Source organism: Meleagris gallopavo, chromosome 22 (genome assembly GCF_905368555.1).
Source record: "Meleagris gallopavo chromosome 22, MGAL_WU_HG_1.1, whole genome shotgun sequence".
NCBI lineage: Eukaryota > Metazoa > Chordata > Aves > Galliformes > Phasianidae > Meleagris > Meleagris gallopavo.
The window spans coordinates 12,718,803-12,790,554 of record NC_139425.1 but is presented as its reverse complement, the minus strand read 5'-3'; the positions used below and the strand labels follow the sequence as shown (position 1 = coordinate 12,790,554).

Here is a 71,752-nt window from a genome sequence, read left to right as displayed (position 1 = left end):
ATCCCAGAAGTAAGGCAAATATGATGGCATACTAACCAATGATATCATTTTTATATTCATAGAAGAAAATCCTGGGAAAAGCTTCTTTAAATTACCTTAGTGTAAAAAGAAATCCTTTGTAATGAAGACACTAATTTCTGCCATAATGAAATTTGTCACATAGTTTGAGTTGTTTAAAAGGATGAATTGTATAGCTAGACCCAATGTGTCTTTCTGCAGGAACTGTGTATGTTTCTTTCTGAAATGATCAAAACCCTGGTGGAAGTGTGAGCAAAGAGGCAATCATCTGTCTGTCTGTTTGTGTTCCACTATCCGCTATGTTTGTACTTGCAATCACACACAGTTCATGAAATGTAGGTGGTCAAATGCATGAGGAATTCTGCTGGGCCACTATCAGAAGTAATAAATGTGGCAAGGCAGAATAAATATGCAAAACGTAGTACTTTAACCTAATAACATGACCACTTGCAAGCTTTAGCATAACACTGAAAATCACTAATGGAGCACTGTGCAGATTTTCATGATACAAGCAGTCAAGAATCATGCATAATGGAACAGTGCAACAGCTAACAGCAGATTCGCACAAGATAATTTAAACTTGTTTGTATGGAAATGAAGAACTGATCTTTGAAGTGGTCCTTAATGAGATTCTGCTTGATCCTCTCCGTATCCGGAGAAAGTCTTCCGTTTTCCTTTTGCATCCGGCTTGTGTTGCCGGGGTGCAGAGAAAGGACTTGTTTAAATTATGAATGCCAATTTGCATCTACATGGCATTAGGTGAGAACTCAGTGCTGCCACTGACTTTGCGTGTGCTTGCAGAATTGTTCCTAAGTTCTGCATGTTTACGTCCCCTCCGACTGTGTGCCACCCAGCATTCCTCAGCAGCTTGGCAGGGCCTCAACCTGCATGGTGAAATGTAAAGGAATTCAAAGAGATTGCCACACATTTGTATACGTATTAAAAATATAGCACAGACTTGTATGTTTTCCTACATAATGTGTACTAGGAATTTTGGTGGGTTTTTTTCTCCATGGTTTTTTTTTTTTTTCATGTTTTCATTTTAATGGATGTTATTTGTTCCTGCTCGTATACTTGAACATTGCGACACGCTGAAAATCACTCTGCAGTTTATCACCACATATATGAAGCTCCACTCCCAAAGGGCTGCGAGGCAGACGCCATAGCAGTGTGCTATGGAACTCCTCAAAGCTCCCCAAGACTCCAGAACTTCCTCCCCATTCCCCACCAGCGATGCTGCCCAGCCATCCACCTTCTCCACGCGTGTGCTCACTGCGAAAGCGTCCATCTGGCACACACAGCCCTGTTTGTGCTTTTGAAAGGCAGCGGGAAAACATTCCATTGTTTTTTTTTTTCCTATCTGTTTGTTTGTTTGCATGGCTCAGGAGATTAAGGAGGACTTATTGAAAGTTAATGATTTTGTGCCCATGAGGGAAAAACACCTCTCTGTAAGCTGCAGGTTCCCTCGTACGGTTTTGCCTTCCAATTGGACATTTCTGCCTTCAAAGGAAGCAACCACAGTAAATACCTCCAGGTGACATTAGGCTTCTAACCCACTTGCACACTTATTTCTCAGACTTCAATTTAAAAAAGGCAAATAGCTTTCTGTAATGAAACAGGGAGGAGGACCAGAGCTGATGGTTCATTTGCTGCAGTTCACGTAAGGCCACAGCAAAGTAGTACAGCTGAGTAACCACGACAGCGAGCAGGGGGAAATCTTCCTGCCTTTAAGAAGTATGGAAGCAGCGAGGACTTGCTCAGAGGCACAGGAGTAACTGCTGTAAAAGTTTCCTGCTGGCAGGCACATTCTGTAGCACGGGTCACCCCCTGGCACCTGTGATGTCAAACACTGCTCAGCCCTCTTTGAACCTATGGAGGGGCTGTGCAGAGTGAATAAATCCACTATCAGTCCTCTTAAAAGAAACGTAACATAACCTCATCCAACAGACTTACCACGAAGGACATTTGGCTGTTGAAGGAGAGTGAGCTCAGGGTGGGGGGATGCAGCACCCAGCATCCTTGTGGCTCTGGGCTCAGTCTTGTGCTCCCCAGGATTCTCTTCTGACCCAATCCACCTCCTCACCACTTGGAGCAGCTGCCATTCTAAAGCCTGCTGAGGGCTTTTGGAACTCTTTCATCCCTTGTAGAAGTATTAGGAACCAAATTTGACGTCACACGTTACAGTGCAAAGAACACTGTTGCTGCAACTAATGTAGTCCCATATAATGGGTTCCTGGAAAAAATAAACAAACCTTTCTAATGCTGCTTATTTTTACATTACTTGTTGCGCCTGTGGCTGAGCTCAGCACTGGCAGACCTCTGTCGGAAGAGCCCAACACCTCCAGGGCCTTTTGAGGAGTTTCCAGCTTTTACAGAGGTGCAGAGAAATATGAGACAACAGATGAAACTTCATCTTGCTTGTACACACTCTCCTTGCTATAAATGTCATGCGTGTTTTCTTTGCTTTTACTGAAGCCCATTAGGATCTATTCTGCTTTGCTACGTACAGAATTTACACAGACAGCTATTATTATTGCCTGAGGGGATCCTTATAAGTTTTATAGCATCCATATAGACCTGACAACTTGCTGCATCTGATTAGTTGCTGTGTTTACTCAACGCCCTGAGCGTAGAACAAATACCTGGGGCAGGCCCAGGCCTCAGGGAGAGGTCTGGTGGCAGATCCAGCATTTGGCTTCTGTCCTGAGTTGCATCACTCTGCAGCCCACTGCATTCCCCACAGCTCCTGGGACAAAATATCACTGCCCAACCTCTCCTGTACTCCTTCACCAGCAGTGCCTTTGGCTTTACCTTTAAAAGAAATCCTTTTTTTGAGGGGGAGAGGGGAGGAGAAAAAAAGGAAGACAAAGCCTTCCCTTTATCATACACCCACATGTGTATGAAGTAATGGGATGCTCAGTAGAAATAACTCCCTCATTTTTTATTGACAGTCCCTATACTGGCTGAGGACCGAAGATACAATTGAGAGATCTGCTCTCCTACTTACCCACATATGAGACTCTTATGAGTTTGTCTCATTAAGGCTAATAGATGTTAATAGTAGTTGTTAATATTTACATCTGCTCATAAAGAGGATGAGGAGCAGTCTCTATTCCAACATTGGCCACGTAATTGCAGGCTGATTACATGCCTACACATGTGCCATTTCTAAAGGGACAAGTGAGGGATGAAGAGGCAGATAAGGTCACACATCTTCTCCAGAGGTGTCAAGGCCTGTTCTGTGGAGAGGGCCAAATTACGTGTTTAATTATGATCCGGGGACTTGCACTACAGCATCAGGGTCACACGCTACTCTTGATCCACGGCATCTCCTGCTGAGAGCACTGGGAGGTTTGCAATAAAGATCAGGGCTGGAACAAGACTCCTAAGAAATGAAGAAGCTCCTCTGTTAGAATCTCCTGGTATATCTGACATTGCTCAGTGTGGAAAAAAGGCATTCAAAATACAGCTTGCTTTGGGCTACAGAGATCCTTGCCTTGCTTGTGTGTATTCTGGTAACAACTGGACACACAGAAGGAGAGGAGGCAGCAGCAATCCCAGGGTTACCTGGAGAGTCTTAAGGATCCTCGTGTCAGCCTTGCTATAACTACATCCCTTCAGACTCTTTGCCACTGTGGTCACTTCTTCCTTTGTTTTCTTCCTGGCAGTAAGCAGACTTTGGGTGGTGTTCTTTGTCCATCCTCCAAAAATCCTTCCCAAGCTCCTCTTCAGTGGAAAGTCCAAAATCACTTTCCATATGTAAAAACATAAGATTAGTGTGTTTAATGAAATTTGAAATAATCACTTGAATAAAACCCATTCAGAGAGCTCCTAGCAAATAGAGCCTGGAAAAATATTTGGGATCTCCCCAAGCAGAGTGATGTAACAAAATCTGTCAGAGCGAGCGGGCACTGATTCGAGCTTATGTCTGAGCAGTCTGCATGCATTGACAGGGAGCTGTGGAGAGTCAACGTTGCATGAACTTCTTGTTTTGTTTCCAACCAAGAGCAGCACTCTGCACACGTGTGTGTGCCACATGTGTATGCAGGAATGGCCACCAGCTCCTCCCTACCCAATTAGCTCGTGGAACAGTTGGGGTAATTTAGGACTCGCGCTGCCTGATCATTGGTACAGTTACAACAAATAAAACATTTTAATATGAGCAGTCGCTGAATGTTTACTGTATCATATTGCTGGGAGCTGAACGTGTGCCAAATGCTATAACAGAAGGGAGCATATGAACTCCAGAATGATGACACTAATAAGGAAATTACAAAAGGCCCAACAAATGGCATTTGTGTTAAATCAATAATGCTCTGTTTGTTGTGTTTTTTTTTATTCTAATCTTTCTTCTAAAAAATAAAAAAGAAAAAAGAAAATTATCTTTCCAAACAGTTGGCAATTCCCATTCTTGTTCTTCTTCCTGAACATAATTAAAAACATGTTGTGGCGTCTACTTAAGACATCAACTTTCCCAAGCCTGTCTTGTCCACTGCGTTTTAAACAAAGACACTTGTTTTGGCATTGTGCCCTTAATTAATCATTTGAGGCTTTAATGCTGTACAAAAAATGTCTTTGTTTAATGATTCATCACAAGCCCAATTTCTGCAGAACTTAATCAACTACAGAACTTTCTAATCAGCTTAAAGTAAAAGAAAAAAGGAGGACAAGGTTGCTTTTGGTGTGTTGTTTTGATAAAGAAATGTTGGTTTACAGCATGCTAGCATTCTGGGCTGTGATTTAGAACTACAGGGATTAGATTGGTCCCTAACCTGAGATTTTGGGAGAAGGAGACCTGCTGTATATGGAGGAGCACAACCCCCCCAACCCCCCCCCCCAGCATCGCTCACTGCAGTGCTCTTCAGAGTGCACCAGATACTGAATGGAACAAGACAGGCTTCTGTGAAAAGTGACTCTAGTCTTGAAAGATAGATTTGCAGCATAAAGTTGAGTATTATAGGAAAGCAGTAATGATCAAGGCTGGTTTTACCAAGTGCAGAGATCATTTTTCACCGTTTGCTGTTTTTCCTGTCGCATTTTTTTTTTCCTCATTTTATTTTATTATGGAACATTAGTTGATTTGACTCTCACTTGGGCATTATCAAGCTTTTGTTCTAGCAATGGATTTCTATAGTATATGAGTTTCCCATAGGGCAATATAGGAGAGATTTAAATATTTTTTTAAATATTAATTTCCTTCCATTGAATTTAGAATAAGAAGTTCAAGAATGAACAGCTCAACTCCTTAATCTACAGAAATGAATCATTGCGCTTAGTGACCATAATCAAGACTTAGTTTCTAGCATGGAAAAGACTATGCAAACTCACTTGAGGACACCCTGCCTGCTCCCAGACAGAGCACACAGCTAGAACATGGATTGTGAGGTGATGGTGTTGGCTCATTGTGTAATTCAACACACACAGCTGAGGCACAAGTTAAGTGACTGACATCTGACAGACACAGATATGATAGCTCAATTACTCTAGACACAGGAGCAAAGCACCTCTGAATTTTCCTTGAAGTTGTCAGAATTGAACCGAAGTCTTCTGTCTTATGGGTTGAATGACTGCCCTTCAATGCTGCCTCTTTTTTCAAAATTAAGTTTTAAAGACAGTCCATAAAAATATAAAAATTCTCAATTCTCCAGGCATCTGTACACAGCTTGTGCTATGTCAAAACATGCCTACTTGGAGTAAATATATTATTATGCTGTGTCAATGTGTGTTATGTAACGGTCATCTATATTAATGTATTCTCCATGTAGGATAATAGCATTCATTTGCTTGAGATATGCTGCTAACTACACTTGGGTTTTTACTGCAGAATTTCCTTTTTCAGGCCAGATGATGGATGTCAGTAGCTAATGCTGCACTCCCTTCACTGCAATGAGCTGTGCCAGTCCTTGTTTCCCCTCTCAGAAAAGTTTCTGTTTTGGGCTGGAAACAACAAAGAGGGTTTCTGTTCTCATCGTCACTTCCATGTCCAGAAGTTGATAACAGAGTAAATAAGGTCACACACGAGCTGCCAAAGGAAGACAATAAAGCAGCAGCACCTCTACCTTTGTGATCATCTTCTGGAGTCCAAATGCCCCAGGTCAGCTGCTGGGCACCCATGGGAGCACCGTGGCACTGAGCAGACCTGAGCCCACCTAAAACTGGGCACTGACTGCAACAAGAGGTTGTTTCAAAGCCAAGTGCCATTTGTTGGCCTGAGTTGCTTTTGATAGTGGTATGAAATGACACAATACAAGCACATGCAGCGGGTGGGTTCCCAGCATGGCTTCACACCCAAAAGAGCTTTCAGTGAGAGCCCTCCCAGAACTTGTCTTTGATGCAGCAGCAGTGTGTGCCTGAGCATAGGGCCTGGATTTGTATCTGTATGGGTACCTGGCAGCTCATGATGCTCTACGATTCTCCCCACCCTGGCATAGAGCTGGTGCAGACAAGGCTGCACACAGCGCTGCTGTCCCTCCTTCCCAGGAATCTTGCACATGGGGCACAGACTCTGGCCTGGTCCCCAGCATTACTTTCCTTTGCTACTTGGCAGCAGCAAAAATGAAACCCAGCTGTAAGAAATAAGTCTCTTCTCTATTTGGCAAGGTTCCTTCAGAGTTCAAGTGTCTGTGTGCGCATGTGTTCTGGGGCAGGATAAAGGCAGACTTGATTAGCAGTTTAGTCTGAACATGTGTTTACCACCAATTATATTCTTCCATGCTCACAAGTGCTGAATGCTTGGTTAAAATTAAGGTATAGCACGTATATGTGTATGATGATGTCTAATAAATTGCAGGAAAGAAAAAAAAATTAAGATGTCACTCACTCTCCAACCCTAAAGTAAGGAATATGGGAATAACACCGTGGTTGCGTTCAGCCACACACCACTCTTTGGATACACAGCAGGAGCAGTGCTCAGGAGCTCCCGATGCTATGATGTGCTTTGGTCACTTGGCAATGCCCAGCTTTCACTGTGTCCAAAAGTCACATTGGTTTGGGTTTTTTTTTTGTTTGTTTGTTTGTTTTGCAATTGCAAGGAGAGGAAATCAGCCACGAAATGATGGGATTCTGTTTTTTTCTTCTTGTTAGGATGATTTAGAATTGTACAATAAGCATCACTGCTAGATAATGCATGTTATTAATTTGACACAAAGTGATGCTTTATTTATATAATATTTTGTAGAGTTTGCAAGAGTTCTATATTTAAAGAACAACCATAAGCCCAGCAAATATTCAAATCTACTTCTGCAATTTCATTATTTTCCTGAATAAGAGTAGTAGCTCTGTGAATTCCTTAATCACCCAGAATGAATTTCCTCATATTTTCTTGATAATCAGCCCTTCAGCCAGTCAGCTGGTATTTAGTAGGGTGAGAACAACTAATAATTTAATCTTAGCTCTTTGAAGCCAAACAAATGATGACCAGTGATATAATCAAGTAGAGAGGAGCCAGACATCATCTCCTTTAGAACTTGCAGGATGCCTCCTTGGGTTTCTCTCCATTCTTTTAATTTCAGCCACTTGGCCAAACAGGAAGGGCATCCACTCTTCCATTTGTAAGGGCCCAGAAGAGCTCTACACCTGATGCAGATGCCTGGTAATAAGCCAGAAGTAGCCATCCAATGACATTCTGTAGGAACTATTGGAGAGTGAGGACTTGTGAGTCTGGACCTTATTAACAACATTAACAAAGCAAAGGGAGAGAAGAGTGGGAATCCTACAGGGAAGAAGCTGGGAAATTGAAGCAGGTAAGAAGAATATTGACATTCATCTAAGACTGAGCCTACTGAGAGGAGAAGAGTGATCAAATATGAGGAAGTTGTTTGGGAAACAGCTGGCTGAGTTTTGGTTTCTGTCCCCAGGATTGTTTGCATGACTTGCTCCGCAATATCACTCAGAAGATTAACGATGCCTAGTGTAACACTACAATGTGACAGAAAGTATAGAAATAACAGTAGGGTGGCAAAATCTTTGGCTGTAGCAAACGAGGACAAACCTAGATACAGCAGCTATGGACACAGAAACAAAGAAAAAAGGTTTGCTTACCTTAGGAAGGTCTCAGATATGCAGAGATCTCCAGTGAGATCCCCTCACCTCCATTGCCAACCCTTAAATGAGGGCTGGGAAGGGGTGGATCCTGGCTCCAGCCCTTCTGGTCACTCAGGTACATTGCATGCAGCTGAGTTACCCTGCGGTTGGCCCTGCCTTCCCAAGTGCTCAATCAGTGGTGCACTTGGTGGAATTTCTGCTACATCTAGATATTAGACATCGCTAGATTCTCTTCAGGAGAAAGCCTAGCCCAAGGAGTGCTAAGTAAAACACCTCTCAAATGCTAAATAAGAGCTCTCTGTGGCTAGCTCACACTTGAGCTCCTTGCTGCCCTCCTACACTTGCTGCTTACCCCAGATTTCAGTACTTTGTGCAGTCTCCCTACTGCATCAGTGTTGATGTGAAGTAGAAAAGGTTGTTGCTAAGTGACATGACACCGCAAAGTGCTTTTCAATTTCTTTTTCTGTTTTCTACTCCCACCTTCCTCATACATCCTTTACGGAGAGTTAGCGGCTGGGAACATCCCCGTCTAGCAGCAAGCTCTGTGTGACAGAGCCTGGATCACAGTGCTCACAGAAGTGGCACAGAACCTGCTGTGCCTGCCCCAAAGCTTCCTGCAGTTGCAAACTTGGGAGTGACCAAAGACTGTCCCCATCTTTCTTCGTTCAGTTGTAAATCAGAGTGATTTAGTGACTGGTACAATGTGGGCTTGGTGATATCTGCAATCATGTATAACAGTGCTCTCCATACACAGCAAAGCAAAGTTATCAGCTCAGATGGGCAAAGGCTGCCAGCCCCTGGGCTCTGCAGCTCAGCCCTGCAGATGGAACCTATGTTTTGACATAGCTGCTCTCCCTGCTGTATTCATGCTGTGGCTGACTGTCGTGGGCTGTAAAGCTGCAGGTTTTGTTGTGGAAGACTTCTATTTACAATGCCCTGCTGGTAGCTGTCTCTTTGCTGAAGCTCCTCTCAAGTTATTTTATCTATTGGCTCAGTGTAGGGAAGTAGTTTAATAATAAATAAATAAATGAATAAATAAATATCTTCAAACAACTAGATTCTTTGAACTTTACCTCTTGCAGCAGTCTTTATACTACTTACATCTCCCTGCATTGAGTTTCATCGGCCAAACCGTATCCTTTTGTTTTGTGCCAATACAGTGACTCTAACACTTGATGGGCTCCATCAGGACCTACCACAGTGAACCACAGCTTACCATAGCAAACCACGATGAAATTGTAACAGTAAACAGCATTACAAATCTTGTGCATCTGTCTGTCCTGCTTCCTTCTCCATTCCATACGTGGGTTCAGCCCTGACTTCTTGCCATGCAGAATTCATGTGTGAGAGGCTGGCACCGCGCCTGCAGTGTCTGTTCTTTACCACATTAAAAGGTCATAAAAGGATAGTCAGTTAGAAAATCCTGGTACTGAAGACAGCCTTTATGCTGAAATAAATTCCAAGTAGGATTTTTTTTTTTCTGTCTTTTAGCAGGCAGAGGAACAGCTAGAAAAAAAAATGTGAGCTCAACTATTAGCTTTCCACTTGTAAAACTTCATCTATCACTAAATATATTGCCCGTAGAGGACAGAAGCTGTTAAGATGGGAAAGAATTTTGAAGATGGATGAATGACAAAGACAAATGAAGATTTTTATTTTAGCAGAAGTTTCCAAGTGCTGTCTCTGGGTTGGGAGGGTACTGTTAATAAAGTACACTTGACATATAACTGTTCAAGTTCCTGAGAAACAGCTTTGCTTTAAAGTTCGGTGGAGGATCAAAAAGAGTGAATTCTCTGTTTTTCTCTGTAAAAAAAGAAAAAGAAAGCCCTGAAAAAGGATAGTTTTTTTTGGGAAACGGCATCTATGCCTTTTGTCTTTTCTTCTCTTTGTGGTCCAGAGACAGTGCGTTGACTGACTTCTTCAGAAAGGAGATCAGTGAAATTGTCAGTTGATTACTTCTCCTTGATTAGCATTTATAAGAGCCCTGTGATACATTATTTGCATTCCTATTTAGCCGTGATTTTTGTGGGGCAGCAATGATTAAACTTGTCACAGGGCCTGATTGACAGGGTCAGATCTTCACTTTCTACTCTTTTGAAATTAAAAACAAATGTGTCAGCTCCCTTCATGGGCCGCAGCGCTGTGAAGCTTGCTTGCCTTGTCATCGCAGATAGGTCAGGAATGTTTTAATTTTAGGGATGGATTCTGCTTGTCAAGCAGAGTGTGATGGCGTGTAGTTCTGGAGATGAGATGTGAAGGGTGTAAAACAAAGAATGGAAAGAACAAAGACAAAGACACTCACATTATTAGACAGATTTAATTAGTCTGAATGGATATTATGCTAGATGAAGCAGTGAGCTGTGAAATTAACCCTTGATTACGGATTGGCGGATCATGCTCATAAAGAGAATCAAACCTTGGTGAATGGGAAAGAGGTGCCGCTCCACCCTCGGATCCCTCATCCCCACAACCTCCTCCCAGTTCCGAGAGCAGGAGAAAATCTTTGAAGGAAAAGCTGCCGGTGGCATTGAGGAAGCTGGGGCCGTCTCCCCCTCTCCCTTTTTCCCCAGGTCTGGAGCTAGCCCATCTGAAGAGCTGAAATGGAGCAGGCCACGGAGAGGCAGAGTTTTCCATGACAGATGATGAGAAATGGCTCCCACAAGTGCAGTCCATTCCCTGCGGGCACGGGGTGTGCAGCAGCACAGAGCTCCTGTCCCCTCGTGAGACACATTCCCACCCCCTCCCGCCTCCCAAGTAGGTTTGATATTTCTGTTTGAAAACATCATCTTTTTGTAATGATAAGCCGCAAGTTTTAAATATGATATGACTCACCCCAAAGTGAGGGTTTAGGCTTCGAAAGGCTGGGCTTCCCAGCCTCTGCCACGCCAGTGCTGTGATGTTCCAAGTGCTGAGGTAGTGTGCAAGATTGGGGCAATGACAGTCGAGAGGGTGCTGTGTTTTGCTTCATCCCAAGATGCACAGAAGAGGCACTTCAGCCTTTTGTGTGCTTCTCATCAGCATTCCCCAAAGCTCTGTATCAAGAACTACTCCTTCTAATTAGCACGGCTGCAACGGAAGAAAATAAATAGAAAATACAGTGTTACTCTCTTGTTAGTTCCTTGTCATTTCTTCCAAGTTGTTCAACTAATGGAGTAATCAGCCTTTATGTTTAAAAATAAAAATAAAATAGCCAAAGGGCATTAGGCGCATTAATCTCCCAATAGGTGTGAGGCCCCTGCTTGTCTCTGGCACATTTGAAATGCTTGCTTTTAGTGCAAATTTGCATGCTGGAAACTGTCAGATTAAAAAGGAGTGAGACATGAAAACAAGTTGGGTGAGAGACTGCCTAGAAATGGTGGCTGATGACTTACTGAACAGTCGTGTCGATGACTTACCTCCTCAGTCGTGTTGAGCCCCTGCTGGTACCGTACCGCGTGGTGCTACTTCTTATTTCACTTTTTAAATGTGATATCAAGAATTCTCATTTTTACTTCATATATAGTCACATTTAAGTGGCCTCCGCATATGTGGAGTAAAAAGAACCCTTTGATGAAAGACCTACAGAAGATTAATGAAAGTCATTATCATTATGAGGTAGCAGAGAGCTACTATCCACAGGAAAAAAAGGAACTCCTGCCTGCACATCTCTCCCCTGGTTTCTCCATGTCTTTTTATACCCCAAAAGAGAAGACACAGCAGGAGAAGGTGATGAGGGAATAGGACATGACATGAATCCCATTGCTAAGACTACTGCTGAATTTCTGTTGGTGTTAGAACAAGTCACTTTGCCATTCTACAGATGAAAACGATTATTTGAGGACAAAAGACTCGTACTTATCATTAAACCTGAAGACACAGACTGGTTCTTAGGCAGAAAAGCCTTGTCATTGAGCTGGTGTTTATGTGAGCAGTCACACATTAGTGTTACTGCTTTCAGGGGCCTCTCATCAAAGTCTTTATTATTACAAACCTATTGAGCCGTATCCTCAGCTGCTGTGAATCGACATAACTCTTCAGAAATTAATGATGCTACAGAGTTTTACATCAGCTGAGAATCCGGCTCTTCCATTCTTGCTATTTATTTGTTACTGAGTTAAACTATTGCAGCCCAGACCATAGAAAACACGGAACTCTTCTGAGAAGGATCTGCTTTCCAACCCAACATCAGCCCCGTGGGACAGGACCTGTCATCTGGGTCTTCTCAATTCCAGGTTTGAAAGACCATTTGGGTCAGACAATAATTTAATTGAAGAGTTTTAATTGAATTAGTTGATTCAATAGTTTCTCACTATCTCTGCTGCTCTGAGCAAGCAGCAATGCTTTGCTCACCTCCAGCTGGGGGGGCTTTGCACAAACGTCACTGCGTGGGCACAGGGATGAGCACAGAGGGTGGTTGTTCCCTGTGCAAAGAGAGCAGAGCGTATGAAACCAGTGGAAAAGGCAAGTGCTGATAAAAGGGAAACCTCTGTACCTTCAGTCGATGTATTTGTCAGGAATGTAGGTGAATTTTTTGGTTTCTGCTCTGCCACCTGCCACCGTTCTCTCTGTGGCACTGAGCCTTGTAGCATGTAAAATGCAAACGTGGCTGCTGTTGTCATTGTGGGACTCCTCATGCTCACTTTGCAGAGAGAGAGAGACTTCAACTGGTGCATTCAGCTTCAATACAAAACATCAGCAGACAAAGGTATCCAGAGGAGAGGTTTGGACAGAACAATTCAGTGCAGAAAATGTTGAGTAAATGCTGAAGACAGCCCTATGGCACTGCACACGACCCTTCAGAAAGGAACAATAAGCACTCACACGCGGAATGCAGAGCATATCTGCTGGGTGTTCAGTTCTGTATTACAGCCCTGCTGTTCTTGAAGAAATGGTGCTGGGAGCACTGGCCCCATTTGCAAGGGCCTCGTTTCTGCCTCACTGCTATTTCTCTATAAAGAGAGTAATTCTGCTTAAAACAAGGAACCGGCGCTGGTGTAAAGCAGCAGTGAGCAGAGCAGAGTTGTGCTCTCCATCCAAAGTGGCGGCTCAGAATCGTCGTCTTTCCCCGTACCGGGTGCTGTGTGTGTTTTATAATTACACACACGAGATGCTTGCTCACCTGAGGTTCAGGTTTGCACACTGTTTCCCATCACTCACTTCATTCAGAGAGCGAGAGCAGACCCGTGCCCCCCTCCCTGCCTTTATTTTTCAGACTGAATTGTTTTGGTAGTAGCTTGGTGTGTCAGATTGTAAGTCTATAAAACGGTTTTCTACCAGCTGGAAATCCAACATGCTACATGAATACATAACAGTGCCTAACCAAGAAGGTTTGTAATTCAGTAATTAGCTGTAATTAATGAACACAAAGTGAAGACTCATTTACAGTTTAAATTATCACATTAGCTCCTGTCACCCTCTATGTACACAAAACAGCAGGAATTCAATTATTTTTATTCTTCAAAGCTAATTTAAAATTTAAGGAATGCCATTACATGAAATAATAGGTAGGAAATGTAATAGAAATCGCTGAGAACAGTTGGCCGTCCTTAGAATGGGAGGAAAAAAATGCTATCAGTGATGATTTGGAAATGTTGTTTCATCAGTGAACAGATGAAGGATTGAAATCTACGCTCTTTTCAGTGTATTTAAAAAGAAAGCCAGTTTGGTGGTTGCTAAGTCTTTGTGCAGGGAGAGCCATTGTGCATAATTGTAAAAGCAGTTGATACCGATAATGCTGTTGATAGTAACATGATGACAGCATGGAAATGCTCACACCATTATCTTTAATGGGGCTGAGTCAATTGCAACAGCATCGAGCCCGTGTAATATTCACCAATCTTAGTTGTGAAACTTCAGCCTAGCAGGCCTGAAGTAATTGTCACTCTGCAATCTGCCTATAGTTTGTGTCTATGTGTGTCTATGGAAATGCTTTCACTGTGCTTTTGAACCTACCACGATGCTTCTCTCTGCAGCTGCCACTGATTTTCCTTCTCAAACAGTTCAATGAAAAGAGCATTCCCAACCCATTGGATGCCGCTTCTGTGGCTCCCGCATGGCTGCGTTACAGCCCTATTTTTTGTGTTCTTTATTTCTTCTTCGGTAGCCTTTTCATTTTAAATAGGCCACGAGAAGCAAGGCCGCCTAATTTTTCATAGGCGATCGACTGCTGAGTTGTGGGTTTACGTAGACAGAGGGAAGGTAGCGATAAGCCAAAGAGAGAGGATTCTATTAGGGAAATGCAGCAGTAATTAATGAATCCTGCCAGTAATTGGGAAGGTGTAAGCCTCTGTAATATCGTAATGATAGTCATCCGTTCTGCGCATCCCCCATCACTCCGAACGATCCCTCATCGTCTCTGTGATCTCAGACACTTAGCCATGCAAATCTTCCTGACAGGACTCTATGTCTTTGTCTCCCTAATTGGATAGTATAGAGTTGTTTATGGATATTGCAGACATTTAGACCTCGGTTGGAGGTTGTTCAAAAATCGTTAGCAAAGTTGCCTTAACAGCATTGTCAAATATTTATTCCCCCGTTTCAATATCTGTTTTTAACCCAGGCATGGTTTGCAGTAGAATTAACGTTTTGAAGATGCTCTGTGTTGTTCTGGTCTCCACTCGAGATTATTATCTGGCCATTTTCCTACAGAAAAGGAAACAACAATAAAAAAAATCTAACTTAAATTCTGATTCCTCAAGGATAAAACCTGAAATTGTAGGGCAAGCTTTTTAATACCATTTCCATAGGGAAATATTAAGAATGCTGACAAAGGCAGTTCCACTTACAAAAATTACAGGAAGCTTCTGGGGTAAAAATTCCAATTTAGTATAGGCCAAAATAAATGGTGAATAATCCCATTCACTGCACCACTTCAAGTAAGATCAAATTAAGAGTCTATCTTATACATCAGAAAAAATGCATCTTTTTTTCCTTGGTCAAGACTTGGGAGGTTTAATTCTTGTCTATCCGTTGGTTCCAGCTTTATGCACCCCTCCATAATCAACCAGAAAAGGTAAAGAAAACAAACAGAAAGAAAACTGTTTGTAATGGAAGAGAAGGAGTAGGTCAAGGTTGTGTTGTTTTTTGTTTTTTTCTTATTGGTGAAAGATTTCTGCATATTTGCTGTAATTCTTTACATTAGGGAGCTCTCATTTCCTTCTGCTGGTCAGCCTGTTTATACCAAGCTTACTCTCTCCTAAAGCACTGCTGATGTCAGCTGTGACATCGTCACTTCTTCACCTTCCAGCCTGACTTGCCAGTGACAGTGCTGTGATGCTCAGGGAAGGACAAAGGCAGACTCTTGCCTGAACGTCCAGTCAAACAACCACAAAATCTGCCCCTTCCAACCCACGCCTTGCCAGCCCCGAACTCGCCAGGGCTGAAGCAGGGATACCCGACGCTGCCCTGCCTCTCAGCTCTCCCATTCACTGACCAGTTTCCTGGCACCAGGCTGACCAGAGCTACTGCAGATTCACCCTGAGTCCAGCCCTCATCTCCACACCAATGTCACCGGGTCCCAGCCCTGTGCTGCCAGCCCTGGGGAGCAGCCCTGCAGGGAGGCATCAGAGCCCTTTACCCCTGATAGTTGTGGTAAAGCTAATTGGCTCCCGGATCTCCTGTGCTGCTAGAACCTTCTCCTCCAGAACATGAATACATTGGCATTCCGAGTTTTTTATATGTGCACATACATATATATATTTAAAATCCTGGCTTTGGAAACTTATGTTGGTGCAGCAGCCTGTGACACTGAATACAAGCTGCTGTGCAAAGTAATTGCCAAATGCTTACATAAACACATAAATAAGACAAATTTATTTTCATTATTCACATTTTTTGCCCTTTCTTTTCCTTTTTATTTATGTTTTAAACAACAGTTACTGTAAATATTATGATAAAAAAAATGCCTGCAGTGGACAGAAAGATGATCAAAAAGCCCTGATATAGAGCAATTCATGTTTCTTCTTTACAATCACTAACGAATCTTAACTTGAACCATGTTATGTTCCCATGTGAGTGATAAGCAATGATTTATTATGAAGTGTCACGAAATCGGAATGCCATACAGTGAGACATGAGCTAGTGGAAAATGTGTTCCCTGTTTCCCAGCCTCATTACTCAAAGATGCAGCGTCCCTCTCTCCAAGTCTAATTTACCTGGCTCGTCGAGGCACTCCGATAGCAAAGCAGCACAACCACGAGTGCGATCCCTGATCTGGGCTGTGCTGGCTGCCTACCAGCACTGCTAAACACATTGCACCAACCAGGAGATCCACAGCTAGTGCTGCACACAACGTTTGTATCCCTAATGATGCTGCCCCGAGATGCAATTGCTTCGGATTAGAGCATCCATTGCCTCATCAGTGCTGTCAGTGCATGAAGGGGAAATAGAGCAGCCATCACGAGGAGACAAACAGAGAAGTTTTCTTCATGCTTTGGAGTTTGTGCGACTCTCTAATGATTCCCATCTCCCCGTGATTCTAATTCAAGTAACTGGTGTGTGATAGATTCTGTAGATAAATCTGTGACACAAGAGCACGTGCGGCTCCGGCACCGCGGCGGAGATTTACACATCGGGCAGCAGGCACACTGCTCTGGGTTTGCAGATGGGATTTGTGTTGTAAATGGTTCCTCACACAGAAAGAGGAAGCCTGTGCACTGTGCACTGATCCACGCGAGCTGCCCTCCTCTCCTACCAATCCATGCTCTCTGCAGAACATCTCCCAAACAGGCAGTGTCTCTGATTTTTTTTCTCAGTGTTTGCTGAAAGGCCGTGATCCCAAAAGTGCTCAGCCAAAGCTCTGGTGTGAGGGGAGCAGCTGCCTGCAGCCGGCCTGAAGCCCGCGGTGCTCCTGCTCTGGAGCGGGGCCCTCCAAGGAAGGAGGTCTGCACTGGGCAGGTGCACCAACAGCTCAGTGTTTTGCTGGAAAGGCGAACCATCTTCCCATTAAAATCTGTCCTCCTATCCAAAAATGTCGATGTAATCAGACCAGACTTAGTAAAGATTTGCCAGCACTATCAGTTTCTGCTTCAAAACACGATCCCGTTTTGCCATGACAAAATGTTCTAGAAGACCAAAAGTTAAACTTGAGCAGAATAAACATGAGAATGAATTTATGTCCTGCAAATTCTTTCGCATGAAATCTTTTTCTTCTATCTCGGCATGTTTCAACTGGTTCAGTCTGTCTTAAGGCAATAGTAGCTGTTGTTTTTCTTGCAGAAAATGTGGAAGTCATCAGAAGAAAATTAACCAGAACTCATCCTTCTGAAAGGCTGAGGCTCAGAAATTTCAAATACCTTTTTTTCTATAGAAGTGCTTTATAGAGAATCTTTGTGAAGTACATTCCAGAGAGCAGTTGTCTCGCAGCGCTGACAATGTCTGCTGTTCCAGAGGAGGCTGTGTGTGATGTACCATTCTGAGATATTGTCAGCAAGCCTGGAAATGTGAAGGCACTTTCATAGCTAGGCAAGGATGAAAGGAAAGAGGTTTGAGTTTGCTTTTTTGTTTTGCTTTGTTTCTTTGTCCTAATAAAACATAGCGGTGCGCTCCTATCTTCTCCCCTCCCATTCTGTTCAGGGCAGAAAGGGAACACAGGTCTCCTGCAGAACGGGTACGGTGTTAGGGGGGGTGGGGTATCAGGTCCTTCCCACAGCAACAAGCTTGGGGAAGTATTGAAACAGTTCCGAGAGCAAAGACGGGAACTCAGCATCTCCCAGCTCCCCTTACTTGTGAACTAAATCTAGAAACAGGAATGGCACAGCTCGATGACTGGGGCCACCCACAGTTGCCCCCAGTTTGATCATTGGGAAGTTCTCTTTAGAGCTGAAGAGACCGCTGAGCGTCTGTCCATCCCAGACCAGCTGGGGCAGCCTCCCCACCACCCATCAGCACAGCCTGACACCGGCCAGCCCCACGCAGCCCTGGGCAGTGCTGCCATGCATCCCACTGCAGGCACGCGCCCGGCGGAGCCATACCTGCTTTGTCTCATCTGCTGTAAATTCGCCTTTCTCAAGGTGCATTACAAAAGCTATTTCTCTTCTGGGATCCATACAGGTGGCATTTTAAAATGTAGCGAGCACCCTAGTCTGCAGAACCTGCTTGTCACAGAAAATGACACAGTTTGCATGTGACCTGTAATGACAGTTGCTAGTTGAAAAGAAACCAGAAATTCAGCTCTATCTTCCACACTTTGGTTGCAGCTGCCATCAACTAAATCTCTCTCCAAGGGCAGATGGTGCCCTGTACAATGAACAATTTAATCTTTAGCAAATAGAGAAACTTTGCCAAAAAATCCACATTTTTTCCCCTCCAAGAATAGGCTGTCAATAACATGTGCTCTCAAATACATTGTGATTTGATGACTGTATTTTATTTATAGGAAAGCAGAAAACAAAAACATAAATGTTCTCTCTCTCTTTTCCCTTCCCAAGGCCGTGGTCTTCCTGGTACCCCCATGTGGGGTTAGTGTGTGTGCACAGGAGTTAGTTCCATGTCAGGGTGCTGCTCTGTACCTGTCCAATTCCCGTGTGCTCCTCTTTGCTGCTGAACACGTGTGTGAACACGTCATCTCGAGGACTGAGGTGACCTCAGGGTGGAACCCTGCTCTCTCTCAGCACAAGTAGCAAAAATCTCGCTCTTTCCCCAAGGCCAGGGTTTCCCTGCACATCTGTGAAAACATGGGGAGCTTTGGGGAGATGCATGTCATTGAGACTCCCAGATCCTCTCCCAGCCCTTTGCAGAGCCTGCCCACCTGGGAGGGCTCAGGCTGACGGATGTCAGCACTCCCAGTGCTGTTCAGGTGGATTTAGAGGATCTGGCTGTATTTGCTCAGGGATGTCTGCAAACCCCAGGCATTGCTGCGCACTCAGTGGCTCCAACTGTGCTCCTTCTTGTCTGGAGATATGTATACACTCTCCCACTTCAAAGTATATCCTTTTATATTACTACATAGAATATAATGTATATGCAGAGGAATTCACACATCTCTCTGAGGTCCCAGGCGGCGTCACTGGTTCGTGTGCACACACAGCATTTCTGAGCCCCATGCAGTGCTTGCAGGGTGGGTCCCCATCACTGCACTCACGGTTTTCCTCAACCTGGGTCACAGTGAGGAACTGAAGGCATACAAAGCTACCTGCACAGACATCAGAAACTTCTGAAGTGAAAAACCTTGGAAAATGCCAGAGTTTTCTTTTGTCAGATTTCAGTGAGATTTGGCTCTCACCCCCGCACCGCTGGGCCAGCCCAGCTGGTTCGGTCACACTGCTTCTCTGGCATCCTGCAGGGAGGTGCTCTGCAACAGCTGCAGACAGGAGCTCTGATCATCTCAGGGCTGCTGAACTCCGGAGGTCTCTTTCTGGCATTCAGCTCTTAGCAAAGTACCTTCAGCAAAGAGTTTTCTGAGGCAAATACAGCTCAGTGGCCTCTGGTTTTTATTAAATGCATTTTCCACCATCCCAGGCAATCTCTAACCCTCACCACCTGGTGTTGTTCTGTACTCTGCAGACACACCCCGGGAACATCTGAGCTGGAGCCAGCATTGCTTTCCCACTATCTTGTCCTGCATTCTCACAAGCTTAGCTCAGGGGCCAGAATCACAACGTGTGGCAGTGCACTGTGCAGGGACAGGAGTGCCCAGGGCCCTGCAATGAGCACGATGGGCTGTGCTGGCAGCTGGCTGCTCCTCCTTGCACAGCACAGGGGCAGCTGCTCCATGCTGGCAGCACCTGGGCTCTGCGCTCACCGAGTGGGCGCTGCACCCTGTGAGAACAAAGAGCCACCAGGATTAGGATTCACAAGGGTTATCCTTACCTCTCCCAAAACACTCTCCTTTCCGAATAGAATGTGTTTGCTGAAATGAATATGTTCTATTTATTTATTTAATGTGCTGTTAAATGACCTTCTGGAAAGCTGTTCCTGCCGCAAGGCTTTAAAATGGATGGGCAGGCACAACTTAGAGAGCATGCTCTTTACAATCAGGATGAATCATTTGAGTAGTTACTGTTTAGACTGATATAATTTTAGTTATAATTATGGGTAACGAGAAAGCATTTAGAGCCTGTAATATTGTAATTCTTGGTGGGAGAGGTCCTAAATGAAATCAAATATACCCAGATTCACTTTTTCTCCCTTTCTCGTTATTGTGAATGTGAGGATGATTCTTTAAGGAATAGATTTTCTGAGGCTGTAAAAATCTAGCAAAAGTAGGTCAGAAATGACATCTAGAGATAACGTGTTTGGTAACCACAAAGGGACTGTCTGTGTCTTTCTCTTTGGCCTTTTAGGAGTCCAACAGTTTATTACTGTTGGGACAGCTGCAGCAGGAAAAGGGTTTGAGCCATAGGCTCCCATGGACTTTGGTGGGTGGATCACAGATTATTTATACACGTGTTGTCATTTCATATATTCCTCTAAACTAATAGAGGATGATAAGATGATATTAGCAAAGATCCGGAAATTAACAAATAATAAAATATTTATGTATGTGTGTTGATGGCTTGGTAATTAATATTAAAGAAAAGCTAAACTTCAATATCCGCATCTGATATTTAGCCTGTGCTGCACAAGGATGGCATAATGAAGTCCCTCTATCACATTTTCACACTGTAATTTCAGTGATAGAGTTTTCTTACGGTGTTGAACTGCATTACACAAAATGTCCAGGAAGCAACAAACTTTGTGCATTGATGAGCACCAGCCCGCTGTGCCCCAGAGTGTGGGTGACAAACTCTCCGCATACTCCCTGAATCTCTGAGACACTTGATAATGAAATACATAAACTATGACCCTTATCGATTAGGGCTCACACTAATTAATTTCCCAAAGTCTCATCCCAGCCTGCGGTGACATCAATGCAAAAAAAAAAAAAAAAAAGAAACAAAACCAAGGATGGAGACTTTGGGCAGAAAACCAAAGGGTGGAACACTTATCTCGTTGAAATCAGTGCCCACTCCCAATCAATTTTAGTCACGCATGGACGTTACCATCAGTCAGGTGCACAGAAGCCACCAAGTTCCTACAACAGCTGCAGGTGGCTGTGAGAGCAGCACTGAGGCACAGCAGCCCGTTGCAGGCAGTACACACTGCCCTGTGTTAGCTCTTGGGCAGCAGGACCGCTGGAGGCTCTGCACGCCCCATCCGTGGGCTGTGCCGTCCCAGCCCTGCACTGGGATTCATGCGAGCCCTGCACTGTGACCGAGCTGATTGTACAGCTGGTCTGACCCCAGAGCCTCAGGACCTTCCTTTGGACAAACTGAAGAGCAGAGGCAGCGGGAGGCAGGCTGTTCAATTTTCCAATCGAAGCTCTTGATAAATATTTCCCGCTGGCAGGGAGCCAGCGTGCTGCAGTTACTGTGCTTCAGACCAAGTCTCCTTCCCACACGAGCACTTTCACCATTACTACATGCTGCTTAATTGTCCTAACGACGTTCCAGAGGCAGAACAGAATTAACCAGGAGTTACACAGCACTGGTTCAGCACGGCCCTCACATCACTGTGCAGGACCAGCCCACAGTTTGTGCTGCAGCCGGCAACAGGAGCTGGGCACCGTGTTATGGGCAGTGTTCCTTCATGCCACGGGCTGCAAAACCCACTTGGAAAGGTAAAAAGTCAAATGCCTGTGGCACCTCTGCAGGCTGCACTCAGAGCCTTTGCGCAGCGAAAATCATAACTTCGCTGAGTGTGAACCACTCTGGAGCATTACCTCTGAAACCTAACGACAGCATTTTAAAGTGGCAGCATGGACTGCTTTTAGTATGTTTGAGAGGGAATAATGATCTCAGGTATTCACCACAGCTTCAAATGGACTTCCTTGAATTCTCAGGTGCCCAAAATCTCACATTTAGCTGCCGACGCCTCTTCTTTCCTTCCAGTTTCTCCACTGAAGATCTGGGTTGCCAATGCAAATCAGCATCTCTGTGAGAACTGAAGGTGTAAGGATATTGTGAGACAAACCAAATTATAAACAAATTAGCATGGACTCAATTGACTTTTTTCATTTTCATCTGGAATTTTTTTGTAAAGCTCAGTTTGTTTTACTTACATAAAAGCTGCTACTGAATTTCCAGTTGATTTAGCTGGAATACATGGAACGCACCTCAGGATTTGAGTTGTATCTGCTGAAGTGTGCACGCCCTTGAACAGATATATTTTTCAGTGACATATTTCTCTTTGCCCGCTGCTGGTCTGTTTTTTTCTTTCCTGTGCTCTCTCTCCAGATTGACTTTCACTCCACTTATTGCTTGCCTCATTTCTCACCCTATTTTTCCTTCCTTTTTTTTTTCCCTACTGCTTTTCTCAGTATTTTTCTCCCAGGTTATGAGCAAAACAGAACTCAGCTATGAGCTGAACTTTTAAACCCACATCTTGGATTAAGTAAAGCAAGCCTCCTCCATCTCCACATGGAAGTAACTTCACAAGGAGAGCCACTTAGCACTTTTAGGCAATGCAGAACAGGAAAGGTCCACGTGGAGAAGCAGCTTGTGATGCTGGGGAGGGGAGGTGCACAAGCAGAAACAGCTCAGGAATAGCCCAGTAACTTAAGCACAAGGTGGGCACCAAGGTGTCCGGGTCACCGTGAGGATTTTAGAGCATGATCTTGACCAGCTGTAAAATGAAACTCGTCATGTTGAGCCAAGTTAAACTAACATGAGAGAGCAGCAGAGAGTGATGTGCTCAGAGCACCTGGCAGAGCTGACACACTGACTCGAGGACTTGTGGGTCACAGAAGAGAATCAGAATCGTTTGAGTTGAAGGGGACCTTTAAGGGTCATCTTGTCCAACCCCCCTGTAGTGAACAGGGACACTTGCAGCTCACCTGGGTGCTCGGAGCCTCCATGTCCTTGCCTTTTTGTGAGCCTAGGGGTGCATGGCATAAAGCAAAGCTGACTCCGTTCTACAATTTCACTGAATAAAATCCACATTCGATAAAATCTGGGCTTGTGGTTAAAGTCTTGGTAACGCTGGTTCCTCTTGCTCTGCTTGCAGGACGAATGCCTTAGCTCCAGCTCTCCAGCCCAGGCTCCCACACCCAGCCCGTCTCTGCGCATCACCCCAATCCTGACATTGAACTCACAGCAACCCGGACCGAGAAGACTGCCAAAAAATCTCCAGCTATTCTTCTTCATCCTCACTAACAATTTGGTAATGAAGTATTGATTTCCACTCTCCTGCTTATGGACGATATTAGATTTTCATTGATAAACTGCACTGGGGCTGTCTGGTCTCCACTGTCCCTTTTTGCTGTCACTAAAACAAAGTGCCACTGAAGTAAGATAATGACTGAGAACATTGATGTACTTATTTCGTCAATTTGTAACACTTGACAGGAAAAAAAAATTCTTCATAGTTTAATGTCCAACTGTTCTACACAAGATGCAGTCACATTGGAAGCTTTACTTTTCATGGTAATGTCCATTTCCTATTTATAACCCCTTTGGGATAGTTTGTCTAAAGGAAATGTTTCTATTCAGTGCAGCTATTACTGTTGCACCTGGGTTGCCCAATCCAGTCATTGCACTAGGGATCAATACATCACAGTAAGTACAAGAATTATTAAGTTAAAACAGATTCTGAGCCAAAAAACCTCTGAACAATGTTAATCTTCTGTGCAAGTTGTTCAAATAGTTATGCTTAACCATGTTGCTGCCAAAGATTTGTTTGAAATGGATTATTTTCAGTTTGTTTTATTCCTCAGATATATATATATATTTAAATCTCCGTTACGGTTTATGACGGGACATGCGATGGAGTGATTTTTAGACAAAAGTACTATTGTTAGATTATTGAACGTTATATGAATATAGGTATATCTATATATAAATATCACTATATAAATATCTATATATAGATAATACAGTACAAGTCCTTTCTCGGTTAGGTGCGTGTAAATCCGGATCTCTCAGTCGGAGCCAATGGAGCCCCTTTGGGTTCACGGCTGCTGTGAGGTCAGGGCTGCTGCCCGCGGTGTCGGCCCGGCCAGGGGGAAGGGCTGAGGATGGCAACTTCAAATCAGTGCTCCTAACTTCTTTCATTAAAACTTTGAGCTCACAATTTTAATTTGTGGAATATTCACGTTAATAATGAGATCTAATTAAGACATCCATTAAAAGCCCGTTAAAGTTAATTTAACGTAAAAATTCCAATAGAACTGTATTAGATTTTCTCCATTAAATTAACGTTATGGATTTTTAACGGATGTCTTAATTATACATTATTATTAACGGGAATACTGTATCACGCAGATTAAAATCGGGTCCCGAGTCAACTCACACAAGCTTGCTGGCCGTGCTGATGCCACCAGCCCCGCGTGACCCAACGCCCTGCCTGCAGAGCCCTGCTTGCTCCAGCTGAGCATTTCCTGGCAACTGGAGCAACCTGCAGCAGACGAATCCATCTCTGCATTTAACGATGAACTTTCCTGAGTCTCAAAGGCAAGATATGTCTGGATCCAGTTGCAAACCGTTACTCCATTGCAAATGAAATATTCAAAGTACGCTAGGCACAATTTGAGGATTGGGTTTTTCTCATGCAAGAGAGAGGGCTTTGGGGTGTCTTCTACTATTATATTTTAGACATTCAAGGATAAAATTGAAGTGCAGCATTCACAGCATCGGACTGAATGTGTTTACCGTATCCCCCCTTGCTTTTGCGCGTGGGCCTCTTGTGGAGATGTTTGGGAAATTTTGACATGATCCCTAAATTCGACATGGAGGAGAAAAAAAAGGCCCTTCTTATTTACCTCCTAGGGAAAGAGTTGCCCTTATGCCACATATAATAGCAAATTGCTTTTTTTATGGCATGCATAACCTAGATGGGAAAAAATATGGCGCTTGAGGGAAGGAGGGAAAAAGTAAATGAAGTTCCAGGAATGTCATTCTGAAGTAATGAGGCATGGACAGAAAATATACCCCTCACATCATCGGATTGAGATGGCAGTCGAAATAGCTTCATTGAAGTGTCAGCACTCATCCATCAATCAATCATCCACAAGGAAAAATAGCGACAGTACAACGGGGCGGCTTTTATGGGATTTACTCATGGGCATAGGGAATAGCAGCTCAAATGTAGTTCTGACATGAAAAGCAAGGTGCTGATATTATTTTTTATGATGGGAGGATCATAAAGTGAATTGAGAACAGTGAGGTCTGTCTTTGCTTAACCTATTCAACTGGAAATGAACGGAGCTCAACTGGAAACGAGCAGAGCCTTCAGATGGGTTAAGATTGAAGCCTGCGCCGTGCTGAGTGCCGTCCATTGACAACAAAATTCTATTAAAGCAAAATCAATGCATTAGCATCGAGCTCCGCAGAAGCTGTTAAATTGCACAGCCCAGTTCAGAGTTATTAAGTGAAGTTACACAAGGTGAGGGCACACAGCACAGACCCAAAGGCAGCGCCGCAATAAAACGCCACTTGGGAGAAACTGCCAGCATGGCTCCATCCCTGCTCCTTTCCTGAGCTTTTGTAGGTGTTAGGACACTACTGGGCTCATTCTGGCCCTCGATGGATGAAAATCCCACCGACTCCTGCGCCCACTGGTGGGTGTTCTGCAGTCTGCCGTGGCAGAAATGTGACCCGGAGCCTGCAGGAGGGGCACCCCCAGCCCAAGCATCTGGGCTCTGCAGGGCACCTGCTGCTCACCTTTGGCAGAAGAGAGGTGTTCCTGTGCCTGCAGCAGGCTAGGGTTGTGCTCACTGTGAGGAATGGGGCCAGCATCCATCATCGCCTCATTTGCAAGGGTTTTCTGGCTGTCAGGGCTGGAAGCACCATGGATTTGGGGCTGATCCCACCGAGGGAGGGCTGGCTCACCCCACGCCTTGCTTTGCTCAAGAAGCTTTGCTCTGGCACAGGCAAGTGCAGGAACAGCTACTTCATTTAAAATCTGGCCACAAACCTTTATTACACAGTGCTAAACCTTGATTATTTTGCCTGCATCGCTGTCCTCTGGGAACATTTTATATACACATTTGAATTAAGTGATTTTTTTTTTTTTTTTTACAATAAGATATAAAAAAAGAAAATGTACGTCTCTCCTCTCTCTTTCTCTGTATGAAACTGGAAGAGTTGATAGTTTATCTGTCATATAAATCAGGTAACATAGAAAATCATTGCATCTTTTCTCTGTCGTATCTACTCAATATCTATCGCTCTGACTTTTATTCTTATTGGAGATCATCAAAACATTAATTAAAAGCCTGGTGATCAAACAGCCGAATATTTATGATTCACATCCTTGCTTATTAACAAGTGGCATATTGATACACCACGTATCCAAGCTGTTTATGCTCTTGCACTGCAATAAAGCAGCAAGAATTGTTACCTGTGTACACTGCTTTGAGAGATTTATTCAGACACCGGAACTCCCTTCCTGCCCCCATACATGTCAAAAAAAGCCATATCACCTTAAAAATATATATTTTATTTTAAAAGGGGGAGACAAAATTAGCATCTCTTTGGAACCTAATATATAAGAATTGCAGTATATCAGTCTCAGGTGTTTTTCCAGGCCTTTATTATTTCAGTTGAGAAGGAGGACACTTAACTTTAAAAATGGCTGTCATTAGTGCAATAATAATTGTTGGTTTAAAAAAATCTTTGAGAATCCACTAACAAACCTACCTAGTAATTACTTGTCAGTACAACTTCATCATGATTTTTATTACCTACTTGTGAAAGTATTTACAGGACTGACCTCCCGAGCTTTTTTAGAGATCATAGAGGATACAGGAAGTCATGTTTAAAATCAATAATTATATTAACACAATAGGGGGTGAGGCCTTCCAAGCCAGCTTTGCAGGCTGTGGTGCCAGCTCACAGTTCTGCAGGGCAGTTACTGTTTTCCTAAGTTTTAGTCTCAATTCTTTCCTCGATCATATTCTGACAAAGCGCCCTATTTGCCACTGATCCAAGCCTTTGTGCCCATGGGGCAGCTCCCCACATGTGGGGAGGTGTGCAGACACAGATGGGCTTTGCACAGAAAACAAATAGCAATCTGTGATAGAAGAGCTGAGTACAGAAAAAGCATGAAAAACAATGGGGTTTGGGCAGCCCTTGGGTAAGTGCCACCCAGAGGGATTTGCTGTTAGGGTCCTTCTCCCTACTAATTACCAACAGCCTGACCCTGCCTGCAGTTTGTCCCCAGTGCCAGGTGGCCCTGGGATGAGTCCTGCAGGAAGAAGACACTGCAGCCAAACCCACTGAGGAAATAGATGGCCAAAGGTGGCAGACAGAGGTTTCCATGGAAGTTTCTTCCCAGCACAGTGGGGCTCTGCTCAGTGTTTGGGGACAGGCTGGGCTGAGGCCATGTCCCCATCCCCATCCCCACCGTAACTCTCCAGCTGGTCCAAGTGTTCCTGCGATGTGGAGGTGGCTCTCTGTCACACAGAGCTTTTGTCTTCTCAAGCAGATATACGATGCAATTTATATTTAAAATTCTCTCCATAAAGACAGTATTGATCACAGATTCCCAATCAATACATTGCAATTACAACAGGCTTTAAGGGCCATCTGTCCCCAAGCAAAAGAACTGATATAACCACCTCTATATTTTTTGAAAAACCACTACCGTTGTGTGCCCATCCTCCTGCACAGCCCGATGCATCATTTTTGCTCCTAGGAAGAGGTGTTTGGGAGCTGCATAGCTGTAATTCCTCTTGTCTGCCCCACACGAGGTGACAGGGGACAGCTTCTCTTTGGGCCACAGAGTCACTATGGGGTCCATGGCAACTTTGCTGGCTGCTTTTCCTGCTGCCCTCACACGTGAGCCACCCGCTGCCTCTTCCCTTCTTCCCACCCTGTCTGCTGTAGGAAATGATCCTCCAGACATTACTGAATTTCTCTAAAACAAATAACTCTTCAGGAACACTGCTGAACAGTTTGAGTCGGGCACCAGGAGGTACAAACTGAGTCTTTTTTACGTATGACACTCTGGGCCACAGGCAGAAACATTGTGAATCTTATAAGGGATAAAACTACACATGTCTAACGGTAGATTTCAAGTCATGTGTCACCAAATTAAGGAGCTGCTTCATCAGCACTTGAAGCCAGCACACTCCTTTCTGTGGATGGCACTGAATAAATACCCACTGCAGAAAGAAATGCTGCCTGCAGTTTCCTTTTCCTTCTTTTCTTAAAGCAGTTTCTTGCAGTAAAGGTAGCACACAACAAGTACACACAGCGTAGCGTTTTGTTCTCCAAATCTCTTTGGAAGGAAAACAAGGGAATACAAAAGCAGGGACAGCAGAAGCTGCAGACAGACCTTCACAAGTGACCGTGCGCTAGGAGGTCACATTCTGAATGCAGCTGTGTGGTGTAAATCCAGAGCAACTCCGTCCTTTGGGTTCAGTTTATTCACACAGACCCAAGCACAGTCCGAGCAGGCCTAACCTCAGATTCCTCATGTTTGGAGGGTTTTGAAAACAGCTTCAGCAAACAGTCTCTAGGTTGGTGCAGATTAAATCGAAGGCACAGTCTGCACTTCAAAAGTTGTACAGTTATGTCAGGGAAGTGCTGCAAAACCTTCTTGTCAAGGTGACTGCACTGGTAGGAATCCCAGTGTGAAGCCAGTTGCAGCACTAGAAGGCCTTCACAGCAGGACAGCCCGGGTTGCATTGCTGGACCACTGTTACATCAGTAGAAGCACTTCTATCCCAGTACACTTCGGCCTGCGCTTTGGCAGCTCGGTGTTTTGTGGCAAAAATATTAAGAGTAGATAAAGTTTAAGCTGGCACTGCTGTTTTTGGTACCAAAGTGTCTGTACAATATTTTCTTGGAGAGTATTTTAAAGATTAAAGTAGCGGTGCCACTGGGCCCAACCGCAGTCATAAACCTCCAGTTTGTCCTCACTCACAGCGCATAAAATGGCTTCAGGCCTTTGTAGAAAGCCCTGCTGGACTTCACACGCTCACCCCAAGCAGGTCGGGTGGCTCTGCTGAGGTCACACCATCTAGCTTTCCTCTGTTACTTTTTTGGATCCGAGTAAAGACAACAAATTCTTTCCATAGACATCTCAGATGAGAAAGCAGGAAATAAAGATGGACGTTTTAAAACGAAAATGGAAATAAAACCGTGCTGAGTGCAGCCACATCACACCGCAGCCATGGCGTTCCTCCCCGCTGGGTCCCTCCATAGCTGTGCCCATCTGCACTCAGCACCGAGCGAAGCTGCAGATCTCTTCAGGACATACAAAGCAGCATTTTGGCTTTAGAACACAGCAAATGCTGGAATGTGCAATACAGGTTGCAAAAGCTGACAAGCTAAACAGTTCTTATTTGGCTCAGGGTACTTAACTGTCATATGTCTCTGGTACGAGATGCCCTCCTGCCCGGTGCTCAGGCACTGCTTATTTGTACTTTCCTTTCCTGTTTTTTTTTTGGTGGTTTTTTTTTTTTTTTTTTTTTTTTTTCTGGTGCGTTTGTTTTGTCTTTTATTATCTTGAATACGTCAGCACAAACCGTAAGAGATCCAACCCCATTTTAAATCAGAGCATAGATGGCCATCATGGTAAACCTCTCAGGTTTGCTGTGCCCCTGTGCTTGCGGTGTGTGGTACGTTCCTTATTGGCAGCATCTTCAGGTTACATACATGACCCGTGGTGTTAGTTCTAGCATTTTGTTTAAAATAATAATAATAAAATGAATCAAAAACTTATTTCTCTTTAAAAAAAAAAAAAAAGTGTATATATTACAAATTGCAAAATGAAAGATTAAAGGCATTTTTTATATTAACAACGCAAACGGGATTCCTTTCAAAGAGGACTGACGGGGACTTCTGTGTAGAATGTTGCAGTGCTGCTGCACTGATTTTGTAACGCGCGCATGCTGTACAGAATACATTGCCTGTGTACCTGGGCGGAGGGGCAAGCTGCTCTTCGTGGTGCACTGCAGCTTGTTGGGATGGAAAGTTACGCCTTCGATGCATTTTTATACTGTACATATTTGTATATATGAACTATATTGCCATGTTCTGAACACAGATTTTTTGTTGTATCTGCTTGTTTCTGTTTCCTACAAAAATTGGTCCATAACAGGGGATTTTTATTTTTATTTTTTTCTCTAGAAAGTATGCTTGTAATTTTTGTTTGTTTCTCTTCTTGGTCGTCACCTTTAATGGCTCATACAGGAATTAGGGATGGGTTTTTGGAGGAACTGAGAGAAGCAAGGCTGTGTTTGCATGAGAGCTGCCCAACTGCTGGCTGTACCGGGGGGTGGGGGGAGAGGGGAAAGCTCACTCAAGTTTTGCTTTTAAAGCATGCTTTGTCCCATGGGAAAACTCATACACGTACAATTATTCTCTTTGTATTTTATCTAATAGTGCCTGAATATTTTTTTTTAATGTCTTCTTGGAGGAACTATTCATAATTGTCAAAATTTGAAACATTAGCTTAATTTCGTTTTCATGACCTCTCATTTCTCCCCCTTATTTATTTTGTTGCTGTTTATAATGGGCCCCAAGGCCGTTTCTGACATCGCTGCGTTCCTCTTCCACATTAAGGATGTTTTTAAAATGACTAAGATTATTGAGCCAACAGGCTGCTTTAATCAAAACCATGTTTCACTCCGTTCCGATGCTACCAGCGGTCGGAGGCGCGGAGCAGCCGCTGTGCTGGAGGACCATCCCACCTAGCGGTGCTGCTCAGCACAGCGCCCGGCCTGCTGGCAGCGCTGCTTCCAATTATTTGCTGATTACCACTGACGTAAACGAAGCAAATTGAAAATGTTAATGATATATATTTTTTTTTAATATATATTTGGTTGATTGCTCAATAAATTTGTATAATTTATACTAGAGGAGATTACCGCTTTTATTGTTTTGGGTTCCCCCAAACCAATTATTAACAATCAGGATGACGTATCTCATTAAATTTAAATCAGGTCAAACCTATTTATCGAAGGCCTTTGCTGATGTGCAGGACGCCTGGATTCCAGCGCATTTAAGAAGTATTTCTGTGGATGATTCCAAAGCATCGAAATCTCCCAGTAGTGATTTCGTGTCCTGTATTTTTACCGTGGCAAATGGTTGTTAAAAAAAAAAAAAAAATCCCCCAACTTTACCACAGAAAACATTACTTTTTATGCCCAGGGATTTTTATTTTTATTTTTTTAAATAAAATCACTGCAGTTTTAGAACTGTAATTAAAGCCCTGAATAATAGATCACACATCTTTATCTGTTGTGTTTAAAAGGAAAAAAAAAAATAGCCCAAACTGTTCACATAATCCTGAATGCCTCATTTCCATAAAAAAGGTTTCTATACATATATTATTTACATTTTTAAACATGGTAATTCTTTCCTTTGTGGCATAAAATGTCTCTTTTCCACTGCAGCTATTGGAAAGCGACTGCTCACATCTGAAATGTTATCATAATTTGCATCAGGAAACCCAACTGCAGACATTAAGGACTTGGGTGTGTTCAATTATGATTTTGCTGGAGGCTGTCCCTCATTTTAATGCTGCACTCATTGAACTACCTTTCTGAAATCTAGCTGATACGGTTCACCATAGACATGCTTCACAACATCATTAGCTTTGCAAATGGCTTCATTTCAGTCGATGCAGACTTCAGTTTTGGCCAATTGTAAAATGGAAATTTGAAAAGGAAAAAAACAGATGCACTTAAAACATGAAAAGAATTATTTATATGATAAAAATATATTTAGATTTTCAAAGCACAAGACTGAACAGAAGTGCTCTTTTTATGCTTTCTGAAGATGTTACTGTTAAAAGTCTTTCTACATCAGGCTTAATAAATCTGTAATGACATTTGATGGATTGATTTTTGTGTGGGTTTTTCTTTTCTCTCTTTCTTTCCCCCCTCCTTTCTTTCTGTAAGGAGAAGAAAAGGACTGACCTGGAGAGGCAGTGGGAGTGAAAACCACAGGAATGTGCCCGTTTTAGTAAAACTCACAAATGGTTTAGAGCAGTCTCCCTTCCCTTCCCTTCCCTTAGATAATAATCTCAAATAAGAAAAGAAAAAAGGAAAAGAAAAAAAAAGGAAAATCTAGCGACACCATCCTGAGTTTGTTTCTGCACATCCTTCTCCTTCCCTCATCTGGCTCCTCTGACCACTCCATGCCTGGGTTATTTATGATGTAATCTACAGCGAGGCATTGGGCCGCTGTCACACAAATCCAGGGCTCGCTAGCCATAAAGCAGGCATGATTGAGATACCAAATACCCTTCTCTCAACTGCTCCACCTCAGACGGATGGCTCTGTTTAACACTTAGTTTCCCTAAGCACTCCCTTGCTCCCCGTAACGCTCCCTCCGATGCGGGCGATGCCTCACACCGGAGCTCAGCAACTCGCGCCGATGCCGCCCGAGCCATCTCTTGTTATTTACTGCAGATGAGGCCAGGCCAGCCGGGGCAGAGATTCCCAAGACTTGCAGGCATTGAATTTTGATGGGTACAGTATCACCTGTTGGCTGTATGTAATTGCCGTTGCTCCTCCTCGGGGTGATAAAGTAGGAGACGACCTGGAGCCAGCTGTGTGGAGGCAGCAGCACGGCCCCGGGCGCTGCTCCTGATCCCAAGCCCTGCTCGGGGATATCCAGCCAGCACCAGCCTTCCCTTCCTCCCCAGCCTCCCACCCTCAGAGCTCAGAGCCGAGTACTGCTGCCCCATCGCATTCCCACCTGCAGCCCCAAGGCCCATCCTGCACCCAGGGACCAAAGGACGAGGGCCGCTCTCCCACTCCTGCACTCTGGGTCGGTCGTTAGCAAGAGCAGTTACGAGCCAGTGCCTTGGATTCTGCAATATGGGTTGTTGTTGTTGTTTTAAGTGATTTTTATTTTTTTGAAGGAATATATTGCACACATCTCAAGAAACCCCCCTAGGGTAAAATAAAAAAATATATATAGATGGCTAAAATAACAAATGAATCATAAAACTTAGGATGGAAAAGGACTATTAGATCATCCAATTTATCTTGCTGTCTGCCAATACAGGTTTGCTCCCTGCAGACCGCTCCCCGGGGCTTTGTCTCGCCTTTCTGACTTAACTCCAGCGCACAGGGTCCTCTGCCACTTGCTTTCCTGCGAAGCACAGTTAATGCTTTAGGCATCTTTGATCGGTTTGGGGCCAACTCCTTGCCTGAGGGGAGTCTCACCTGCATGGTGCACTGACTGCAAACATGTTTACAGCTCCATGAAGCGCCAGCCCTGCCGGAATGTGCCCCAGCTCCTGAGCAGCACACAGCACCTGGCTGCAGGGTGAGCCCATGGGCAACCAGGGGCCAGACCTCGGCTCAGCCCTCCTGGGGGCTGGGCCCACTGAGCAGGGCTCTGTACGCATGGAGATGGCTCGGAGTTGTTCTGAGCATTTGAACTTGGATTTTTTTTTAATTATTAGTGATACACTCCAACAGAACAAACAAACAGTCAACCCTTCAGCTTCTCAGGTGGCTCTTTTGGCTACAGGGCAACTCTGAAAGCTGTTTCAGTTGCTGTTTTTGCTTTCATTTCTGCCGCTCCTTAAAACTGTCTTGATTTAATAAAAGTTAAACGTTTTCATAGGAGAATCAGGCAAGGTGGTTTGTGATCCTTTTATGTACAACATGTATATTACATTATTCAGCAATTCAGGAATAAATTCCACCCCATCTCCCCCTACTGAATGCTTTATAATGTAAAGATGGGCTGACAGTGAGGTCCAGGCGCTGAGCAGTGCTTGGCCAGCTCCAGCCCAGAGCCCTTCCAGTGCTACAACCATTGCTGATGGACCACATTCCTGAGCCAGCCCAGGTTGTGTGTGACACAGGGTGGGTTATGAGCAGGATTTAATGGACAGAGGGCACAGTGCTTTTGGGTGGTTGACCATCACTGATCTTTATTTACGAAGCACTCACCCAGTTACTGAATCTGGCTTCTGCAGTGCGCGTTCAGCAGTGCAGTCATTGCTGTGTCCCAAAACTGAGCTTTATAATTGCAGAGCCAAAAATCACTTGCAATTAAAAAAAACAAAACAACCCAAGCCTTATTCATAACAGGACATTCAAGTACTTCCATTTAGTTAACAAGAACTGAAGAGCATTACAAGTGTTGGCGAAGTTCGTTGGCTTGTTGCTCTGCAGTAACTAATGAAACATCGATAGGTCTGGATACACTCATCCCAGAATTCACTGTGGTTAAATAAGGAAAATGAGCAGCCCCTGAGCTCAGACAAACAGCAGTACTGTGGGGTTAGGGAAAGGGAAAAGCCAACATTTGATATACAAGTCCATCTGTAAACAATTGTGCTAATGCTTTAAAGATGATCAGCGTAGGCTGTTGGAGTTGAATAGGAAAACAACAGTTCTTGTTGGGAAAGAAATGTTTCAATCTGAAAATCAACTGTCAAAACGTCCAAGCCCCACATTTAGTTTCTGCTAAAAGAGTTTTACAAGATCCAATTTGAATAGAAACGTTGAGTTCAATTACCTTTTAACTTCAAGTATCAGCTGCAGAGGAAGGGAGAAAAGAATTGTAAACATAAGCACAACAATAAGCGTAGATCAAAAAGAAACAAGTGAAGAAACGTGAAATCTTATCGAGTCCACCTCTGTTTGAGGCCCAGAGCAAGCAAACAGCGTTAGCAGCACAAGGGCACTGTGACAGTGCTTCAGTTAGAGGGTGATTTGCTCTAATGTTTACCAAAAATTGAGGCTGGAAAACATGTCATTATATGATAAAGATAACTGAAGAGCAGAGCCATTTCTCCTCATTTAACAGAAAGCAAAACAGACGTGAAAGTAACTCTCTCTGCTGGCTGAAATGCTTTGGGACTGCATGGAGGTTCTGTGAGCAGTTATGGAAATAACACAGGAGGAAAAAAATCTGACTTTGGTGAACGTGCTATTCTGAATTAATTCTAATTTCATTTAGTTGCTCTGACCTTCTATTTTCCTGAACAATTTATGCTCAACTCTGACATTAAAATGTCACTGAGTTTGCTAAAAATTGCCTTATTTAGAAACGTTTTTAATTAACTTTTTGAGCAAAGATATATACATATATATAGATCAGAACTCTAAACTGAAATGTCATCACTCATGACAAAATGAAAACTGTTTTTACAACTTAAAGCAAAAAGTGCCCTTCACACCAAAACCATCTCCTGGTTTTCCAGAGCTGCCAGGACAGCAGGCAGCCCAGACCCCATGGCCATGCAGGTAAGGCTCCTCCTGCCACCGCTTCCCCAGTCGCAGGAATGAAGTCACACAAGGTTCCTTGCAAGCGATTATTCACAGGATGAAGAATTAGTAATTGCATTAGGTCATTGCATTCATAGAGGATGAATGAAGACATTTCATATGTGTAAAATTAGCTTTAAATGTCAAAAGTATTGCACAATTATTAGACTTGCTCATGAAAATATTTCTATATTAAAGATTCACCCAGACAAACGTCTCAGTGATGTGTACCCTGTTATAAAATGCATCATTTAATTAAAAAAGCAGTCAAAAATAATGGTAGCCAGCAGCTAAACTGTGCTCTAAATCTGCTCTGTAGCAACACATTTCAGTAAATATTGATAGGGTGAGAAGAGAAAGTCAGAGACAACACTTACACATCTGCAGATTTTCTTTGGTTCATCTCATTCATTGGTGAAGTGTGCAGGTTACACTGAGACTTGTGCTACATGAACTATTTAAATAGGTCAACATCTTCCTGAGCATGTGGTATTTTTCAGGGCATCGCCATTTGTTTTATTTCCACCTACTTTTGTGTAACTGGTAATTAGCTTAGGAATCCAAAGTAAACGTGGCCTTAAGATATATAACGCTTCCATTGTAGCTGGCCTGTCTGTCTGCTGCCTGAGCTCTCCTCGTTAGGCTCATTTCAGTGTCTCCTCTTTGCTAACACTGCCATCTAACGCTCAAACACTGAGCTCTCATGAGGAGGAAACAAGATTCTCTTTTACACATTGTTACCTCTGCAGCAAAATGCTGTTGAAAGCCATCCCTTCATCCGTTCTAGAGCTTCTACCATCGTTAATAAGAACAAGCCAGTGGAGTAATCATGAATATCCCCAGGAGACCCATCCAGAATGAAGGCAACAGCCCTCCCCCCTCTCACAGAATGTCAGAATGTGCAAGGCCTCTTCCTCTCATGGAAGGGAGATGCAGCTTTGGGACTGAGAGAAGAGCAAGGAGTTACCTCATTCATTTGCACTGAGCCCCGATGACACATTAAAGAGCTGGGGATTTTGAAGAGTGAAGGCCCTGGAAAGTACATCCTCTACATCCTCTTTGGAGAAGCCCAGAACTTTATCATAGTAAAAACTTCCTTGTTGAACAAAAAGTTGACCATCCATGCCAAAGCAGGCCCAGACTTTTGGCTTGAGATGGGGCCTCTGCAGACACTCCCATCACCAGTTTCAAGGCTTGTGAAGAGTTCCGGGGCCGCAGAGCCCAGCTAAGCCTGGGAGCTGATGCCACAGCACTGAGTGTTGCAAACAACAGATAACCTCCACAAAAACAGAGGGAGGAAATCTTAAGAGGGAGCAGTATTATCTAAATCCAGGATTTTCCAGTTCCACACTTCAGTTCTGGACCAAGCAGGACTGAAATATATTTTGCTTTCATATTCAACACACACAGAACAAATATGAAGCTGATGTACCTATCCTAAAAGTTATAGCTCATTTATAGTAGGTACAGTAATAAAACTGAGACCAAATTATAGGGAAGATATCACAGCCTTACATGTCTCTCTTTAAATGAAGAGATGCTGCACTTTTGTCTGTGATCAGAACAGGATCAATATGGCAGTCTAAGAAAGCATCCAAGACAAAACACCTTGTTTTGTAGTACTACCCCCAACCCACCAGAACAGCTCTCTCTGGAGTTACACACCAACAGTTCCTATTAACTACTGATTTCTGCAGTACTTCACACGACCCAGTCTTGGACTCAGATTATCTATTGGTAATGAACCCCTAACTAAGAAAGGCACATTTCACATAACAGGCCCTTGTCACAGATAACAGTGCACGTCAAGATGGGCGCCCTTGTAATTGGCAGGTACTTACTCAATCTGCATAATTACACACAGTAATCATGCTGTTACATGTTTGGAAATGCTAGATCTCATTTTCTCTACTAATCCTAAAATCACATGAACATCTTCCGTAGGAGTTACTACTTTAGATGTTACGAATTAATATTAAGATGAAATTGAATTAAATGTACTGATTTTAATGTCATGAACACACTCATAACTATTTTTTCCCCTGAGAACCATCTGCAATTTAGAGACTTGCTAATCCTAATTAAATGCACTTTTCTTAAGTGTGTGCAAATGAACAGAGAAATCTGCTCAGTAACACACTTGCATATTTTCCTCTTTTACTGAAAAGGGGAACAAGGAACTGTCTTGTGATTTAATATTAGATCTTCCTTGTATGAAAAAATTCATGTTGCTTCCTCAGTTTCAAGACATTTAGTTGTCTGAGTGTATTTTTACTGTTAACTCATTAAAAGTAGAGAAGGAAAGTCCCTCATACATTTATAATTAGAGCTACCACCCAGCCAATCTGGACAGGTTATGCTGTAGAGAAACACCATTTCTCAGTTATGCATTCCAGCACTTTAGACAGTAGCTAAAGTCCTTGCTGTTGGGGGAAACCAACAGCACTAAGCATTATTATGCAGACCAGCTACCATGTGATTTTCCATGGCACAAGGAGAGAAATGAGAGCAGACCATTCAATCAGAAGCACTACTTTGCAGCCCCTCAACTAGAGCAGCTTTAATCAACACCAATAGTGAGAATAGTCTCTAGATTTACTCACCATCTCTTTTTTGATGGCTTTGGCCTTCGCTCTCCAAAAAAGAGTTTCAACCTTTCAATTAATCCAACTTACACTGGGACTAACATCTCAAAGGAATGAGGAAATGTTTTCACAACACTGAAGTTCACTAGTCATAAACAACTGAAGCATAGTAACACTGGAAAAGTCTCCAAAATCCCTCACCATTTAAAGATGAAATAGACTTGAAGCAAAAATGAGTACTGAATCTTCTAATCTTGTACCAGTTTCATATCTTTAAGAGATCCCCTCCTCAGGCAGCAAGTGAGATTTGCTCTCAAGTTTTACTTTCCACTTGGCATCTGGGGTAGCTCACAAAATGGTAGGCATCTGATACCTGAAAGCTTACCTGAAACTACTAACAGGAAACAAAAGCATACTTGGAACACCAAAGGAAAACCATAGTTAATGGTAAAGATGACTTGCAAAGCTCCCCCCTCCACCACGCTTCATTCAGCACTGCTCAGAAATTTCTCAGCAGCAGTGTTACCCTTAGCCCAGCTGAACGCCTTTAAATGCCAGGCTCCACAAACCCTCTTTTGTACACACAAGCAGACTCACCATTTTCAAAGCAATCCACAGATGATAGTTTTGTTAAGAGCACACTTTGAAGTTCTTGTTCTGCCCACCAGCAATGCTTTCACCAAGTCAAGGAGTTAGTCTAGGTCTCTCTACAAACTTGACCACCGCCACAAGTGCCAGTTCCAATACAAGACTCAAAAGCTCCAACTGTGAGGCCAGCAAGGCACTGGTCAGTCAGATACGTGCCCTCAAATGAAGTTTATTTATACAAGGGAGCCTATCTGCTGAGCTCTCTTCAGGACAAATTGCTTTGACAAGCCTTTTCCAGCTATCTCAACCCCCCCTCCCTCCAGTCCAACCTGGTTTTCAGATGTTGTCAGTGGTGTTACTGAGGTATGACATCTTAGCTTCCAAGAACATGTCAGACCAAGAATTATTTCTTTCCAGAACATTTAAGCCCTTACAAATTTTAAAGCTTTAAAAAAAAAAAAACTTAAAAAAATTAAAAGCTTAAAAAGTTTTAATGCCCTCACCACTTATTACCATAATGAATGCATACAAAAACTCCATTTCTTCTCTTTCGTTGTTTTCCTTCAAAGGGAAGAAACAAAAGGTTTCTTCATTATTTTAAGAGTTCTCTATGCTTCAGCCAGATTTTCTGGGAAGTGACTCAGTATTTTCATAAGAGCAACTGAACGGACATGAGTTTGGGCTTGGTTACTGGCAGATCCTCCTTCTCCCCCTCCCGTGGGGGTCTGAATATGATGGAAAAGTCAAAGGAATATGAAATTCCAGCCAGCTGATTTCAACCTTTAAAAGCAAGACACAGAAACCAGTTTTGCAAAACACCAAGTCTATATTTACATCCACATGTAATAATATACTCAACTAAAGTGAAATACATTATAAATTAAATGAGTAATGTGTTCCTACTGCTTGACAACTTCCGGTTTCAACAATTAAAACAAAATGGAATGAAATAAATACATAGAAAGAAAAAAAAAATCAACAATTTGTACCTCTATATATGCACTGTTACCTCCAAAGAATCATACAAAACCAGTAGTATCCCAATAGTTAATACTGATGGGCAAAGTGTGTTCTGAAGTACAGGGCTATGCTGCCATGAAATAAGTCTTCACGGTCATTTCTCTATTTAACCCTCAAGATCTCCACCCAAAAAAATCTTGAAGAAAACTGTACCAGCATGAAGAGAGATTAAAAACATCTTAGGTCTTTTTACTTAGACATCTTAATACAGCCCTGTACATGTTTTAACCACAGAACCTTGTAAGGTACATAGATGATAGTTACAGCATGCATTCTATAAGACTCATTGGAAAGATCACGCAAAAAAATAGATTAACCATTTTCCAAGTGAATCAGTCTTCAAAAATAGGCTATAAAAGTGCAAAACTAGGAAAACAAATCTAGATTATGTACATATGGCTCAGCTTATGAACAGAAGAAAGGTAAATAGTGTACAATTTCCTGATACACAGCACTTCATTACATTGCCAGTTTACAGAGACGTTAAAATAAGGTCCCATATTCAGGAACTAAGACATACAACTGGAACATCTCAAGTTGCATAATGAAAAAACAAGAGTTTCTAGGTTTTGCTATTTTACATTTTGCTATTTGAGGGAAGAGAGCAAAACAAGCAGTGCAAATTCTTTTTTTTGTTTGTTTTAGTAAAAATATATGGAAGTCAAAGCCAGATACAGAAGAAATTAACTCTTTACTACAGGCTTTATGAGAAGTAACTAGGAATGAAGGTCAAAATACACAACAGTTCTGCTTTACTGGCTGGTAACTGGCCATCTTCCCTTTACAAAAAATAAACTGCATGTGCATTAGAAAAAACTCTTGTTGTCTTCACAAAAAAATAAAAGGAGATATTCTCCCATTAACAGTTTATTCCTTACTCTGTTTAAACACCCAGCAGATGCTAAAAACCAACATTAAGAAGCTTTCAAGCAGAGTCAAGCAGGCCACACCATAGCCACATCCCTTTTTGAAGTCTGTGGATCCTGTATTCATATTGCAAGCCTGTTTGTGACTGTATAGTTTGGACAAAGGTGCAAAGTAGTTTTCCTCTAAATGCAGTTTAGTAGAAAACTAAACATTTGAAACATTTAGATTAGTATCATGTCTCATGCAAGTCCTAAGTATTTTCTGCTGCAGAGGTTCATTTAAGAAACTCCTCCGAACAACAGCAACCAATGCCAAACCAAGAATCCAACTGTATTTCAGGAACACCACACTGACAGACTCAAATGTCAAGCATTGCCTCATCCATGCTTTTGAAAGAAGCTGGAAACAACTCCAGAAGAACAGATCCCTGTACTTCTGGAAGGACACAGTATGGTCTTAGCACATACAAGGCAGATCAGCATAATGTCAGCACCACTGCTTTGATGTTCACAACATTTATGAACTGGACAGTTTCAGACAGTTTATTTGGAAGTTGTTTAAACAGGAAAAACAACATATGAGAAACTTTCACCTTTATGAAAAAGGAGCATTAAACCAACAGGATTTCAACTTCTGTATTTACAGTTTACCTGAGGTGCAAGGACTATATATTCTTTCAAAGAAACTCTTTTCAGCAGCGCTCAAGTATGTAAAAATATAATTCCTACCTAATATTTGGTCAATTAATTCTAATGAAAAATACTCCAAGTCAATGTCAAGACGTACATTCCCCACACACCTTCATAACCCAATTGTTTAGACTACCTTTTATGGCTATTTGGTATTAAATGTTAACAGAACCAATATTATAGAACTGTAGTGTTTTTATATACAGTACAATCACAGCTTAGTTCAGTAGCTTTCACCATTCATTTTCCTCAAGGGATGAACTGCAGGTATAACTCCATAGAACATGCACTTGTGTCCTTAAGACCTGGAACAAATCAAAAATAGGGTTTTGCATAGAACTAGAAAATAGCATAACACTTTTTGTGTGGGAGAAGGCATCCTTAAAAAGAAAGAGAAGATAATCTTCACCCTTGCATAAATGTATTTAGAAATTATTATCGCCATATACAGTCTATCCTGTATTTCATTTCAAATTAAAACAAATTAAAACTGGCAATCAAGTTTCCTTTCGAACACTCAAACTCCAAGCAGGAATACAGGCAGGAAATTGAGTTAGCTTTTTTTTTTTTTAAGAAAAAAAGCAGAACCAGGCAAAAAAATGCTTAGTGGGGACAATAAAAGCAGTAAGATTAGAAGACTATCAAGAAAAACAGCAAAGTATTTTAAAAGCTGTCAGCTAGAGGTCAGACAGCTCTGCTCCCCTAGAATGTAAATATCTTTTTAGAAAAGACTGCACACTGGTCCAGGTGCTGTAGCATTCAAGAGGTATCTGCTTAAGTTTCAACGAGGAAAATGATCCGTGGCTCCAGCTCAGAAAGAGCATACGGATATATTTATTTATAGACTTCTTCACTGCTTATCTCCTTAGCAGCTAAGGATGTTGTGAACACAATGGAATTGTGAAGTTCTGAGATTCAGCTACAAACTGAAGAGATGAAGCACAGGAATTCAGCACACCAGGCTAATTCTTTTCACTTGACTTGTTTCCCCTAAGAGGCTACACCCATCCCTCAGCCAAACAAAGGAAAAGCTATTTGGAACCACCTCACCAGCACACAAGGATAAACTGTCCAGGAGCTATCAGGAAACCCTTACTTCTCTATGAAATAATCCAGCAGCAGTCTTGTTAGAGGCAGCCCGCAAAATCTTCAGAAGTTGTAAAATGAGTAATGCCTCCATTTTCAGGAAGAACTGACCAACACAACCTCTCAAGAACCAGCAGAGGATTCACAAGCTACCATAACAGGCACGTCCTCCCATTTCTAGTTCCCCACATTGTTCCCCCACCCCCGTATACTGACACGAGGGGAAGCCCTTTGGTGAACACTTCCCACTAGCACTGTATCGAATTAATATATTTTTCTTTTTTAGAGCCACAATTTCTTTTAGGAAGGAAGCATTTATGCATTATTTTTTTAAAACACACAAAGTATGCCATTACAGATATTCAAAATAACTAATGCTACATGAATATTTGCTTCACTTTCTAAAAGGGAGAGTTTGCATTTTCAGATGTTCTGGTTCAGACTTTCATAACTTCTCATCACACTTATGCAGCAACGTTTGATGTTATGAGTACATAATGCAATAGTTAAGTAACAATTAGTTCAAAAGGTTTGTTTACCGTTTCCTGAAGTAAACCATCAAGTCTTCTTGTCACTTGGTCGAAAGCGTGCATTGCCAATGAAACTCTCATAACTTCGCTTTTGCAGCACACTGCTAGTTAAGTGTTGGTATGACACTGATCTTTTTCCTGACAAAAATAAATTTAGACGAGTTATTTCCTGATAATCTAATTGGTCAGACATTCAACTGGAAGCAGGTCTATGTCAGCACCCAGAACACAACTCACAGCGAGGCTCAAGGTGGACAGCTGTTCCTTGTCCTCTTACAAGTTATGGGAAACACAGTACCCAGAACTAGAACAAGAAAAAAAGCTGAAATTTAAGAACCTTCTTCTAAGCTGCATATCGTGCCAGGTTTTGCTGGTATAATTAGATATCTGTGCTCAATTCATCATACAGCAGGATCCACTCTAAGAAGTGAATGCCTCATACCATGCGATACCTACACGCATTTCCTGCATTTGTTTGAAAACAGAACGTGAAATGGAAGACAGGTATACTACATTGTTACCTTAGTTAACATAGATAACATGACATAACATGAATAACTTTGTTAAGCAGTTTTCAGTGTAGTAGACTGGTAATTTTATATTTATCCACAATCATTCATTCAGATTTATATACGTGAAATTAATGCCTGCTCCAAACCAAGTCTTTGGAGCTTAAGTAAGCAGTCAAAAAGTACTTCATAAAATGAAGGAAAAGTCGAGGATCGTTTTCCCTCCCAGGATACAAAAAGCCCAACTGCCATCTATATTCCATGAAAGCTTTAAATGCAGCATTGAAAAAACCTAGCAAGCTTTAATTAAATTAAAATGGCAAAGCGAAATTAATATTTCAACAGAATCTACAAAGCCATTGGAGCGTGTCATGAGCAATTGTCTTTAATTTGCAGTCTCTGCCAGATCAATCAGCCAACAGGTTATCCTTGATAGCATGTTGCCATTGCAAAGGCAAGTAATTTGAAAATAACACAAACTGAGTGGTTTCAGAATGTTTCTGTCTCTTCAGGGCAATACAGAGTGGCACAGCTTACAAGCAGTAATAGAAGGCATCATGCTTTAATCAAGCTTGCCAAGTGGAACATATTCTCATGACAACTTGATCCAGCACTTAACATGCAACATAACATGTTCATAGGACCTAAATAATGTTGCCATAAGCACACAGATCCTTAGAGAAAGATTTTTGACGTGCTCTTATAATATCACGAGGGCTGATTAAGGCTATAGAAACATGTAGTAATTTGCATATAATACCAAGTACCTCCATGGAATTGCAACTCTTAGGCAAACAGTTGTACCCAAGTTGTAATTTTTTTTGTTAAATTGAAGAAATAAGAATTTGCAGAAGCTCTTCTTTACTGTCTCCAACCATATTAGAAGTCTAATACTAAGAAGTTTCCTTGCCTTAACCTTTTCAAAAATCAAAATTTGGTTTCATTCATGTACTTCGGGGCAGAATGGTTGGAAAGCTAGGCAATTAGACTTAAAAGCCTCTGTTTTATTGCACAAGGCATTTCTTGAAGTTTTTAAGAAAACCCCCATCAAAAGGGTCTTGTTTCACAAGTCTTCCCAACATCAGTAACAGCCATGAAAAGTTGCTTTGAGATGGCTCTGCATAACCAGCAATTAAATCTTTATTTCTATGACAATTATGCTGTCTAATGATTGTAGGTATAGCTTCGAGTGCTCTAAATCACAAGAAACAATGACTATAATTTTGACTACAAGCTGCTGTCTCCAAGCTAGTACCATAAAAGAGGAAGAAGAGTCTACCACAGATTTTTTCTGGTTGACAGGTGTAGCTTTCAGAAGAAGAACAAGGTGGATTCCAATGAAGTCACTGTTTAAAAATGGTATTGCAGCAATTACCAATTCCACAGGCCGACCTCTCTAAGGGTGCTGGTTTGAGAAGAAATTTTTCTAAAGATAATGCTGGAGAGAAGCGAGATACTGACCCACCATGTCCAGTGCTTGAAGGTACAGACTTATCAAGACAGCTAAAGCTACAAGTTCTTATTTTCCCCTTCTTATTTTAAACTCAAGTTAACAAGTCTTTATACAGTATCAAGAGAATTCTCTAAAAATCCTGAATGTCCTCTGCTCATCAGGTAGCCATGTCACGAAGCACAAGTCCTCAGTCAGTTGACTTGTATGCAAACTAGCATTCTATTTAGTCCTTAAGGTCTCCACCAGGTGATGAGATCACACGTTAAATTCTTAGCAGAAAGCAGCATTCTGCCAGGCCTTTTTATCAATGGTTATTTATATATTCCACAACTGCATGAATGACTTCTGCATCACTTCTGCACCCAGATAAGAAAGAAGTATTTCATCCCCTCAGATCACTAGGAATATCAAGAGGCAGCAATAACATTTGTCCTTGGGCCTGTCCCTGTGTATTCTATGTGTAACCCAGTGCTCACTGCACATTCCTCAAGGCAATTAATGACACAGGTCATCTGACACAGATGACACCTGATGAAACTAGGAGTCAATGCTTTCACAATTGTTTCAATAAGTCAAATGTGATGCTAGCTTTGCCCATGTCCTTTCCAGACCCAGCCTGGAAGCAGAGCTTTAACACTTGCCTTCATTTTTCCATAACTCACTTGTAAGCCCACAACCTTCACATACACAGAACAGAGTTGGTGAATAGACTTTTCCCCACATAACAAAACACAGGTTTAGTGTCTCTCACTTTGCTCTGACCTAAGGTAACATAACTGCTTGTTATCTCAGAAGTGACCTTGCTGTTTCTAGAGAATGGGAATATTCAGAGTTTAGCAGATACCCTAAGACTATAGAGCTATAGTCTATTCATTCCTACAACAGAATCTTCGTTTCAAAATTCAAATTCCTATATTTAAGGCTAAGTCCATATTGGTCCTCAGCTGAAAGTCATAGATATCTTCTAAAAAGTCAGATAACTGCTTAAACATCACCTAGCATCTTTTTAATCTAGGTCTCCTAGAAGCTTTTGAAAATGCTGTCTAAGAAACAAAGCACAAAGTTTTTCCAAATACATCACAAACTATTTGCTAGATTAAGAGTTTTCCACAGTAAAGCCTTACTACTTAGTGCAGTGATGCCATAATAGAATAGCAGAACTTTGTTGTCTTAAGCACTCCGTTCTTAAAAATTACAAAAATCCACTAAGCAACAGAAGTATGAGATTTACATCATAGTTTATGGTTTTAATACATCTTTTTCTGTAATTGAATGAAACAATTACCTACAACAGCTTTTTTTTTTTTTAATTTCTATTAATATTCCAGATGGTCCAAGACTTCTTGTAAATTAAGTAGAAAGGCCTGTTCCATATCCTGGATTAGTTAGCATGTCTTGAGTGCTCTAATGAGCAAACAGTACATGCTTGATATTAGAGACTGTAGGCAGGGAGGTGGAACTTGAATTTTAAACCTCTCTTTAGAATTCACACCTTAGCTGCCTAATTCCCCAAGATGGGAGTTTGCTGAACCTGGATTTTACATTTAAAATCCAGACACTGACTGTACTTGACAAAATGTTAACAGCAGTTGATTTTCTCTATTATTTTATTGTAGCTGTGCATTTATTATTTCATACACCTTTCTTCATAAAGTTCAAAGACATCTAACTGAACTAGGATGGAGATACAGTACCTTCTACTGTAGAGCTGGTGACTTGGCCATTGCTAGATCCACAAGAACTGTAAAGTGATCCAGAGCTATATGGCTCATAAGGTTTGAGAACAGTCAGTACTTTAGGAGGATCAGCATCATCCGAATTCAGAAGCCCTTGTTTGGTTGGCAAAACAGAGGATGCAGGTTTGGTGCGAGAACATTCCTGAGGTAGCAGATTTGCATATCTGTTTGCAACACGAAATCTGCTCGTTTCATATCTTCTGTAATTAGCCACTGCACAGTCACTTTGTTCAATAACTACCACACTATGTTTCATTCTTTTAGATGATGTTTCACCATATTCTAGATTTGCATTGCCCACAGATTTACTACACAGATAGTCTCTTCCTCGATGACAAGACCAGGCAGATTCGTTTAGGTGAGAGTCAAGAGCCCCATTCATGCTGCTGCTAACTACACCAGACTGAGACACTGTGACATTCAGAGCTTTCATTTTAGATTCAGCTCTTTTTACTCTGTCCAGTACTGGAGAGCCACTGGAACTGGAGTGCATTTCTTGCTGAGGTTGTCTATAATTATTTGCCTGAGCTCCAATATTACTTTGCTGTTTATGAAACTTGAGGTTACTCGGGGCTGTGCTGCTTGAATCAGCCATTGCAAAAAGAGAGACTTTGTTCTGAGGAGGGTGACACTGCTTGGATTTCCCCGTTTGCAACAGTTTTTGTGGAATAGATGGGGAGGCCTTACTTTTATTAGGATTAAAAGACAGAGGAAGCACATCTTTACCAAGCAGGGCGGGAGGGCATCCAGTGCGTCTGGCTTTAGCTAGAGCCTTGTTTCTATAGCCATTTTTGTTAATGGTGTCAGGGTTATATTTGTGCATCAGCCTCTGGTGCATCATTAGGACTTCTGGGTAGAATGTTCTGTAAGTACAAAATGGGCAGGTGCTGGGTACTAGGCCTCTAGTAGTTGAAACCACTGAACATTCTTGTGAAGTCCCAATAGATAAGTTCAAGGGCATTTCTTGAGCATCCACCATATGTTTGTGTTTGGAGTTCTCACAGCACTCTCGTACATCAGTCGTATTTTTTCCATCCTTAAAAGCACAAACGTACTGGACATCATCTCCCTCTGATTCCACAGAAGCCTCTCTCTCTCTCTTATGTGAAGCACTGGGCTGAACTTCCTTTGTTTCCTTCTCAGACTTTAGTTTTTCCAAGTAAGGAGTGGACACATTCTCATGCATTTGATTCAAATTGTTACAAACTGAACGTTTGATCGATTCCCTAGAATCATTTTTCATTCTTACAAGGACTGTGCTGCCTGTTGCATTATTCAAGGACAGGATTTCCTTTTGCTGCTTTGTGGGTGGGCAGCCCTCAGCATCTTTGGCACCATCAAAAAGCCTCTTCAAATTTTTGGTTTCTTGAGCACCATCAGCAACCAGAAACAGCTCCGTCTCCTGACTCTGCAATGAAGCTTTGCTGTCACCTTTCACATCTGCTGCACTATCAGCTTGCTTGTCCTTGTGATGCCTCTCTAAATGATACCTCAGTGAAGTTTTCTGTGCTGCAGCATACTCACAGAATTCACATTTGTATGGTTTTTCACCTGAAACACAGTTTTATCAGTAAGTTTGATACAATTTGAAGTCTTGAGTACAATTAAAAACAAGGAAATAATCTAGACTTTAGAACAATAAAATAGATTTTTCTTCCCCCTTTCGTATAATCTTAAACCCCAGACTCTCAATCACATAAAACTGTCTTACTGCTTTTGCTAACTACAGTGACATCTTCTGGTTATGAAGAAGATAGTTCCCTATGCAGAGTGGTGGCCCTGTTTGGCAGAAGTAAGCGAGCACAGCTGTGGGTCAACTCCAAAAATGCATACATAGCCCTTGATCATATTGCAGGTATGCTATTCAACAACACAGTGTTACAGTTCTATAAATAGAGCTGTTTCAAAAGAAACATGGACATACATTAACAGAAGTAGAATGAGTTTGCTTGGCTACAGACAAGTTTAACTGAAGAATACACAGCTCTTTCCCCAGGCAGTAGCAACTAACAGACAAACTTCACACTTGGAAGTATTTCTGTTCTTCTTACACCAAGAAAGGCAGAAAGAACTTTAAGGTCTAAAATGAGTATTGTTAAGAGCACAATATAATTGGCCCCAAAGAGATTTACACTTAGGTATATAATGAACTCCTTTCAAGAAATTAAAATCAGATCTTTCTCCCAACATTAAGAGTAATCTTTATTTTTAAGTTCAATAACCTTGAAGGCAACTTTTGTTTTACTTAACCAAAACCAGACATCCCATCCAATTGGATTCATCACTTCCTTCCCCTCCCATAAAGCTGAAGCCCATTTACCTGTATGAGTTCTGAGGTGAATATTGAGGTAATAGTTTGAGCGAAAATACTTTCCACAATAGCTGCATTCTCTGGAGGCTCCAAGATTTTTAACTTTTGCTCTTTCCAAAACATCTTCATTTTTATCTTTGAGAGAAAATATAGCTACATTATGAAGAGCAAACGCAAGTCTGTAGTCCCTTTCAAAACCACAAGCAACTATCTTAGCTGTCTTTATTAAGGAAAAAACACAAAAGGAAGAACTGTTGCCAACCTGTGCAATCTGTGAGCATCTTTGGTTCTGCACTGATGGTACACTTAGAAAGCAAAATGGCTGAAAAGGTTTCCAGCTGTGTCAAGTACCACTGCGGTTAGTGTCTGAAATGAAGCAGCCCCGCAGAACAAACAAGATGTAAAACTAGGCCTCAAAGAAAAAAATATTTAATTCTGCAATAATCTACAAGAAACTGTTGGAGATTGGCTTAAATGAAAGTCATATCCTTTAAAACCTGTATTCTTATCATAAAGGGGAGTGCTTGAACAGCGTGGTTATTTGGACTGTAAACCTGCCTCGAGCACCACGGCACAACACAGTATGTTGTCCTGCAGAAGGAAGGTGGAGAGGACAGCTGATTTTTTTCCTTTACTATAATATTAAGGCTACAATCAGTGAAGTGTCCTGCCCAGAACCACCAGCTTGGCTTCAACAAGTAATCTTTCACTAGAACTGTGAATGCTTAAGCTCTAACAAACAGGAACGCGGCAGAGGATGCCGGTTCCGTGGAGCACGTGGTTCCTAATGCAGATAAGCTGAAGCGCAAGCGATAGCGATCGCCACTGGAGGGCGGCACGCACAGCACAATGGCCAGCAAGGGGAGAAAGCTCGCACACCAAACACCGTTCAAATCGAAGTCTTGATGTTTTTACAACTCAAACTGCCAAACAAGTCAACTTAAGTAAAGTATCCAAATCAAAGCTAACTAGAGAGCGGGAAAATAAAGAAGGAAGCGCTTTGCTTAACTAAGACGTTAGAAACATGCTAGACAGCTTAAAATGATTTTCCAAAGTTACTATGCATTGGAAAGTTTCCATACTGGAAATGCTAAGCGTGGCTAAACTGTGGCCAAGAGCAGCCAGAGCTGTTTTAAACAAACAGATAATGTCTCAAGAAGCATGACTCAGCATCTCACAATGAAAGCTGTTCTCGTTTTGGATAAGGCGCTGTGAAACAAAACAAGTAAGCTAACATTAGGTAATTTTTTTTTTCCTTTGTTATTGGAGGCAACATTAAGGGCAGCACATTACCAGAAACAGAAAACTCAGTCTTGTGTGCCAGGACATTCTGTACGTTGTCTTTTCTAGCGATTATGCAAGTGTCTGCTCTTTAAATGCAGACTTGAAGTGTGTGACACGCAGCAGTGCTAGTTCAGCCTTTTTGCTATTCCGTTTTGTCCACAGACATGCAAACTCTTTCGATTAAAGAATCACTCAGCATTGCCTTAAAAAATGTGCCACCAAAGTGAGGTTCAGCATTAACCCTGGGTAACACACAGTTTATCTGTTCTATCAAAGAAGAGGAGCTAAGTATATTCCTCTTGCATACACATATTAATAGTCCATATACACATCCTCAAACAACTAATTTAAAGGTTGCTGGTCCTGACACTTGGCCTGTCACGTTAGCTACCATTCAAAAGAAACACAACCTATAGATAGGCAGAAAAATTGTTCTTTACTTCTTGGGATCCTGATAACCACTGATTTTGAGCATTGGACATTTTTCTGCCCTTTCTTACAAGATGCAGAATCAAGTGGGAAACATACAGTGACTTGTTCAGAAATACTACCTGTAAAAACATGTGCTGTACAAGAATGCAATGAATATGCAGTATACCCAGTAGAAGCATGTGTCTTGGTGGGGGGAATACAATTTTTCTAGACAGGTTGTTATTGGAAGTATTTCAGTAATTCCAGAAACCCAAATCACCACTGCCAGAAGGCCCAACACAGATTCAAAGACCTGGAAATACGTGTGTCAGAACATTTCTTTCCTTTTCCTATTCTTCCTCTCCTCTCCCCTTTCCCCACCATACTATTTCTTATTTCCAGTGTAAGTTTTGGAAGAGGTCATTAAGAGAGATGGTGCATTTTTGGCTTTAAACAGCTCCCAAACAGTAACAGTTATTTCAATCTCATGCCTCAAAATGCTGCTCACCTAAATTCAGTGTTTCTGGAAGCCCGTCTTCGGACCCATCTTCAGATCCTCCTTCCACTCGCTCTACTGTTCCATTTTCATCTAGGCTTGCAATTATATCAGTACAGCACGACCTTGAAGCAGCTGAAGTCTCCCCATCTGTCCTCCTGTCTCTCTTATGCACTCTAGAATGAAGGACTAGCTGGTGGTATGTTCTGAAGGCTTTGCCACACTCTGAACAGTGTGTTGGTTTCTCTTTGTTCTGAGACAATTTAGAATCCATCTCCATAGAAGGCACTTCACTGTTGGGATGTTTCAATTTGTGTCGGTATAAGTTACTATTCCCTGCATAACTGCTGTTTTTATTTACTTTTGACTTCCCTGTAGTTTCAGTCTGGCTACCTTTATTTGCATTCCAAATTTCACCAAGTTCTTCTTTATCAGAACATGAATCATCATTGTCTGTACTTCCTTCTTGTCCCGATTCTTTAGTTTGGCCATGGCCAATTGCAACTTTACCTTTGGTAGCCAGCTGCCATGCTTGATATGTGTTGAACGGATCCAGCTCAGCAATCCATTTCACAGGTTTTTGTGATTTGTCATTTTCCAGAACCACTTTTGGTCTTAAGTTCAAAAATCGCAAAAACTCTTCTCTGTGAGATGTTTCTTCTAGATCGGGATCATCAGTCACCTGGGGGCTTTCGCCATTGGGTACTGATTCTTTGGTGTGCACTTTACTGTGCTCAAGTAGAGTCTCTTTATTGAGAAATAGGAAGCCACAAACCATACAAATTTTGTAAGGCGATGTTACATTTTCAGTTAGATGCTCCTGCACCACCTCATTTATTGTGATGGGGCTTTCAGAACCTTGCTGAAGCTTGTTTCTAGACCCAGGCTTCCCAGTATGTGTTCTCATGTGATTTTTGAGAAACCATGGCTCTTTAAATCTTCTTCCACATACATTACACCAATACGTGAAAGAATCTTTATGCTTTTTCATATGTGCTTCAACATCAAAAGCCTCATCAAACGTTTGTCCACAAACTTCACAACTAAGTTCTTCGCTGTCCTTTTCATTGTTTGGTGAAGGCAAATTTGTTCTTACTTGACATTTATCTAGAGGACTAAGATACTCTGCTTCAACACGCAGGACAGCTGGTTCACAAAGAGTAGGCCTATGCTGAGTTAAAACATGCTTTCCAAGTTCTTCAGGATGCTTAAAAGTCTCATCACAAAACATGCAGTCCAGAGGCATACATCCTTCAGCTTGCATAAGAAATTTTTCCTGCAAGCTTTTGTAAGAAATGGTATTTGTTCCTTTTATTGTCATTGAGGCATCATTATTCTCCATCTGTGCACCAACAGTACTGGCTATTCCATCCAGTCCATCCATATATGCCAGGAGAGGCTGAGTTGGCATGTTTCCTACGTTCTGTTCCCTATGACGTGTTTTAATGTAAGGTTTCAGTTCTTTGGGGGATGTTCACTGATCACGATAAGGACACTTGTAAAGTTCTCCAACATGTGCTTGCAAGTCTGCTAAGTTCAAAGTCTTCTGCCAAGAAAAAGATTTTTTTCCAGGAGCAAAAGATTATTTCTTTTCCATTTTTACCTGTGTTAACACATCACTGAAAGTGCATCCACTGCTTCTCTCAGTGACACGAATGAGGTTTCTTGAACTATTTCTTCTGATTTTTCAAGTCTGCAGAAACAGTCACACTTAGTTTTTCTGTACAAAAACTTAAAATAGTTGCATTGGGTAAAATGTAATCGAGGGCAAGTTCAGTGCCACAAAGAACTCCAGCACCTGAAGAAGAGAGAAAGCAATCCGTAAGACTTCTCAAAAGAAAAGCAAGACATCTCCCAAATAAAGAAAACTGTCGAATGCTTTTGAGCACAGAAGGCGTACGTTACTAAGCGTCAATGAGGGACAACTAAAAAACACTCCAGTGATTTTCTACATACCAGAGTAGAAATAAACAGCTGTCTTAAACATTCCTCTATTCCATTAGTTAGGCTACTGCTCTAAGACTGCTATATAATAGCAATACTTCAATAGCTATTCTAACCCTGCTCTTACCCAGCTGCATAGAACTGCTTAAACCATATTTCAATACGTACATCAACTGAACTCCTAACAAGTAAACGAAGCGAGCCAAAGTAACCTTCCAAGAACTTGTGAAACCAGAATTTAGAGCCACAGTAAAACTTTGTTTGTTCAGTAATGGCTGTTGAGCAAAATCCCTTCTTTCTCCCACCCAAGACTAGAGAGCTCGGAATTAGCACTCACTGTTCTAGTACAAAATAAGCATTAAGTACAAATCCTTGTATTAAGAACTTTGTTAATACCACTGCTCAGCTGTTAATATCGACAGATTTACAACCCCTGCCACAATTAGATCACCTCAAAGTTTCAAGCAGTCTAATGATACTGTTTCTTGAGCAGTAGTTTAGTATTTAAAAATCATCCAAGAGGCCAACTATTACACTTGCAAAGGAAATGCTTCCCATTTCAAACTGCATGCAACACCAAATGTGTGTTTGATTATACTCCAAAATGAGAGTTTAAAATTCCGTAAGTTTTAAAGGGCCTATGATATAGTTAATTACAAGTTCCACTTAGCTTTTTAAACTCATAAGAATTAAAAAGCCCACTAGCAGCAATTAATTAATTAATTAATAACTCTCTTAAGGCAGAGAAACTAAAAGTTCTGGAGTTCAAGATTCCACTTAATCAAATGTTGGGGTGAGTGAAGGATTTACCAGAGTAGCACATGCTCACATAAACTGAATAGGAAACATCCCTAGACAAAACCTGCCCAAACACAAATATCTAATCAGAAGAATGCATTCAGAGTTTGACTCTGGCCTCAGACTTTCACAAATTATTCCATAAGAGAAGCTGGCCAATGATCCACATCACTTGAATTAACAAGTCTCGAAACACAGTGTGCTCTATGGCTCACATAATAGAAGACAGTATGAGCAAAGTATGTTTTTAGAATTCCTCTTCCCTTTTACCTTGTTCTTACTTAAGGGAAAACGGAAACATTTCGCTTCATTTCAGCCAGAGAAAGGATAACCATTCCAAACAAATCCTGTAATAGATCAGGCTATAAACATGTTCACAGCAAGCAGTTGGAGCAGGCAAAGACACCACACTGCTGTGGTCCCAGCTGAGGTTACCTGCTCCAGCTTTTCCTGACAGCTTTCCTATTCAGATTGCAGGGGTGGGCTTCAGTTATGAAATCTCAAGATCACTTCAGTTTAAGGAAGCACAGCAAAACATTGCCAGGAGTAGTAGATAGAGCAGTGAGAGGATAAGTGTTTGAGGTGTTCTATGCTTGGGTCCTAGGAATATTCTTTGGTTTTAAACTGAAAGTCAGCTTCTTTTCCTGCCATTATGCTAACAAAAGAAAATCCTGGAGTCTATAATAAAGATGAATTTTTTTAAAAAATTACTCAAATGCCAATACAGTTGCCAGCTGCTTGTATTCATCTTTTCCCTGCAACGCCAGAACTTAATATTCTTGTTGTCCAGTCACCTAACCAAGGGCTAGACAACAAATCATTAAAGTACCAGGAAACCAGAGTGGTCCCTTCTGGCTTCTTAAAACTCAAAGACCATGCCAAAGGCTCACGTCACAAGTCAGCAGGAAGAACAGAGGGAAATTGGGTGGAAGGGTAGGGAGTACAAGAGGGACCAAACCACTGGCTGATGGGAAGGTGACAGCAGAACCTGAATTTGCCGCAGCCAAAACATCCCTTTACTAACTAGGGCCTTTATTCCCATTTTTTTTGTTGTTGTTTCTTTAATCACTGTCATGATTAACACTTCCTCCTTTCATAATGACTCAAAAAATCTTTTGTAGCAGGCAGATTCAGCCTGTGGTGTGACACTTCTGAATTGCTTGTGCTGCAGCCTTTGCTCTTGCCCTATCCTTTCAGTCAGCTTTGGCTTTCTGGCTTTCACACACCCCAAATAGGCAAGGTGGGGAAGCCATAAGAAAAGTTTGAAGCTGAAGTATTCAAAAAGCTTTCCTTTTTCGTAAAGCATAAGGAAAAACATATCAAAGGGTACTGCTTGGCATGTTTTACTTCATGTTTCAACTTGCTGTTTTGTTCCATTTCTGCTGTAGTTTTAAGAGGTATTTTTACACAGCAGGATAACATGCTGCAGCACAGCTCAGGTGCCTAAATGGTGGCTATATGCCTGAAAATAATTTATTTGCAAACTAAAATGAAAACAGCTACTTTGAAAGATTTCTAAATGCCTCTAAGGAATACCTAAGCAAAATATTAGAAATGAGCTTACAGAGTTCAACATATTTACTTTTGCCTACACAGGTAAACACTCTGCAGTAGTAGATAAGAATCATACCCCCCAGAGGTCACAGGCACTGCTGGGAAGGAAGTGCCCCCAGTCCCACGCACTGAACTGCTGAGATCCATCAGTTGTATCCTCACTCCTGCCCAAGAACACAGCAACTGCCACCCTGCTGCACTCCCCACCCTGCAGCATTATGACACGAACAGAGCAACGGTAGAGATGTCGTTGTGGAGAAAACACAGATGAAGAACATCAGAAATCCACACCATCTCCCACCCTGTGAGGATCAATATTTCTGCATCCTGAGATGAGGGGAGAAGTTGGTCTACTTCAACATCACCTCATTTCAATGCATCACAGTAGAAAAATTATTTAATTGTCTAAAAATCCAAACCTGTCCTTACAACTGTGTGTATAAATACCCAGCATAAAGCCTGCACGTGGACTGTGAGAAGAGTTTTACAGAACTGTAAATTGTAATTGTCTGAATTTATTGGGTATCAATAGATTTTAATCAGCCCTTCGGAGAATCCCCCCATGGCACTCCAAAGCTGAGTACACACCCACCAACCTGTGTTGGCTGCTGAATGTTTTTCAGGCTTTTGCTGTCTTTAATAGGAGGGTCTCAGCAGTTGTGAAGGACTGGTCACAGCTCACCCTCTAGGCAGCACTGCAAAGCAGAGCAAGATATTCCTGGCTTAGAACCTAGAAGGCCTATCTGCAGTTCAGGCAACTATTTTTCTTGGAAATGTTATTCTATAAAAGAGATAGCATCTGTGGATTTAAAAAGGAAATCTTGCAGGTAGAATTTCTGAAGAAAGCTGCAAATGCATTTAGATACTACTATTAATGTCAGAAAACAAGCTGGAAAACTGCAGTCTTATTTATTTCATACTTCACTGTGATTGGACAAACAGCTTTCTAAATCGGGGCATGATTTTACACTCATTGTTTAGACTAGCTAATATACACTTAAACTATCTGCACTAGGATTTTATCCATTGTTTAAAGAGAAAACAACCTTCTTCCTAGTGAAGATAATATTAACTTGGACCCGAGGGCCAGAAGTGCTGATTAATTACATCCCTGTTCTTCAAAACACTGTAGGTACCAGTAAAACAGTGAGAGTTGCTATAATTCTGTATTATTGCTTACTTGGGAAAGCAGATGACCTGTAGTTTGGAAGAGCGCTGTAACTACCTGTGCCTTAAAGTCTATGTACTGGCTAAAAAACCCACACAGTACCTGGGGCAGCTTCTGTCATCTTTCACTTTCAGGAAATAAAAAGAGAGGGACGAAAAGAAGAATGGGAGAACAGTAATAGACAGCCAGAGACCTTAAGCAAAACAGCAGACTAAAACAGGAAACACTTCCTTCCAACATCTGAAGAGAAAGCTGTAAGTTTGCCACAGATTAACCTTAAAGTTGAAAATAGAGGATGACTCTCCACATTTCGGTGAGTTCACATTCAGCCTTCCGACTTCCCTCTCCACCACGTGTGGAGAACAACAGGCATCCCACCAACACCAGGGGATCCCTCAGACACCTCCTGTGGGGCCACTGCCAGAAGCGACATCTCTTCTCAGCTAACAACTCTGCCTGAGCTCCATCCTTCTGGCAGCCCAGAGTGCTTCGCAAGCTGTGGCTCACAGAAGTCATATTTGACCACGTGGTCTTTAATCAAATACTTCAATGTGTTCACAGCAATACCCATTCTATTTACGAACACCACAAAATGTATATAAAGAAATTGAACTCAGCAGATGAGAACAGCTTGTTTGCATCATGCTTGCCGTACAACCTAATAACCACACCAAAAAGCTGTTGCATATAAATAGATTATTAGAACAGACTAAGTTTTAATTAAGTGCCTGTAGAGAAGTTTAAATTACTTTCATTGAATTACACAACTGAAGACTATATGTTGCAGTCTCAAAGATTTCTTTGGGAAATGACCTATCAGTAGTAATTTTACTGCATTTCTACTTCCTGCATTTCAAAATTTCCATGAATATGTAATAAAAATTCTAGACACACCTTTCTGAGAATAGCAAAGTCCAGCCACTGAACTTCTCGCTTCAGACACCACGGAGCACTGGGACCGAGCTGCATAGCTGGGAGCAGGAAAAACAACTACACCTCACTAGCTGTGTGCTGGCAGAAATAACAGTTGTTCAACTGTAAAAAGCTAACTGGAACAATTACAGAAGTTCACCTAGTTCCTGCAACAGTTTCTTAAAAACAGAAGTGAGAAAACTAGAAAAGAGAGTTACAACTAAGTGATAAGTTACTTTTGTACATACTACACAAGATGCACTCAGACAGCCACCCCAGCAACCTCATAACAGACCCCTAACCCAAGGCCAGCAGCAAGCTGTCACGTTGCACTGGTTCCCAGGGTTTCTTTCGGTGCCCTATGGAAGCTCCACAGTCCCATGTAGCCCACCGTCAGGAACATATTCCCATCCCAAAATCTCAGGGAGCCAGTTCTGCAGTTTAGCTGCCTTTGTTTGTTTTTGTAACCATGTTTCTTTCACTTGAAAAACTTTCACATAACAGAACTCCACTTATTTTCAACATATTCCTTCAGTTTTCCCCACATTTCAAGATGTTTCAGGAGGATATCCAGCCTCAAATGTTTGTCTCTCAGTGCGTTTGTACTCAGAACAGGTTCCTCCTCTTCAACACTGCTAAGATCTCACTCTGCTACTGGTTAATGGGAAACCACTGACAACTTACTGATGCACCTTTTGTATTTCTATCTACAGGTTTTGCTTTTTTGCAGAATAGTTGCTCCCATTTGGCCTTATGAACTTACATAGAGTAATTCGCATCTCTTTTTCCTTATTGATTTGTCTGCAAATCAAAAACACCTTATGGGATTATTTATTTCAGCTGGGCACAGCTACATCCAGGGGCAGTACTGATCATGGAATAGCTCATGTATAAATGCATCAGACTGTTTCTTTTTAAAGGAAAAGAAAAGTTGAGGCTTGGTTATTTTATTTAGCACTTTTTCCCTCTCTCACTGCACAAAGTTAAGGCAGTTCCACCACACCTGGCATGCACAGAAGATATTAGGTAGAATTACCATCCCCAAGTGGCTGCTAACAGTACTCAAGAGCTGCAGACTCTCAAGATTGTGCCTACAGAGTCCTAAGGCTGCGTACAGCGTTCGCAGAACCCAGCAGTGACAACAGCTGTGTTAACAGCGCTGCTGTGCCATGTGTTCACATCTCCCACGTTTAGTCAGAACTCAAAGCAAGAACTCACTGTGAGGTTCTAATTCACCCACTGCTTCAAAGCATCAGTCAAATTATCAGATACCCAGAACATGAAATTTCAAGCTTGATTCTTCAAGTCTCTGGATTTATACATGTCAAGCACAATCTCCTTTAGGTGTTTTCTAAGAAAGGCACACGTCACATCTCGCACAGTAAGGCGTCTTCCTGTCCCAGTTTGAGGAACAGCAGCCCCTAAACCTAGGGAATACATTATTTGCTCCACAGACTGAGACCTTATTTCTGAAGTGCACCAGTGCCCATCTGCAAGCGAGTTGAGCTGAGCACTGGAAAGCTAGAACACAGGCATAGAAAGCCTCGCTTTGCAGAATGGCAGTAGTCAGCTTTTCTTCACAACGCTATAGGAAGGCAGCAACTGACTCTTCATTACTGTGAGTCCTGTTGCCTTCCAGAGAAGGGAAGAGCAACTCCCTTCAACTTTCTGACTGTAAATCATTTAACAACTTCCCAGTTCGTTTCTGTGTTAACAGAGTAGCACGAGTGCACCTAATGTAGCTTCTCATCCACATATTTTTTCTGCCATGTGTTGAAATAGAAAAATCTTTTTAAATAGAAGTTTGTTCATAGTTCATTCAGATAAAGAACTAGCATGAGAACTTATAAAGGAAATGGAGATCTAGGGGGAGGAAGGGGAGGAAGAGAGTTGGTTTGTTTCAGTTGCAGGAAAAGATCAAAACAAAGATGTTCAGGTTGAAAAGAGAACATAAAAGATGACCCCAAATTGGAATTTCCACTCCCTAAATGCTGCACATCCTCAAGGCCCCTGCTTAGTCTTCATCTCTCAGGCCTGAAGTTTTCAAAGTTATTCTAAACCTCGATCCTTAGAGAGGTTTTCAGAGTTTCTTTTTACCCTCTAAAAGAGAGGCTATTTTGTTTCCCCTCAGTTACAGATCCTCACAATGCAGCTACAGAGTTTTCCAACACAGTGCAACTGAGACAACTCAAAAACAGATCTGAAGAAACAGACATACACCAGAGTGCAGGAGTGTTATCATCCAGGCACTTCTCCACACACACTTCAGAAAGATTTTGCATTAAAGCTCCTTTGTAGTCAGATAAGGCAGACAAATATGCAAATCACTTTCCTCCAGGAATTTAATTATCAGTGGAAAATAACTAGCAGTTAATAATGAACAATATTAGGAAAACTCCCTCCCCCCATTTCAGACATCTACAGTGATAGAAACAAAGGATATCCTTTCTCTAAAAAACCTTTTCCTGCAGAGTCCCTTTTTCTTTAAGGCTATATGTCTGTTTTGGCAGAGGATGGATAAGATGAACGCGTCTCCTCAGTGAACTGAATGCCTCTTCTATCAAAAGATGTAATTATTCCTTTCAAAGCAGAAAACATATAAGCTTGCATCACTTTGCACATGTTTTTCCTCCACTGAGCAAGAGTAAATATAAAAGAGCCTAATTCCTGGCATTAAAGGAGGAAGTGCTACAAGTAAGTACTGACTTTTAAAGTTCAGAAGCACTGCTCCAACAGATTTTCCAGATTTCTCCCTTCCCCTTCCCCCCCCCACTCTGAGTAGGAGAGAATTTCTCAGGGACCACAAAACCAAAGCTGACTGTAGACACTAAGAAGCAGCCAACACCTGTTGTGGATAGGCTGAAAGACAAGAGCAATCCTATTCCAAATAAGTCTGGGACAAGTTTCACCACTGCTATAAGATGATGCAACTTCATTAAATCAAGAAGTTATGTGCACTTAAACTGGCAGTGACCCCTTACCTTACAAAACAGTTTATTGTTCTCTCCACAACAGGTAAAGACTCTTAGTGAAGAGAGTGATACATTTTTACTGTTGAATCAGTTTCACCTTACATAAACTGCCTTATGTTTAGACTTGGTTTCCATTTGAAGGAGGATATTTTCAGAGACCTTAACAGCAAATTAGATTATTCTCTCCTCCTCCCCCCCCTCCGACATCTTTTGGCAGAGGGATGTTAGATCTCTCCAACAGCCACCACTACAAAGAAGTGGTAAACTTGGAGTTTACCAAATTAAACTTAATTTCTTATTACTCAAGAGGCAGGAGTTCCTCTGTAGCAATTATGGGGAAGTTGCATCCCTTTGGGCAGCATAAGTGAAATAACAGGAAAAGAGGTTCTTCGCTATTCCTGAGTTGGAGAGGAGAAGAGTTCACTTTGTTCAGGATATTCATCTTCCCTTGCCTTCTCACCTGATTTCAACTCTGAATCCAACTCTCACCAACACAGTGGTGTGCTGGCAGAAAAAGCAGCAGCTTCCTATTCCCCCCCCCCTCTGCAGAGCAGTGACTTTGAAGCTGCCACTTTCAAACATACCCACAATTACGTGTTGGCAGAAATCGGTCCTGAAAGATGGAAAAATGCACACAGTCTGGTGGAAAGACATTTACTTCTACTAAGTCCTTCCCTGGCCTAAAATCTGAAGATACAAAAATAGCAATGTGCTTGAAATACACATTTCTTCCATGCAGGTGGGAGCTCTTCCAGAAACCAGTGCCAATTGATGGAGATTCAGAAAGTTTTAATTGCCTGGCATTACCTTAATTATCCTCCATTAAGACTGAAGGGATGCATGTGATGACCAACACATGGCATCAAACTATCCTAGAAAGCAAAGCCAGCATCTACAAGAAATGGACCTCTCCAAAGAGAGGAAATAGGCAAAAGTGGTTTTGTTTGTTTGTTTTTTTAGCAGCTAGTAAAAGGTTAGAAACAAACACTGAAGTTAAACAGAAGTTGTGGCTTATCTGGACCACCTTTATATCCATTCTCCTAAAGGTATTACACACCGTAGTCTTTGGAGCACATCTAGTTTGCTTCTTCCTATCTCCGCAGCAAAGGAAGCTGACCAAAGACTTCACCCCACCAGCTCCATTTACCACTGCAATGAAGTGTAAGCACAGGGGACTTCATATCCCTTCAGTAGTTATGTCAGAGGCCAACTACACTGCACTCTATTACACAGAAGAATGCAAGTACACTCACTGCACATAAACAAATTCAGACTTTGATACTTTCAGTTGCATAAAATCTTTAGAGTGTAGAAAACCCCTATCCAGTCAGGGACTCACTTGGACGAGTTTCTGCTCAAATCTTTAAGTCAGGCAGCACTACATAGATTTTCCTGCGTATTCTAACCACATTTCCTCTTGTACTTTCTTTTGAAATTCTCAAGGCAGTCAGATAAACAATTCAAACTTCTGCAAAGAACTCAGACATTGTATGCACAAACAATGTATGTCTCAGATTTTTGATTTATACCTCATTTTCCTCAGCACCTACATTGGTTTACTTTGTAATTTCATGTCTGTCCCTGTCACAGCACATAGTTTGCCCAGTCCTCCCTTCCCTGCTCCAAAAAGAAAGAAAAAAATACAAAAGAGGAGGGAGAATCACAAAAGCAACTAATCTATAAACTGTAAGTTATAATCTTATGACTTTGGTCAGAGCATAGCAATATAAGTTTTAATGTTTTCCTCTTGTTTGGCAGAAGAATAAAAACAATAAAAGCAATAAAACAAGATTATTTGGGAATCTCCCTGAAAAATTAAAAACAATCAAACCTTTGTCAGAGTAGCCTTAATTTTGGAGGTAGATGAAAAAATAGGCAAAGTTAGCTTAGGAAAGCATTTTCTTGGTTTGTTTTTTAATAAAAATACAACGCAGTGAGGATCTTACATAGCTTGGTCATATCCTTTTCCTTACTTTTGTCTTCAGTTGCAAATCTCCTGTGGTATGAGTCACATCTCTCTGAAAGCATGCATACAGTAGTCAGCACAATCCCCCGCCCCTATTAACGCACCAGAAAGAAAAACTCTTTCTCAACTTTTTTTTGTTACTAGAGCTACCTTAAAAAGGAGGGTCAAGGGTCAGCAGAAATGACCCAGAGCCTGTTAAAAGTCAGTAACAGTTTGAAATAAATGTAATTATGAGATGTGGAAAGAATATCTTCCTGGAATGCTGATGTTCTAAATCCAGAGTCTCAAAAATAAGAGGGCTGAGCTGGCAAATGGCAGCCCTGCTGCAACCGAAATGCACTATCTGGCTATATTTAAAGACAATACCTCAACAGTTAAGTATTGGAACATTTTAAGTGAGATAAATAAGCATAAGACACAGGCAAATATCCTCGGTTATTTAATCATCCTGAAAGCAGTGTGGAAGTGTGAGGGGGAGTTCAAAGGTCAAACTCTTCTTTCAGCTGCTTGCAAAGAAAAGAAAGCTTAGCCCATTTTACCTTAGGGAAGGGAAGGGGGGCCGGGGCCGTTCTTTCCATATGCCAGTACTAGTTACACATTTCATAACACAGGAAAGAGGGAGTGTATTTACATATACAGTGCATGGAATCTTTTACTAGGACAATGAATTCCATATCAAGATTCAGGTTGAAAGAGTTGGGACAAAAGAGTCCCAAAGAACAAAGGGAAGTTAAAATTTACTTAGCATTTCCCCAGAGCTCCTTAGCCACAGAGGGAAAAAAAAATCTGAGAGTTTGTAATTAAGAGCTTATTGTAATCACCATTTTGAAAGTCAAGTGAAACTCACAGTTCCCGTTCATTTAAAATGTGATACTGATCTATCGCCACAGCACTAAGTGGAAGCTCAGCAGTGAGGGGAAGATACTTTCTGAAGGTTAGAAGTACTCAAAAGGAATTTTTAAATGTGATCTCATGAAAGGGGAAACCAAAATGAAGTAACCTTTTGTAAGACAGCCTGACAAAGGTGCTAAGGTTTATTAGCTTCCTCTTCCTAGCCCCCACCCTACATCTCGTCCCCCCCCAGCTGCTACCTAAACAAAGAAAGACATATTCCCTTAAAATGAAAGGAAAAAAAAAAACACCTCTAATCCAAAGCCTGGAAGCCATTCTGTAAAGACTACTTAATGTGAAACTTTGTTTACAAGATACAAATATAGCCCTCTCACCACAGTCAAAACCAGAAAACATCCACTTATTTAAAGAAATACTTTTTCTATTTTGATCAGCGAGAATGTAGGTACTCATTTTAAATTTAAATTCGCCTCAGTAGTGCCATATGAATGCTTCAAATTCATGTATGATATGCACTGTTTGAGAATGTTTAAACAAAGGAAGTAGGAAAAGCCTCAAAATACACAGTAAAACTTAATGACTTCAATTTAAAAATACATACTGATTGCAGCACGGTAGAATTATTCTCTTCTGCTCACAGCCAGCCTTCAGAAAGGGTGAGTGCAGGCAGTGGAGTAATTTGTCCCACTGGAAATTCTGTATAAAACATCTACCTAAAATAAACAAGGCTTCGCAGCAAGAATCGTCAACTGCCATTAAGGACACACCTTAAAGTTCTTACCACACAGTAACTAAACAAGTACAAACTAGTGGTGACTGTTCGCTACTTTTGTCTGAAAAGTTAATGAGATCAATTCACCCCTCAGTATCAGATCTTAAGATAGTTTTCCTAAAAAGGCAAGAGACAAACAACCCCCAAAGACGAATAGCCAGCACTCGGGTGCCTGATGTGTTATCAGAACGCCCGAGGTTCTTGTAAATACGCATATAAATATTAACATTTAAACCTGACACCACCTAATACTAGAAGGTAAAACGCTGAGCCTCTGAGAACGCTGCTGCTCGGGTAGTGGAAGGCAGCTGTTGTTCCCCTGCCTTTTCTTTTGTTGCGCTTAATCTCATGTCAAGTCATTCAACCAACTCCAAAGCGATGAAGACATAATTGAACAACCTTAACTAAGAGCTGATCTACTGTTCTTAAATAGCTCCAGATATCGTTTAACGATTCGAGAAGACCCACATATTTTAAAGGAACCTACAGAATTTAAATCAGCAACTCTGGTGCATGCAGAAGAGTTGCTTGGCTGCGGGCCAAGCCAATCAATAATCACTGTAATAACCACGTTTCTAAAGTTATTCTCTTTTCATATTCATCACTCCAAAAACTTCAAGGCAGAATTTCCAAACTCAGTGTTGATCTTGAGCACGAGCTGTTCAGATGTAAAACCCAGACACTTCGCACAGAATTACAGTACTGCTCTTTTTTTTTTTTCTTTAAACACCACAGAAAGGTTAGTGATCACAAAGGCACATTCTTGCCACAGATCTTAAAATATTGACTCTGTTACAGAAGTAGTTAAAGGGGAAGAAAAAACACCTCCTCCACCCTTCCCCTCTGCCCTCCCCCTGCCAAAGAATGCAGTTTATCCTACTTATTTAAAACCGTCCTTCTGCATTATCCAAGGAAACGCTTAAACCTTAGTGTGGACATCACAAATTAAAGTCTTAGCCGTATTCCCAAACCTACAGTAAATAAGAGCTCCTAAGAGCAATAAAACATGGCGTTTAAGCATTTGCAAGCCATTGTCATAGCACCGAGCTCCGATACCTTTGCAGACACAAAACCAGCCCCCCCAGCACGAGCATGGAAGCACTGGTCAGCAAGTCAATGCCTGCTATTCAACTTGTAGTCAGGCGTTTGAGTTCTGTGTCTTCCAGATCATATCACTGCTGCATTTCAGGGCCTAATAAAATGTGAAGAATGATATGTTCTCTTTCTAACCGCATCTGAAACTGCGTTATTTCCCTCTCCTCTTTTTTCACGCATTCTTACAAAAACTTCCTTTTTCACATACTTCTATAAGAAAACATCTCACTGCACCTCCTTCGGTTCCTATTTCTATTTTCAATTTTCACTGCGTGCTTCTGCTGCTGCCTCCCCCTCAAACCCACCGCTGGAAACTGGGGTAGTTTTAAAGCTCTCAAGGTCATTCCAGAAACAACACAGAAAAATGTTGTTGTCCTAAAAAAAAAAAAAAAAAAAAAAAAAAAAGAAAGAAAGAAAGAAAAAAAAAACCTTTAAGCACACAAAAACCCCCAGACTAAACCCTTTTCAAATCCAAACGCCTTTCATCAGCGGATCAATAACACAGCATAAAGATTTTTGTTCGCCACCACTTCAAAACTATTACACTCCAATTCAGATACTTACAGGAGTCACAGCACGTTTGGGGGCGGCTCATTAGAGCGCAGGGCTCACCCTGCTGCAGGTTTCTGTGCGGGGAACAAACAAAAACCCCACACCCAGAACAGAATGTCCGGTGGGTATCACGGAACAGAGTGAAATTCAACCCGCAGATATCCCAGAATTTTATTGTCCTCGCTCGGCAACGTCTTTTGTTGGTCCAGAAGTCAGTTGGAGCTTATTTATTTCTACCCTAAACTCACGATTCCCCTCGGAGATCGGTAAATAAGAGGAGAAACGCGATGCCAAGACGCGGCCGCGGCTCAGCCTTCAGAGGAGGGAGGCAAACAACACAAAAAAAAGCTGGCAGAACGGATCGATAAACTTTTCCTTCCCTCCCCCCCTCCCCCCCGCCCCACGAGCCACTTACTACACAGCCTCCTTCCAGGCACATCTCGGCTCACAAAGGAGCTCAGCTCCTCCCGCGCCCCGCAGCCTCGCTACGGGCTTACGGGGGGGAACACCTGCACGGGGGGCCGGGAGGAGCGGGGCTGCTGCCGGGTGAGCGGCTCGTTACCTGCTGCTGCTCCGCCAAGGGAGGGGCGAGGCCGCTCACCTGCCCCCCGCCCTTCCTCCTCTTCCTCCTCCACCTCCTCCTCCTCAGCCCCCCCGGGGCCGGGACAGCGCTGCCGCTGGGCGCCCGCAGCCTCACACGCGTGGGCCCCGTCAGCCACACGGCTCTCAGGTGCCGCCGCGTGAGGGGAAAGAGGAGGAAAAGGGGGGGTTGGGGAGGGGGGGGGGGGGGGGCCGGGGCCCCGCTGGAAGCCGACCCTCAGACCTCCCTCACCTGTGCCTGAGCCGCCTCCCCGGCCGGCATCCTGAGGTGGGGCAGGAGGGAGGAGGGAAGCGAGGGCGGCCGCCCGCGGTGCCGCCGGAGCCCGGACTCGGCGACGCTGGCGCTCGGGGCACTGTTTGTAAACCGCTCCCGCCGCAGCTGTTGCTCGGGCAGCCCCCGCGGAACGCCCCGCCCCCCCCGCCGCCGCCGCCGCCGCCAGCCCCGCCCCGCGCCTCGCTCCGGAACGCCCCCTGCCGGCGGGGCGGGCTGCAGCTCGGGGCCGTTGGGCCGGGGCCGTGCGGTGCGGCGCGGGCACGGCGGCCTTTGTATGGCGGAGATGGCGGCGTGCCGCGAGGACGGGCGGAATGCGGGCCCGGGAGGAGCCGCCGCCGCTTTGCACGTGTAAATCCGGCCGTAGGCCGCGGGAGCCTCATCCTGTGCTCGTTGTGGGTCTTCCAGAGGCAAAGCGGGCTGAGGAGCCCAAAGAGCCGCTCAGTGCTGCGCAGCACTACGCTTGGTGATAAATAAATATCACGGCAGTAAACCAAATAAATGTCACGGCAGTAAACTACAGCATCGTACGTACATGTATGCAGCGCATGGAGGGCGCTCCGTGCCATGAGGGGAAAAGGAGCAAATGGCGGCGTGCCGCTGCTGCGCTGGATGGGACGGCTGGGAAAAGTGCCCTGAACAGAGCAAACGCGGCCCGGCGGCTCTGTGCTCTGTGCTGCTGCTGACGGACACGAGCACTCGGCTCCTCGGGCTGGCGCTGTTACTTCTGTAAGGGTGCGGATGCTAAACTGGGCCTAAGTGAACCTGGCGAAGAATTATAACAATTTTTTTGCTATTCCAGTTGAAAACGAGGAGCTTTGCTGACTTAAATCCACAATGCTGTTGGCAAAGTGCTTAATCTCTGCTAGCCCTGAGGTTAGCACCTTCCTCAATGGGATGTGCGAGAGGCGAGGTTTCCGTGTGTCTGCTTTTCCCCCAAAGGCACACCAAGACCTGTTCAAGTTGGTTTAGTTCATGTTAGTGAGTTCACACGGGTATCAAACCCAGCATGCCCCGATGCAGGACACTTCTCAAAGAAATACAGCCAAAAGTAGGTGGATTTTTACTTTTTTACCTTTCCCCTCCCCCCCCAAACTTCTCCCAACCTAAAATGAACAACACTACTCTGGTTGAAATTGAGGTCACTCGTATGTCATACAAAGATTAATCAAAGAACTTTCCGAATGTGGCAATATTCTCACCGCACTATTCTGGAAGATGAAATATCTTTATTGGTAAATTTGAATCTTGCATCACAGCAACTTGAAATGGAATTCTTTTAATGAAAAGAAGACCACAACATATAAGGCCAAACTTTTAGAATTTCTCTGTCTGTGACCTTCAATTAGTCATACAGGGAGATGATGTGCCCTTATACTAGTTTCCTGACGGTTAAAAAATGCCTCTGTGAATCTGCTGTGCAAACTGAGACCTGGGGTTTGCCTTAGTCTGCTTCTGTACAGGTTTGAGGCGTTAGGTTTTGGCCCTCCCACTGGTTGATACAGGAGTGTATCAACCAGTGTTGTAGTGGCTGTTGCACAATGAGCATTTTTAGTTGATCTTTTTAGGTGTGATTTTTGCAGAATGATGGGTCTGAACAAGATGTCTGTGCACACATGCAAAATATTACACTTTATTGCAAGAGCTTCACATTTCTTTCTAAGTTGCTGCACATTAATGTGTACTATGTAACCAAACCTGATTCCACAAACACTCCCAGGGCGAAGCACAAGAGCAGCAACTTCAGTGGGACTTGCATGTGTGTTTCAGTATCGATTATTTTCCACTGGCAGCAAGGCAGAAAGAACAAAGCTGAATTTCAGTGAAGGTGGGTGTGAGTTACTAGTTTTGCTATACTTGGTGTTCTGAGTCATGTGACTCCTTAAAAGTCATGACTGCTAAAAGTGCAGATTTTATCATTTAAAAGTCCTTATATCGAAGACTTGAAACAAGTTCAGTGCCCAAAACCTTTAAATAAACAAACAAACTCTTCTGCCTTTCCTTTTAACCTCCAACTCTGCCTCCTGCAAAGCTCTCTGAATCACGTTTTACAATATTTGTTGTTCTCATGACATGCTAACACTCATTACTTTTCCCCCCTTTCATTTTTCACTCCTTTTTGAAATAGTCTGCTCGTCCAGGTGAAGCATGCTGACCTCCTTAAAGCCACGGGGTGGTTTTAAGGACTTCCACTGGAGCCAGGACTCTGGGTGACTATAAACATGGTTGAACAGAGAACACAGAAGCCGTGTGGTTTTTATCCACTCAGATATGATACCACCATGGAAAACATAAGAAGGTAAAAGAATTGTTTCAGGAAAAAAATGAGAGGCTAAGCATATCTTAAACTTTTTTTTTTTTTTTTCCCTCAAAATGCATCATATAACATCACATCACGTGACTGAACTGAAAACATTCAATTTATTTTTACAGATTAGCCACAATGATTTATGCTCATGGCACTGAAGATGTTTGATATGAGGCAAGGGCCAACTTGTAAAAATAAATCTTATATTTTCTCCCCGAGTTTGTGTTGTGCTGGGGACATTTGCTGCTTTTCTGGAGAATCTTCAGTACTTGGTATATTATGTATGGTGTAAAAAATTTGACAGCAAACACACAGGAAAGGCTGACAGACCTGTGTTTACTGTATTGCACTGTATGTTACTACACAGTCTGCAATATTAAACTCAACTCCAAACTAGACTTTGGAACCAGGCAGCAAGCCCAAAATTGTGATAATCTCCTCCGTAACAGCAGAAAAAAATAAAATAACATTGCTGAAAGTTGAAATGTTTAGTTTCAGTCCCAAAACTCCTAATGTACTTAAATTTGCATTTATGTTCTTTTGAATTACATTATGTAAATTTACATTCTTTAAAAAAAATTGTGCTAAAAGTCTTGTAAACTGGTTCAAGCCCTGCTCTACTGCACATGAGAAAACACTGGCTGTCAGAGAGAATGAAAACAGAGCTGACCAAGCAACAGGAAGCCTTTACCTAAAATTAAGTCTTTCGAGAGTTACCATGGGTGTTTGTTTAAAATAACTGATCTGAACAGCAAAATATCCAGGCAATACCTGGGAGCAGGAGATCAGCCAAGCTTCATTCTTTAGCACAGGGACTCTCTCATTTTAGAATCACACGTAAGCAGCTATTTAATAGGGACTGCAGTGTGGTTAGGGCACAAACGGGATTTGGGGATCTGGGCTCTGTCCCAGTGTGGCCACAGACGTTCTGTGTGATCTTGGGCAAGTTGTCTCACAAGGCACACAAAAGCAGGCAGGTTTAAAAAAAAAAAAAAAAAAAAAAAAAAAAAAAAAAGAAAGAAAAAAGCCCTGCTCGAGCAATCAAGCCATTATATGAAACTCTCCATATGCTGGCATGAATGCATAAATAAAGTAAATATGCAGTGTTTTTGCTTTTAAGGAGATAAGCTCAAAACCATGCTCAGAGAGTAACTTAATGGCTCAAAGCTAGAGAACAAATTTCAGAAGTGTTTTGTGAGATGATTTTTCCATGAGTTTGAATACAAAATTCTACAGTATTCATTTATGCACCACGATTTTTATTTGTAAAATCGGGATCATTTTACTTCTTTGCTTACAAAACTATTCATAAATTGTTTGTGAGATATTCAGCTGAGAGTAGAAAAGAGGCAGACTGATGAGAAAGCTTTATCAGTGTTCTGTGGCTTGTTTTTGAATTTCCCCTTCACACAAATTACGTCTTTCAGCATTATTTCAGCAACGACTAAAAGAAAATCCAATCGTGTCAGATGATTCTCATGTTTTTGCCTCTGCAGAAGCGCACACAGTGGTGTGTTTACAGGAAACGCCTGCTGCAGGGGCAGTTTGGTAGTTAGGCACGGTCTCAGATTTGACTAACATGCTCACATGATTAGGTTTACTAAATGAAGACACAGATGAGACAGTGATGAGAAAGCTGCAAGCAATCAGGTTCTTGCAACATCAGATAATCCATGGAGCGACTGTGCTGCAGCCATGCACAAGGCTCCCTCCCCCCCAAGAATGTGCCCTGCTCTTGCATTAGCAGCTATCTCCTCGGTGCAGATTCAGTTACCAGCCTCCCTCTGTCAGCAGCAGCAGCTTGGGGGGTTGTGGTTTTGTTCTCCCCCACCCCCCTGTGCATTTTAGGCCAAAGTACTGCATTCTTTAAAAATGCATTTGTATTCCTAAGGTTTTTTCACACAACTAAAATCTGTAGGTCCAGTTAACTTTACCAGCAGTAAATTTAACATAGAACTGTTTATTTTTATAATGAGAAAGAAGCTGCAGATTTTTTTCTTCCAGTATTTTATACATCCTGTCTGTATAAACACATAGACTCAAGTCCTGTGGGGCACGCTGGCAGTACAGCTATTAAAGATTTTCTATTTGACCTTGATTTTGTTTTCACTGAGTATGAACTTTAACAGACTTGAAGCATGACACGCCGTTTCTTTTCATTTATCACAAGCACATGTAGTGTAGGAGAAGACGTAAACAGAAGCTTGTTCAATAGCACGTAGATTTCTCAGCAAAAATGCATCACTTTCTCCCAGCTCATTTTGCTCAAGGTACACTTTTATTCCTGTACCTGGTTCTGCAAATTTCCGTTTTCAAAATGAGGGCACGCTGTGATGTGAATGTTCTCTTTTCTTATAACTAATGGGTAAAAGGTCTTCGGGAACTTACTGTCATTTTATTTAAGTGCACGTGAGTTGGTTGATAACATACATAACATTAGCAATGAGAGCAGCAAAGCACTACTGTGGTCACTAAAGGAGAATGAAGATTTGCATGGAGAAGTCACGTCTTTCATTGGAGTGATGCAGCTGGAAGAGAGGAGGGCTAGTGCACAGCAGCTCTTCCCTCAGGACTGAAAACAGAAGCAAACTCCAAGCGTGCACAGACTGCACTGTGCAGGCAATGAAAAGAAACACACAGGTGAAATATAAGCTATGGAAACAAAAAAAAAAAGATGAATAAACTGAAGATCCTGGACTCATACTTTCCGCCCCAAATGTGCTCTGTTACCAGGAGCAGAGGCCCTAAATTTTTCTTGTAACTTTTTAGATTGTCCTCTCTGCTATCACCTGGCCTTTACTCTGAATATCAAGGGTCAGATCTAGAGATCTGTTATTCCACTCTCTTCCTTGATTAGTTTGGGCTTCCGGTTTTCTCACTCTCAGTTTATAAACTACTTCTTTCCACTTCTTAGGCTATGGCAAAAATAAGAACGCAGCCACTCATGCTATTTAGCAATTGACACTATTTGTCAAATAGTGAGAAATTTTTCCCATTAAAAGCCCAGCTCTGAGCAGACTATTCACATGTAGAAATGTAGCTACACAATGGCTCTAAGATTGAGGCCTAAATGTATTGTTTTGATAAGATTATATGCTTAATCATTCAATAATAAAACATTTTTCCCTCCACATGTTCACACTTGCTACAGAATAAGTTGGTTTATAGCAAGATCCCAAACCTTGCAGAGATCACAGGTCTGAAGGACTTTGCAGCCTGT

The 71,752-nt window shown here is 42.2% G+C and overlaps 2 protein-coding genes and 1 long non-coding RNA gene across 12 annotated transcripts in view; 2 read left to right on the top strand and 1 right to left on the bottom strand.

The window, feature by feature from the left end:
- The window catches only part of TSHZ2 (teashirt zinc finger homeobox 2), a 213,170-nt gene extending 181,368 nt beyond the window's left edge, over positions 1–31,802 (top strand). For 3 of the 5 annotated variants that reach the window (XR_014887777.1, XM_085241771.1, XM_085241766.1), the window contains one exon: positions 23,023–31,802. Coding sequence is in view for 1 of the 5 variants with exons in the window: in XM_085241771.1 (XP_085097897.1) it covers positions 23,023–23,024 (2 nt within the window). In the remaining 4 variants the exon portion in view is untranslated. Of the gene's footprint in view, positions 1–17,256; positions 20,570–23,022 lie in introns of those variants that run through there. The other 2 variants (XR_014887776.1, XM_085241768.1) reach the window with 2 other exon arrangements.
- A 7,380-nt stretch (positions 31,803–39,182) lies between these two features.
- On the bottom strand, positions 39,183–66,321 carry ZNF217 (zinc finger protein 217). 5 transcript variants are annotated; one of them, XM_085241762.1, is made up of 6 exons: positions 66,186–66,321; positions 50,781–52,566; positions 48,587–48,712; positions 46,225–47,817; positions 42,578–42,706; positions 39,183–41,257 (listed from the first exon to the last, which is right to left on the bottom strand). In XM_085241762.1, exons 2-5 carry the CDS (start codon positions 52,177–52,179, stop codon positions 42,597–42,599), a joined length of 3,228 nt encoding a protein of 1,075 aa, XP_085097888.1. In that variant the 5' UTR covers positions 52,180–52,566; positions 66,186–66,321; the 3' UTR covers positions 39,183–41,257; positions 42,578–42,596. The 5 variants fall into 5 exon arrangements, with proteins under 5 accessions (XP_085097888.1, XP_085097891.1, XP_085097889.1 ...); XM_085241765.1 differs by lacking the exon at positions 66,186–66,321 and adding an exon at positions 65,916–66,038; XM_085241763.1 differs by lacking the exon at positions 66,186–66,321 and adding an exon at positions 65,769–65,909.
- On the top strand, positions 65,995–71,540 carry LOC104914069 (uncharacterized). 2 transcript variants are annotated; one of them, XR_014887778.1, is made up of 4 exons: positions 65,995–66,083; positions 67,945–68,052; positions 68,353–68,523; positions 68,658–71,540. It is a non-coding gene; the product is annotated as an uncharacterized LOC104914069 (long non-coding RNA). The 2 variants fall into 2 exon arrangements; XR_004161836.2 differs by lacking the exon at positions 65,995–66,083 and having other exon boundaries at positions 66,498–68,052.
- The last annotated feature ends 212 nt before the right edge of the window (positions 71,541–71,752 follow it).

What these genes read in the sequence shown, in the direction of transcription:
- ZNF217 (XM_085241762.1), bottom strand. Translation starts at nt 52,179, where the DNA reads ATGCCAACTCAGCCTCTCCTGGCATATATGGATGGACTGGATGGAATA. An exon ending in TCCAGAAACACTGAATTTAG is followed by an intron (nt 48,713 to 50,780) that starts GTGAGCAGCATT and finishes TTTCTCTCAAAG; the next exon opens with ATAAAAATGAAGATGTTTTG. An exon ending in CACCAGCTCTACAGTAGAAG is followed by an intron (nt 42,707 to 46,224) that starts GTACTGTATCTC and finishes TATTTTTGTCAG; the next exon opens with GAAAAAGATCAGTGTCATAC.